At 38.5% G+C, this 72,089-nt stretch overlaps 3 protein-coding genes across 3 annotated transcripts; all 3 read right to left on the reverse strand.

Moving 5' to 3' along the window:
• Positions 1-11,752: 11,752 nt before the first annotated feature.
• LOC127210795 (olfactory receptor 6C76-like) lies at positions 11,753-12,700 on the reverse strand. Its single transcript, XM_051170547.1, has one exon. It carries the CDS (start codon positions 12,692-12,694, stop codon positions 11,753-11,755), a length of 942 nt encoding a protein of 313 aa, XP_051026504.1. The 5' UTR covers positions 12,695-12,700.
• Positions 12,701-24,224: 11,524 nt separating this feature from the next.
• On the reverse strand, positions 24,225-33,615 carry LOC127210447 (olfactory receptor 6C76-like). Its single transcript, XM_051170125.1, has 2 exons — positions 32,700-33,615; positions 24,225-24,244 (listed from the first exon to the last, which is right to left on the reverse strand). The coding sequence occupies exons 1-2, from the start codon at positions 33,613-33,615 to the stop codon at positions 24,225-24,227; spliced, it is 936 nt and encodes a 311-aa protein (XP_051026082.1).
• Positions 33,616-43,729: 10,114 nt separating this feature from the next.
• On the reverse strand, positions 43,730-45,805 carry LOC127210439 (olfactory receptor 6C2). The gene is made up of 2 exons (XM_051170118.1): positions 45,790-45,805; positions 43,730-44,670 (listed from the first exon to the last, which is right to left on the reverse strand). Exons 1-2 carry the CDS (start codon positions 45,803-45,805, stop codon positions 43,730-43,732), a joined length of 957 nt encoding a protein of 318 aa, XP_051026075.1.
• Between the last annotated feature and the right edge of the window lie 26,284 nt (positions 45,806-72,089).

A 72,089-nucleotide genomic window follows, 5' to 3' on the forward strand; every position in this document is an offset into this window, starting at 1 on the left:
GGACTCTGGGGCCGAACTGTCCTCCGAGTCCAGTCTGGGTCCGAAGGCTCCACGCGACCCAAATCCTGCCCTGAGTCCCCTCTCCCGCAGCAACTCCCACCAGCCACCACACCAATCGCCTCCACCGGAAGGCTATGAGCTGCAAACCTCAGCCACCGCTGCTGGTGCCGCTGGTGCTGCTGCCTCTGCCGCTGCCGCTGTGATCAGAGAAAATCCACGCTCCTCCTGTGTGCAGGGGCATGCAGGTCCTCCGCACCCTGGTCCCTCCGAACCGTGGAGCACTCCCGCTGCCGTGATGTTCAGACCTCGGTGTTCCTGGCTCAGAAATCTGTGCAATTCCCTGAATTGTTCACTGGAGCCTCCAAACGCGGTCCACACTGCTCGCCACCATCTTGGATCCCCCAGGACTGCTTTTATTGATACTCTATGGCAAACCAATATTTATCATTTTTGACAGTTGCATTTTGCCATTATTAGTTACAAGTTCATTATGTTAAATTGTGCTTGCCTATGTACATTTGATTATCATTTCCTCACCAGGGGCTTGTAGGCACTGAAACATTTACATTCTATATAGTTTTGCTTTTTCCAGAGTGTTATTGAACTTGAATAATATGTTGTCTTTAAGGTATGCTGTATTTTTTAATCATTCACCTATCAATGGGCATTCTGACTGTTTCCAGTTAAGTTAGGTGTAAATAAAGCTGTTATGAACCTGGCATCATGAAATGGCATGGACATGGGGTTGACACCCTTTATCCCCTAATCCCTTACCACCTTCAGCAGTTGAGAGAGCTGGCCTGGGCGTCATGAGAGTGGGTAAGCTGGTCCTGCCCCTCAATGGCTGCAGCACTCAGGAGAGCAAACCCAATATCTTGCCCAGGAAGCACAGCAGAGCTGGCCTTGGTGGATGGGGCAGAGATGATCTGCCTCGAGGGTGTGAGCATGGGAGAGCTGGCTCTACCACTCATCTGCTATGAGTTGGAGTGAGCACAGGCCCGAGATCATAAAAGGAGGAGAATTATACCAATCTCTCATCGGCAGTAGCCTTAAGCAGGACAGGGTCTGTATCTTCCCGAGGCAACACAATGGAACTGGCGATGGTTTCTGCCTTCCTTAAAAGGAAGCTTCTTGTATGTAACACATGATCCGCACTTATCTGTGGGTATAAAGTTAAGCATATAGAATGCAGTTAGGAATTATAATCATGTATGAAAATGGCAGTTGTTAGTTCACTGCTAAGACCAACAAACTCATGATCCAGAGGAAGTTGGCTGGGTTTATAGTATTGTGTGATTTCCACCCTTTTGAGTGAGCCTGAAGTCCATTTAGTGAGCTGTGTAAGTGCCACCATTACACCTTTAGTGATCTTGCCACGCAGGTCATGTTGTTCATAGGTATTGCAGCTGGATGTGACTACTGACTGATTTCATTCCTTGCATAGAACCTTCCCACACTATGAAAAATATTGCTCAGGGATCATTTGGGTAAGTACCATTTCAATTCCTTCGGGTCCTACAAAGTGTATAACATCTTTACCAGTAGGGACTTACCTTCAAAAGTTTTAAACTTAGTTTGGATAGAACATGAATTGTTAACTGCTAGACTGTACAGTAAACAGTCACTTGGATTTTAAATAAAGTGCTAATTAATCTTGAAAAATGACCACCATTTGCATATCATTAACAAGATTGAAAAGGGTTGTGAGAATCCTCATTCTCACCAGGTACAGTCATTGTTTTGCACTTTAGCCTTTTTAGAATGTGCATGCTGGTGCCTTTTAGCTTCCATATGTAAGTATATAGTAACAATAATAACAAAATAATATCAAACATGTTTCATTAATTAGTGTTTCTTTAGACCTTTGATGATTAATCTGTGCAGATTTTCCTCAGTTTCAGATTGGATTTGCTCGGCCAGCAAGAAAGACGCGACCACCAGTTCTTCTCCAAGCAGTTTATTCAAGCTCTTCGTGCAAGCAACTCCCCCAAACCACCCCCGTCACGCACTAATAAGGCATACTATCATCCAATCCATTCACGCCATGTCTCGCAACCTCATAGGTCCACGAAGGTGGAACTACTGCAGGCCGTGGGCTATATCCAAATAAGGACTTGTTTGTATTCTACAGAGGCGGCTCTGGCAGCGTGCCAGGCGCCATCTTAGGGTGCGGTCCGTGGGGGCTCTCCACAGTTTCCCCTTTTTTGTTTTATGACAATGACACATCAGGACTTCAATGCAACAGGTGAGAGTAGAGGTCTGATCTCTGGTATGTATAGGCATTTGTTCACACTGCCCTCAAGCAAACCCTTCATTTGCTGAGTGCCAGACCTGGCCCGGTACCTTTTTCCCGGAGGTGGGGTCTGGGATACCAACCCACATGCAATCAGACTTGCTCCCCAGGAGGCCATTAACTGCATACAATGTACCTCCTGTGCGGTGCTCTGCCTCCCACCCTGAGCGTGACGAAAAGCATTGTGTCAATTCTTCAGGACAGCCAGCCAGATCTGAGGTGACTGTCCTGCCTCAACTGCTGCAAATGCTTGAGCCATCAGGACCTGAGTGCGATGTTGAGACGTTCTTAACCGACAAATACACCACAGGCACACACCACTCACACCCAAGAATATAATGCTCATAGCTCTGATACCCGCCCATTCCTTCAGGTGATTAACAGCGGTCGCCAGCCAAGTGGAGAGTCCATCTACAAAAGCCAGGTCAACACGGGTAGAATTGATTGTAGTAATCGACAATTGAAGATCCCTCATCAGGCCATTGAAGTCGGCTGCACAGTTACCTAGAAGATGGCTAGAGAGCTGTTTGGATAGATTTGCAGCCTTAGAGAGATTAACATATTGAACGGAAGCAATACAAATCCCAGGTAATTTCCATTCACAGCCCAGCTGTGCCAGTTGCCATAAGACATCCACCTGCTCCTGGACCAGGTCAACGCCTTGGTTTAGGATCATAATACCTCACTTCAACTGGGCATTAATATTGGCCTGCGTATCCAGAGCTTCGGCAACTGTGGCTGATAAGTTGTTAAGGGTGGCAGCTGTTTGAACTGTAGAACTTAGAGCCACTGCAGCAGTGGCGGCACCCGTAGCGGCAAGGGCGACTGCAGCAACAATGGCTGCGGTAATCCCAAAATCCCTCTTATGTCTAAACAACATCATGGCATTAGGTGCTTGCACTGGGATGGGATATCCTGTTTGTTGGTTAGCAAATCGGCCTTGTTCCAAAAGCATGTCCCTGTCCCAGGCTGGATTGCCTCCAGCAGCATCAGCTGCGGCCTGGTCAGTGGCAAATTCTATCAAAAAGGCCTTCCAATCAAGATACTGACCAGGAGTGAGGCATGCCTTAATAAGGCTACTCCAATCGGTAGGTGTCATGCAGTGGCTAGTTAAGCTCTCTATCATCGGCACCGTAAAAGATGCCGAGACACCGTAGGCATGTACAGCTTCTGCAAGGGATTTTACTGTTTTGAAATCTAGGGGCTCATAGTAGCGATTTCCCTGAGCGTATTGAAACAGTGGAAACCCCAAGGCACTTACCCTGACTTCCCTCCAAACCTGTGGGCATAAAGACCGACCAACGTTAGTTGGCTCTGGTTCCAGATTGGGCATGCTGTAGGGAGGGGGCATGGTAACTTCCGTCTCAGCCTGCACCACTTCCTTTCTTCTAACTTCCTCTTTTTCTGGCATCTCCTTTCTATATGGAGACAAACCCGGATATAGTCCGGTTCCCTCCATCTTGCATGCTAGTTCCTCAATATCATCCTCTGAGCTAGATTCTTCACTAAGCTCGCTTTCCTTATCTGATTTTTGAGATCTTTCTTCCTTCAATTGTTCAAGAGCTTGATTTCCAGCTTCTACTGCCTGACAGCACCTAGTATCTGACAAGCAACTATGGATCAACTTCCACAGTGGTCTCACCCCAGCTTTCAAGTCTCCTTGGTCCCAGGCAAAATCCACATCCTTACCTAGCTTATCCCAGCCCGAGAGGGAAAGATGGCCAGACATCGCGAACTATGGGGCCACTGTGTCACATTCAGTCAGGAAGGTTTCTAAGGTTTTACTTTTAATCTTAAGTCCTTTTGATTTTAACAATTCTTGGAGGGCAGTGAAAACTGGTGAGAAGGCGATGCACCCATACTTTCACTTTTCCTCCCCGAGAGAAACCTCGCGTATTAGCTCCCTTCTGGAGACCTTAGAATTAGCTCCCTACTGGAGAACTTAGAATTAGCTCCCTTCCGGAGACCTTAGAATTAGCTCCCTACCAGAGACCTTAGAATTAGCTCCCTTCTGGAGACCTTAGAATTAGCTCCCTTCTGGAGACCTTAGAATTAGCTCCCTTCTAGAGGCCTTAGAATTAGCTCCCTTCTGGAGACTTTAGAATTAGCTCCCTTCTGGAGACCTTAGAATTAGCTCCCTTCCGGAGACCTTAGGATTAGCTCCCTTCCGGAGACTTTAGAATTAGCTCCCTTCTGGAGACCTTAGAATTAGCTCCCTTCTGGAGACCTTAGAATTAGCTCCCTTCTGGAGACTTTAGAATTAGCTCCCTTCTGGAGACCTTAGAATTAGCTCCCTTCTGGAGACCTTAGGATTAGCTCTCTTCTGGAGACTTTAGAATTAGCTCCCTTCTGGAGACCTTAGGATTAGCTCCCTTCCGGAGACCTTAGGATTAGCTCCCTTCCAGAGACCTTAGGATTAGCTCCCTTCTGGAGACCTTCCCCTTTTTCCAGGGGTCGTAAGCTCCACTTACCGGGAACTTACCCGCCTGTGATCCTTGACCACTTGGAGTTCTGAACTTCACGGTGGGGGAGTGGACAGCGAGGTCCCCGTACGGGCCACCACTTGTAGCGCCTCTCTCGGCCAGCAAGAAAGATGTGACCACCAGTTCTTCTCCAAGCAGTTTATACAAGCTCTTCGTGCAAGCAACTCCCCTGAACCACACCCGTCATGCACTAATAAGGCATACTATTATCCAATCAGTTCACACCACGTCTCGCAACCTCATAGGGCCACGAAGGCGGAACTACCGCAGGCTGTGGGCTATATCCAAATAAGGACGTGTTTGTATTCTACAGAGGTGGCTCTGGCGGCGTGCCAGGTGCCATCTTAGGGTGCGGCCCTGGGGGCTCTCCACATTCTTGCTTAGTTTCAATGAGAATTTTTTTTTAATAAAAAACTTTGTTTATTTTGAACAATCTTGTATTTTAAAGCATAAAAAAATGTCCACATAGTACTATTTCCCAATAGTTAGGTCTTATGAAATAAGTGAATGAGTGTAATATTATAGGGCCAATGTAGAGAATAGCAGGAGACATAGTACTTGGAGGTGACATCACTAGGGGAAACAGTGAGAGTCATTCTAAAAACAGATAGGTCTTTCACCGTAAGCCAATATTTGGTGGTTATGCACCAATTTTGATGAGAATTCTTAATGTCTTAAGAACTTATGAATGTGCTATGTCTTGCCAATATGTCTCAGAATTTTGCTTGTGTCATCTTGACAGGAGAATTTAAAAAATTTATTTATTCAGATTACATCTCAATTGTTATCCCCTCCCATGTATCCTCCTACTCCCTCCATCCCTCTTTCACCCTATCCCCCTCCCCTAGTTCTGTGACAGAAGGGAAACTTCTCACCACCATATGGGGGAGGGGAGTCTCATCTTGGTAGCCTGCTTAACCTTTCTCTGAGTGCCACCAGGCCTCCCCACCATGGGGAAGTGGTCAAATATGGGGCACCATAGTTCATGCCAGAGTCAGTCCCCACTCTCCACACAACTGTGGAGAATCTCCTGTCCATTGGGGAAGATCTCAGTATGGGTTCAATGTTTACTGCATGTGTTATCCTTGGTTGGTGCAGTAGTTTGAACAGACCCCCCTGGGTCCAGATCTGTCCATCATAATGTTCTTCTTGTGGGTTTCTAGGACCCTCTGGATCTTTCTATTTCCCCATTCTTCCATACTTCTCTCATCTAGAATCCCAATAGGAAGCCCCTGCATGTATTCCAATCTCCTGGTAAGTGAAGACTTTCAGGGGACATCTCTGTTGGGCTAGTGTTCAATTATAAGTGAGTATATGCCATGTGTATCTTTCAGGGTCTGGGTTATCTCAATCTGTATGATCCTTTCTAGTTCCATCCATTTGTTTTCAAATTTTGGGATATCTTTGTTTTTAATAGCTGAGTAGTATTCCACAGTGTAATTGTACCACCGTTTCTTTATCTGTTCTTCGACTGAGGGGCATCTAGGTTGTTTGCAGGTTCCGTCTATTACAAATAAGGCTGCTATGAACATGGTTGAGCATCTGACCTTGTTCTGTCGAGCATCTTCTGAGTATATTCCAAGGAGTGGAATAGTTGGGTCTTGAGGTGGCCCTATTCTCAGTTTTCTCAGAAAGTGCCATATTGATTTCCAAAATGGTTGTACAAGTTTGCACTTCCACCAGCAATGAAGAAGTGTTCCCCTTTCTCCACATCCTGCCAGCATGTGCTGTCACTCGAGTTTTCGATGTTAGCCATTCTGATGGGTGTAAGATGGAATCTCAGAATCATTTTGATTTGCATTTCTCTGATGACTAAGGATGTTGAACCTTTCTTTAAGTGTTTCTCAGGCATTCGATATTCCTCTGTTGAGAATTCTCTGCCTCATTTATTAATTGGGTTATTTGGTTTGGTGGTGTTTAAATCTTGAGCTCTTTATATATTTTGGATATTAGACCTTTGTCAGATGTAGGGTTGGAAAAGATCTTTTACCAGTCTGTAGGCTGTTGTTTTGCTCTGTTGACAGTGTCTTCCACCTTAGAGAAGCTTCTCAGTCTCATGAGCTCCTATTTTTAATTGTTGACCTTAAGGTCTGGCCTGTTGGAGTTCTATTCAGGAAGTTGTCTCCAGTGCCAATGAGTTCCAGACCTCATTATGTTGAGGTCTTTAATCCACTTGGACTTGAGTTTTGTGCCTGGTGATAAACATGGGTTTACTTGCATTTTTATACAGGTAGAAATCCAGTTAGACCAGCACCATTTGTTGAAGATGCTATCTTTTTTCCATTGAATATATTTGGCTTCTTTTTAAAAAAATGAAGTGTCTATATGTGTGTGGATTATTTCTGAGTCTTCAATTTGATTCCATTGATCAACCAGACTATTGATATGCCTGTACCATGCTGTTTTAATTACTGTTGCTCTATTGTTCAACTTGAGATCAAGTATGGAGTTTCCTCTGGAGGATCTTTTATTGTAGAGGATTGTTTTGGCTATTCTGTTTTTTCCATATGAAGTTGAGAATTGATCTATCAATGTCTTTAAAAAATTGTGTAGGTATTTTGATAGGTATTACATTGAACCTGTAAATTGCTTTTGGTAAGATGGCCAATTTTGATATGTTCATTCTCCTGATCCACAAACAATGGAGATCTTTCCATCTTCTGATGCCATCTTCAATCTCCTTCTTCAGAGATTTGAAGTTTTTTTCAAACAAGTCTTTCATTTGCTTGGTTAGAGTTACTCCTAGATACTTTATATTGCTTGAGGCTATTGTGAAGGGTGTAGTTCCCCCAATTTCTTCCTCTGCATGATTATCATTTGTACATAGAAAGGCTACTGACTTTTTTGAGTTAATTTTGTATCCAGCCAATTTGCTAAGGTGTTTATTAGCTGTAGGAGTTCCCTCATGGAATTTTGGGAGTCACTTATGTACACTATCATATCATCTGCAAATAGGGATAATTTGACTTTCTTCTTTTCCCATTTGGATCTCCTTCATCTCCTTTTGTTGTTTTATTGTTCTACTTAGAATTTCAAGACATATATTGAAGAGATATCTAGAAAGTAGGCAGCCTTGCCTGGTTCCCGATTTTAGAGGGATTTACTTGAGTATCTCTCCATTTAATTTGATGTTGGCTATTGGCTTACTGTATATAGCCTTTATTATTTTTAGGTATGTGCCTTGTATTCCAGATTTCTCCATAACTTTAAATATGAATGGGTGTTAGATTTTGTCAAATGTTTTTTCTGTATCTAAGGAGATGATCATGTGATTTTTCCTTTCAGTTTGTTTATATGGTGGGTTAGATTGATGGATTTCGGTGTATTAAACCATCTCTGCATGCCTGGAATTAAGCCTACCTGGTCATGGTGAATGATATCTTTGATATTGTCTTGTATTTGTTTTGTGAATATTTTATTGAGTATTTTTGCATCAATGTTCATAAGAAAAATTGGTCTGATGTTCTCTTTTTCTGTTAGGTCTTTGTGAGGTTTAGGTACCAAGGTGACTGTGGCCTCATAGAATGAATTTGGTAATGTTCCATCCGTTTCCACCTTTTGGAGCAGCATGAAGAGTGTCGGCATTAGCTCGCCCTTGAAGGTCTGGTAGAATTCTGCACTGAAGCCATCTGACCCTGGGCTTTTTTTGGTTGGGAGACTATCAATGATTGCTTCTATTTCTATAGGAGAAATAGGACTATTTAATTTGTTTATCTGATCTTGATTCAATTTTGGCAAGTGGGTCAATCAAGAAAATTGTCCATTTCCCTTAGATTATCAAAATTTGTGATAGGGATTGCATTGACTCTGTAGATTGTTTTTGATAGGATGGCCATTTTTACTATGTTGATTCTCCTAATCCATAAGCATGGGATACATTTCCATTTTCTGAGATATTCTTAAATTTCCTTCTGTAGAGTCTTGAAGTTTTTTTTCATATGAGTCTCTTACTTGCCTGGTTAGATTTACACCAACATACTTTATACTACTTGAGGTTATTGTTTTTTTTTAATTAATTTATTCATATTACATCTCAGTTGTTAGCCTATCCTTTGTATCCTTCTATTCCTCCCTCTCTCCTACTTTTCCCCCTTCTCCCCTCCCCTATGTCTGTGACTGAGGGGGACCTCCTTTCCCTGTATATGCTCATAGGGTATCGAGTCTCTTCTTAGTGACCTATTATCCTTCCTCTGAGTGCCACCAGGCCTCCCCTCCAAGGGACATGGTCAAATATGGGGCACCAGAGTTTGTGTGAAAGTCAGATCTGCTTCTCCACTTAATGGTGGAGAATGTCCTGTCCATCGGCTAGTCGGGATAAGGGTTCGAAGTTTACTGTCTATATTTTCCTTGGCTGGTGCCATAGTTTGAGGAGTACCCCAGGGCCCAGACCTGCCTGTAGTTTTCCAGAACCCTCTGGATCCTTCTATTTCCTCATTCTTCCAGGCTTCTCACACCTAAAGTCTCAATAGGATGTCCTCCCCTCTAACCCACTTTCCTGGTAGGTAAAGTTTTTCATGGGACGTACCCCTTGCACTAGTGTCTCGATATAAGTGAGTATATACCATTTAACTCTTTTTGCTTCTGGGTGAACTCACTCATTATGACAATTTCTAGTTCAATCCATTTAGTTATTGTGAAGGGGGTCATTTCCCTAATTTCTCTCTAAGCCCATTTGTCATCTGTATATAGGTGGGCTACTGTCTTTTTTGTGATAATTTTGCATCCTGCCACTTTGCTGAAGTTGTTTATCAGCTGTAGTGCTTTGGTAGAATTTTGAGTGTCACTGATGTATACTATCACACCACCTGCAAATAGTGAAACTTTAATTTCTTCATTTCCTGTTTGTATCCTCACGAACTCCTTTAGCTGTCTTATTGCTCTACCTAAGACTTCAAGTACTATATCAAAGAGAAATGGAGTGGACAGCCTTGTGTTGTCCTTGATTTCAGTGGAATTGATCTAAGTTTCTCTCCATTTAGTTTGATGTTGGCTATAGTCTTGCTGTATATAGCCTTTACTATGTTTAGGTATGTGCCTTGTATCCCCAATCTCTCTAAGTCTTTTAACATGAAAGCGTGTTGGATTTTACATTAGTTCTTCTTTGAAGGTCTAGTAGAGTTCTGCACCAAATCCTTCTGGCCATGGATTTTTTTTGTTATTGTTGGGAGATGTTTGATGACTGCTTCTATTTCTCTAGGGGATATAGGACTTCTTAATTTGTTTGCCTCATCTTGATTCAACTTTGGAAAGTGGATAAATTTGGAAAATTTATCAAGGAAATTGTCTATATCATTTTGTGGCATATAATCTTTTGAATTATGACCTAATGATTCTTTGGATTTCTTTGGCTTCTACTGTTATGTTTCCCTCTTCATTTCTGATTTTGTTAATGTGGGTACTCTCCCTTTTCTTTCAGTGAGTTTGGGTTTGTCTATCTTGTTGATTTTCTCAAACAACCAGCTCTTGGTTTCTTTAATTTTTTGAATAGTTTCCTGTCTTTCTAATTTATCGATTTCAGTTCTGAGTTTGATTATTTCTAGCCACTTATGCCTCTTGGCAAGCCTGCTTCTTTTTTTTTTTCTAGTGTTTTGAGGTGTTCCATTAAGTTGTTTGTATGTGATGTCTCCTATTTCTCTATGAAGGCACCTAGTGCTATGAACTTTACTCTTAACACTGCTTTCATTGTGTCTCAAAGGTTTGGATATGTTGTTTGTGGTTAAATAATACTCCATCATGTACATATTTTTATTTACCTACTTATTTGTTGAAGGACATCTAGACTGAATTTGTGGCTTTGCAAATGTAACTATCACACAGGTATGTCAGGATTTCTGTTGTGTATTAATTTGCATTCCTTCAAGTGAGTACCCAGGGATTATTTATCTGAATCATACTAGTTCAAATTTCAGTGTTTTTTGAGTGCCCATATTAATTTATATAATAACAGAACTTACTTTCATTCTCATAAAGTATATAAGGACTGTTCCTCCCATATTTTTGCCACTATTTGCTGCTTATCATTTTTCTTGACGATAGCTTTTCTCTTCTGTCAGAGGTCTAGGGTAGGGGAATAGGGTGAAAGAGGGAGGGGGAATGGGAAGATACAAGTGAGGGGATAACAGTGGAATGCAATCTGAATAAACTATAAAAAAATAAAGAAAGAAATATTGGCAAACAACATAAGATATAGATATGCCAGGAATTCAAAGAACTGTCTGGGTAGTAGAACAAATATTACTTTCCACTGCCAAAGAAATCCATGGTTTTGGAACCAGATGGCTAGAGAATCTTTCCAGGGTATTTAAGGGAGCTCCAGATTCAGCATTAGCAAATAAACATTAAAAGAGTCTTCAATATGTTTAATGGTCACAGTTTGGGAGCTTTAATGAAATAACATAGTAGAATTCAGAGCAACTATTAGAATTTGAGCCGCAAAAAGCACCAGGTACCATAATGACGGAGGGGACACTCAGTGAAGTCATAGCAGCTGTGCACTGAGCCACACAGGCCAATATTTAATATAAACAGATCTTCAGAAATACAACAAGAAGTAACCACAGAGCAGAGGTGGGGACTCGGCCTCATGGAAGAGCTCACTTTAATAAGTATTTATGCATTGGAAAAATAATTTTCCAAAGTGGCTTATTGCTCTTATTAGCTTTTGTATGTTGATCAATAGATATATTCTTTGAAAATAAATTCTTTCAAAATGTTATTCTCAATGCAGGCATCATGGCCAAGTGGTAAAGCCTTGGTCTCGTGAAAGTGTCATTTTTCAGTTTGGAGACATAAAATCAGCCATGTTCAGAAAATTTTAAAGGTGTCTAAATTTTAAAATGATAATGGTTTCAAGTAAAGCTGAAATGGAAAAGATAAAAGCATTCAGCTAAGTTTAATACAGCAGAGGAAAGAAAATACAATAACAAAAATACACATTGTATATAATGTTCTTTAAAAAAAATGAAAGTGATTCTCTTTACCATCCTATTTTATCTGACATACATTTCTTGATCATGTTCTTAAAGGATTCTTTTACCTGTTTGTTTCTCAGGGAGTAAATAAAAGGATTCAGCATTGGGGCAACAGATGTGTTGAGTACTGCTATGCCCTTAGTCAAAGCCACTCCTTCCTTTGCTGAGGTTTTGACATACATGAATATACAGCTTCCATAGGAAATGGAGACAACAATCATGTGTGAGGAACAGGTGGAAAAGGCCTTTTTTCTTTGCTCAGCAGAAGGGATTCTGAGAATTGTCCTAAGGATGAAGAGGTAGGAGAGAACCACTAATGTCAAGGTTACCATGAGTGTGAACACTGCCAGGAAGAATGCCAAGAGCTCCAGGATGGTTGTGTCTGTGCAGGAGATGAGCAGCATGGGAGAAGAGTCACAGGTAAAGTGGTCGATGATGTTGGAGTCACAGAATTCCAGTTGGAGGCCCATGATCACAGGTGGAAAGATGATGAGAAATCCAGCCAGCCAGGAGCCAATTATGAGCTGGATGCAGACCCTGCTGTTCATTATTGTGGTGTAGTGCAAGGGCTTGCAGATAGCCACATAGCGGTCATAGGACATAGCAGTCAGAAGGAAAAACTCAGTTGAACCCAGAAGTATGAAGAAGAACACCTGGGCCATGCAAGAATTATAGGAGATGGTCTTATCCCCTGTTACAATGCTCACAAGAAACCGAGGAATACAAACTGTTGTAAATGAGATTTCTAGGAAAGAGAAATTTCGAAGGAAGAAATACATGGGAGTCTTGAGGTGTGAATCTACTAGAGTGAGGGCTATAATAGTCAGATTTCCAGTAATGCTCAAAATATAAGTGAGAAATAAAAATATAAAAATCACAGTATTTAGCTTTGGGTCATTCGTTAATCCCAGAAGAATAAACTCACTCACAGTTGTTCGATTTTTCATTTCTTCTTGTGTTCTGTCAGGTCTAAAACTGTGAAATGAGTCGGAGAGTCAGGATTACTTTAAATTATATTTGTTGTCACATGGGTTTTATTCATCACATTATAGAAGACTTGTTACAATATACAAACTGAAACACTAAATCACTCAACAAATTACAGTTTTAAAAATTAATATTAATATCCATGAACCAATTACATATCTGGTGATTGTCTTAGATCTACAGCTACTTGATATTAAATTAGACACTTAATAGTTGTAATAAGTACATCAGTAGATGAGAACAATGCCACTGCGGATCTTTTGCTGTAGTAAAGAGCAGATATACCTGGAAACAGATGAAAATACCTAAAAAGGACAATGCAGATATATCTGGGAACAGATGAAAATACCTAAAAAGGACAATATTATTTTAGTCTCAAAACTATATGAACAAAGGGATTTGTTACTTTTTTGTGAAACAAACATTTACAATTATTTGTTAATTTTAGAAATATTTAAAACCATTCTTCACTGTCTGAGGAATTAGCAATTTAGCAAGTGAGTCAAGGCAATCAAAACCAACATTTATGTAACCTTGAAGCAGCAAACTCAGAAATCTCCAAAGTTAGAAAACATTTATAGGGTTTCTCAACTGAAATAAATAAGATATTTTCGCTGCATAGATGAGATGATAACTGAAAGGCAAAGTACCTATGGTACAGAATAATTAGAAAAAAGAAAAGATCTACAGAATAGAAAATACTTACAATTTTATAATGCCAAGTGGTCACAGCTGAAAAGCTCAAACCCAAACGTTCGATGTTTTTTTTTTAACCAACTTCCACACTTCTCACTGATGTCTACATTTTGCGATTTTCGTATATAACAAACTTATATAGTGTGTAGCTGAAATTTGAGAAGATAATTGAACTAGATACAGTAACAAGATCTACTGTGTGGATGAATTAAAAAAAGAATCTCTAAAGTAGGAGAGGTTTGATAGGTGATATGGGCTTGGGTGTTGATAGAAACCGCTAAAAGCCAAATTAAATTCTCCAAAGTAGTGCATTCTGAATTCATGCTCTAAGAAAGTTGAGACATCCTTCAGTTCCAATGAGCAGCAAAAAGCTCAGTGGGCACCCCAGGGCAATGCACATTATTAATGAAAGTCTTAAAGTGAAAAAAACCTTTATTTTATTATTTATTATTTGTTTTTATTTAGTAGATGTGTCTCTGGATACAACTTACTATTTAGCAGTAAATCCAAAGGCTGTGGGAATAGACAGAAAAGCTGACTAACAGAACAGGAATTCAGAACCAGAAATATGGTGTCATGGAAGTCTCATAGCTAAGACTCTCAAGAAGGATGAGGAGAGGGAGGAGAGAGAGGAAGAGGGGAGCAAAGTAAAAAATGGGAAGAAAGCAGGAACATTGTCAAGACATTTGTGGCAATACTTACAGCTATGAAGCAATAAAGATCAATATTTTGTTTGCTTTCTAGGTGAAGCAGGAAAAGACACACAGTATGAGTGAGAAACAAGAACCAACATCTGTGGAAGATGGAGAGCACATAGCATATGAGTGGAAATTATTGAAATAGAATATCACTTCAAATTCTCAGTTGTGGGCCTAACAAGTACCTGGTACCTTCTATTTTCTAAAATCCCTTAAAGGAACAAGTTATTACCATGGAAATTATGAAATCTGACAAATATCATTTGGCTTCCTGTAACTCTTGGGAAAAAAAGATGGCTTGTGATTTCAAATTTTTACTTTTTACCCTATTGTTAGAAAATACTTTGCTAAGTAGTCTTTTCAGAAAAAGCATTTCCATTTTATGTTTTTATCTCCTCCTTAAAATGGACACAGGGGATTCTTACAGCTAGGCAGAGCTAACTGTCCCTGGAGAATGTTGATTGGTGTGCCCTAAAGCTAAGCTGAATAATTAGGTGAATTACAGAAATTATCTTTTGAAACATCCAAGATTGGAGAAATGTAGAAAGCAAACAGTTGTGAAGAAACAACATCATTTTTTTTGTATTTCATATAGTGAAATATATTAATACAAAAACTTGCAATGGTAATATAATCATATTTCATGTAATCATAACAAAGCAGAAAATAGCATGAGATATATCCACTGGGACATGAAGTGTGCCATGAAATTATTTCATTGGATAATAAAAAGCATACTGTATAATTTAGGCAAGATATAGCTAATAGACATACTGTGAAGAACCAAGAGACCATATTTTTACAACTCATAAAATTAGTATTCAAAATATTGTACTCGTTATTTAATTTATATTAGAGTAATCATGTTTATTTTTTTCCAAAATAGTCCTCTGATATTTTTCTCTGTAAGACAATGTGGGGTCTGCTTAATTGCCGTGAGGCATTATTTTGCCTTCAATAATCTATTTAATCAATTTACAGCCTGGTCACATACCCTCCCTCCGCTTCTTGTCCCATCCTAACATGAGCTTCCCCATCCTCCCTTCCACTTCCCAGAGACGGATATTAACCCACCCTGGCAAGCAAAGCACTGAATCATCCTTTCACACTGAGGCCACACAAGAGAGCCCAGCTGTGGGAAAGAGATCCAAAAGCAGGCAACAGAGTCAGGGGCAGTCCCTACTACACTTGTTAGGGGACCCACATGATGAACAAGCTGCACATCTGCTACAAATGTATTGGGGGCCTAGGTTCATCCCACACATGTTCTTTGGGTGATGATTTCATTTTTTTGAGTCCCTATGGGCCCAGGTTAGTCAAATCTGTAGGACTTCTGGTGTCCATGACCTCTCTGCCCCACCTCTATCCTTCCTCCACTCTTCCACAGGACTTCCTGAGTTCTGCCTATTGTTTGGTTGTAGGTCTCTGCATCTATTTCCATCAGCTTCTGGTAAATGCCTCTTAGAAGATGATTATGTTAGATTCCTGTCTACAAACAGAGCAGAGTGTCATTAACAGAGTCAGGGGTTGTCTTTCTCCATTGAGGCGAGTCTCAATTTTTAATCTTAACATTTCTGATGGCTGTAAGATGGAATCTCAGACTTGTTTTCATTTGCATTTCCCTCATGACTAAGGATGTTGAGCATTTCTTTAAGCTTTTTTGGGCCATTCAATATAACTTGTTAAGAATTCTCTGTTTAGCTGTGTATGTCATTTTTAATTGGGCTATTTAGTTTGTCAGTATTTACTTTCTTGGGTTCTTTATATATTTTGGATATTGGCCTTCTGTCATATGTAGAGTTGGTGAAGATCTTTTCCCAATATTTAGACAGCCATTTCATTCTATTTAGTGTTCTTTGCCTTGCAGAAGCTCTTCAGTTTCCTGAGTTACCATTTATTAATTGTTATCTTAGTGTCTCAGATGTTGGTATTATGTTCAGAAAATTGTTTCCTGTACCACTGCATTTTAGGTGATTCCCTACTTTCTCTTCTATAGATATAGTATATCTGGCTTTATGCTGAGGTCTTTGATCCACTAGGACTTGAGTTTTGTACAGGGTAATACATATGGATCTATTTACATTCTTCTACATCCAGGTAGACCAGCACCATTTGTTGAAGATGCTTTCTTTTTTTTCCCCACTGTATGGTTTGGCTCCTTTGTAAAAACATCAAGTGTATGTAGGTGTGTGGATTTATTTCTGGTTCATTGATTTGATTCCATTGATCAATCTGTCTGCTTCTGTGCCAATACCACGCAGTTTTTATTACTATTGGTCTGTAGTACAGCTTGAAATCAGGGATCACCATACCTGAAATACAAAAAGTTCTTTTACTTTACAAGATAATCTTAGCTATCCTGGTTTTTTAAATGTTCCATCTGAAGTAGAAGAGCTAATACCAACACTTCTCAACTATTACACAAAACTGAGAAGGTTGGCCATTGCCAAGCCATTCTATGGTGCCAAAGCCACCCTGATACCTAAATCACATGAAGATTCAATGAAGAAGGAGAATTTCAAAACCATCTCCCTTACCAACATTGGTGAAAAATACGCAATAGTATACTTGCAAACTAAATCCAAGAACACATAACAAATGACTGTGGTCAAGGAAATATCATCCCAGGGATGCAGAAATGGTTCAATGTACAAAAATCTTTTCATGTAATCCACCATATAAAGAAACTGAAAGAAAAAACATTTAATTAGATGATGAAAAAGGCTTTGACAAAATCCAACACCCTTTCATCTTAAAGGTCTTGAAAAGACAAGGATACAAGTCCCATACCTAAACACAATGAAGGAAAGATATAGCAAGCAAATAGCCAGCTTCAAATTAAGTGGATAGAAACTTAAAGGAATTCAACTAAAATCAGGGACAAGACAAGACTGCCCACTCTCTTCATATGTCTTCAACATAGTGTTTTCTAGAGCAGTAAGAAAACTAAAGGAGATCAAGGGGATACAAATTGTCAAGGAAGAAGTCAAAGTGTTGATATGCACAGTGCCATGATAGTATACATAAGGGACTCCAAAAATTTGACTAGAGAGTTCCTACAGCTGATAAACACCTTCAGCAATTTGGCTGGATACAAAGTTAACTTAAAACATTGGTAGCCTCCCTTTATACAAGTGATAAATAATATAAAATATCTTTATGTAATTCTAACAAAGCAAGTCAAAGACCTGTTTGACAAGAACTTCAAGTCTCTGAAGAAAGAAACTGAATAAGGTAGGAAGAGATGGAAATATATCTTGTGCTCATGGATTGGCAGTATTAACATTGTAAAAATGTCTTTTTGAGTTGTAAAGATTTGTTTTGTTTCCCAGAATGTGATATATTTTAGACATTTTATGTGCTGTTGAGTAGAATGTATATGCTTTGGCATTTGGAATATTATGTAGCCATTTAAGTCCATTGATGTGTGATTTTATATAATTTTGATGTTTTTCTATTTATGTTTGTTTTGATGATCTGTGTGTTCAAGTTAATATATCAAAACCACCTACTATTAGTAGGTTTAAATAAATCTCCATCCCTAAATACAGCAGTGGATTAAAAAAATAAAATAAGGCACACCAGAGTTTGGTACACATATGGTTAGGATAGTAATGTCTTCTTGGTTAACTCTTTCTTTGAGTAGAATCAAGTGTCTCTCTTATTCTAGCTATATAAAGAACTAAAACATACTAAACATCAAGGAAACTAAAATTCAACTTAAAATATGATGTATAATTAGGAAAGATTTTCCCATTATGTAGATTTCTGCTTTGTTCAAATGATGATATATGTTGCTGTACAGAGGTTTTTATTACCTCCGTGAGGTCCCATTTCTTAATGGTTGGTTTTAATACCTATGTTATCAGTAACCTATTCAATGTGACTTTCTTTTCTACAAGATTTCATCTGTTTGGCTTCATATTGGTGTCCTTCTCTCATTTGGAACTGAGTTTTGTGAAGGGAGGTAGATATTGATCTATTCGATTCTCCTATACCAGTTTGACAAGCACCATATGTTGAAGATGTTGTCTTTTTCCAGTGTGTATTTTTGGCTTCTTTGTCAAAATTTACCTGTCCCGAGGTGTGTGAAATTATGTCTGGAATTTTAATTTGCTTCTATTGATGTGGATTTCATTGAGTTTTTGATTGTTTTTTGGCAAGATGTCTATTTTTACAATCTTAATTCTACATATCTATGATCATGGAACATACGTCCATCATCTGGTATAATTTCCTTCTTTGTCTTATAGTTTTTATTATAGAAGTCTTTCATTTGCTTAATTAGAGTTACCCTAAGGCATTTGTTTTTTGGTAGGCTATTGTGAAAGGTGCTGTTTCACTGATTTCTTTTTTAGTGGATTTTTCATTTTCACTGATTTCTTTTTAATCTATTTTTCATTTGTATATAGGATAGGCACTGATTTTTGTCTTAACTTACAACACTCCCAAGTACTTACTAGCTGGGAACATGGCCTTGTGGCTGGCAGAGCTGAATCCGTCCACATTCTGTATTAGCCACCATGCTACAAACAGCTTCAGGCCTTGGTCTGTGTATGCACACCCACTTGAAGCATACCACTGAGATACAGGTAAGACACAATGCAAGCCCACTGAGCAGAGACCTGCTTGGACCACATTATTCATTAACTGCAATAATGCTAGCAGCTTCTGGCCCTGATCTCACCCCACCCACCTAAAGCCTATTGGCCAGATCTACCTAGGTCACAGAGCAGAGACTTCGGCAGGCCACACCTCACATTTGTTGCTATTTCATGAGAAGCTTGGTGCTCTAACCTCTCTCGGTTGGCCTTACCCAAATGAGGCACAGAGAACAACATTGAATACAGCAGATAGACAGAGCACTACCATCCCAAAAAGGGCTGTAGGGTACCTGAGCAGCTTTAGGCTTAGAAATATATCAGCTCACTCCTCCCCTGCCTGACCAAACTGTGACATAGTTAGGGAATGCAGCTGAGCTGAGCTGGGTGCGGGCTCCAATACGCACTGTCCAACATCCTAAGGAGGCCTCTTGGGAGCCCGAGCAAACAACCTTTGGCTTGGAGTTCTTCTTAGTTGCTTCTCATCTGCCTGCTCAACCTGGGACACAGATAGTAACCTCATTGGAGGAACCCCTAGGCCTGCTAACACCAGAGACAACCAGATGACTAGAGAACAGCACAAGAAGACTAGCAACAAAACTCAGAGCCATATAACAACACAGGAAAACACAGGAAATAAATAACTCCACATCCACAAATCCAAAACACAGAAACACACACACTCTACCACCACCAACATAAAAACAAAAGGAACTAACAATCACTGGTCATTAATATCTCTTAACATCAATGTCCTCAACTCCCCAGTAAAAAGACACAAATAGACAGAGTGGATACAAAAACAGGATCCATCATTCTGCTGCGTACAAGAAACACACCTCAGCAATAAAGATAAACATCACCTCAGAGTAAAGGGTTGGAAAACAGTATTCTAAACAAATGGACCTAAGAAACAAACTGGGGTAGCCATTCTAGTATCTGACAAAATAGACTTTCAACAAAAACTAATCAAGAGATATGGGTAAGGTCACTACATCCTCATCAAAGGAAAAATTCGCCAAGATGATTTCTCAGTTCTGAGCATCTATGCTCCAAACACAGGAGCACCCATATTTGTAAAGGTAATGTTATTAAAACTTAAGCCACACATAGAAACACACACATTAATAGTGGGAGACTTCAACGCCTCACTCTCACCAATAGATATATCAAGACAGAAACTAAATGGAGAAACAAGGAAACTTATAGATATCATGAAACAAATGGACCGACCTGATATCTATAGAACATTTCATACAAACACAAAGGAATATACCTTCTTTTCAGCACCTCATGAAACCCTCTCCAAAATTGACCACATACTCTGCCACAAAGCAAATTTCAACAGATACAAGAAAATCAAAATAATCCTTTGCATCTTATCAGACTACTATGGATCAAAGATGGAACTCAACAACTAAAGAAACAACCAAAAGCCTACAAACTCATGGAAACTGAACAACTCCCTACTCAATGACATCTGGGTAAGGAATGAAATAAAAAGAGAAATTAAAAACTTCCTAGAATTCAATGAAACAGAAGGCAGAACATATTCAAACCTATGGGACACAATGAAAGCAGTGCTAAGAGGAAAGTTCATAATACTAAATGCCTTTATAAAGAAACTGGAGAGATCCCATACTAGAAACTTAACAGGACACCTGAAAGTTCTAGAACAAAATGAATCAGACACACCCAAGAGGAGTAGATGGCTAGAAATCATCAAACTTAGGAATGAAATCAATAAATTGGAAACAAAGAAAACAATTCAAAAAAATCAATGAAACCAAGAGCTGGCCTTTGAGAAAATCAACAAGATTGACAAACCTTTAGCCAAACTAACTAAAAAGCAGAGGGAGAGTATTAAAATCAACAATCATTCATCATAAATGAATAGTGAGACATAATGGCAGACCCTGAGGAAATCCAAAGAATCATCAGGTCTTACTTCAAAAGCCTATATGCCACAAAATTAAAAAACGTAGATGAAATGGATAATTTTCTTGATAGCTACAAACTACCAAAATTGAATCAAGATCAGGTAAACAAATTGAACAGTCCTATCACACCTAAGAAAATAGAGGCAGTCATCAAAACTCTAACAACAACAACAACAGCAACAACAGCAACAACAAGCCCAGGACCAGATGTATTCAGTGCAGAATTCTACCAAACCTTCCGGGAAGAGCTAATACCAATTCTCTTCAAACTATTCTGTAAACTAGAAACAGAAGGAACATTACAAAACTCATTCTATGAGGCCGCAGTCACATTGATACCTAAACCACAGAAAGACTCAACAAAGAAGAAGAATTTCAGACTAATTTCTCTTACGAACATTGATGCAAAAATACTCAATAAAATCCTTGCAAACAGAATCAAAACTATCATTTACCATGACCAAGCAGGCTTTATCCCAAGCATACAGGGGTGGTTCAATATATGGAAATCCATCAATATAATTTATCATATCAACAACCTGAAAGAAAAAAAAACACATGATCATCTTCTTAGATGCCAAAAAAGCAGCCATTCATGCTAAAAGTTCTGTAGAGGGCAGGGATACAAGGCACATACCTAAATATAATAAAGGCAACATACAGGAAGCCTATAGCCAATATAAAACTAAATGGAGAGAAGCTTAAATCAATTACACTGGAATCAGGGGCAAGACAAGGCTGTCCACTCTCTCTGTATTTCTTTAAAATAGTACTTGAAGTCCTAGATAGAGCAGTAAGACAACAAAAGGAGAACAAGGGGATACAAATCGGCAAAGAAGAAGTCAAACTATCACTATTTGCAGATGATATGATTGTTTACATAAGTGATCCCAAAAATTCTATCAAGGAACTTCTACAGCTCATAAACACCTTCAGCAAAGTGGCTGGATACAAAATGAACTAAAAAATCAGTAGCCCTCCCATATACAAGTGACAAAGAGGCTGAGAAAGAAGTTAGTGAAACAATACCCTTCACAATATCCACAAATAATATAAAGTATCTTGGTGTAACTCTAACCAAGAAAGTGAAAGATATGTATGAAAAATCTTCACATTTCTGAAGAAAGAATATGGAGAAGATTTCAGAAGATGGAAAGATCTCACACACTCATGGATCAGGAGACTCAACATAGTAAAAATGGCCGTCTTACTAAAATCAATCTACAGATTCAATGCAATTCCCATCAAAATACCCACACAATTCTTTACCAATCAATTCTCAATTTCATATGGAAAAACAGAAACCCAGAACAGCTAAAATGATCCTGTATAATAAAAGATCTTCTGGAGGAATCTCCACGCTGGATCTCAAGTTGTACCATAGAGCCACAGTAATAAAAACAGCATGGTACTGGCATAGTAATAGGCTGGTTGATCAATGGAATCAAATCAAAGACCCGGAGATTAAACCCACATACCTTTGGACACTTGATTTTTGACAAAGAAGCCAAATTCATACAGTGGAAAAAGATAGCATCTTAAACAAATTGTGGTGGTCTAACTGCATGGCTACATGTAGAATAAGGAAAATAGATCCATATCTATCACCCTGCACAAAACTGAAGTCCAAATGGATTAAAGAACACAGCATATAACCAGACACACTAAATCTGTTAGAAGAAAAAGTGGGGGAAGAGCCTAGAGCTCATTGGCACAGGAGACAACTTTCTGAACTGAACACCAACAACTCAGGCCCTAAGATCAACCATAAATAAACGGGACCTTATGAAACTGAAAAGCTTCTGTAAGGCAAAGGACACTGTCAACAGACCAAAATGACAGTTTACAGACTGGGAGAAGATATTTACCAACCCGACATTGGACAAAGGGCTAATATCCAAAATATATAAAGAACTCAAGAAATTAAACACCACCAAACCAAATAATCCAATTAAAAATGGGGTTCAGGAATAAACAGACAATTCTCTACAGAAGAATATTGAATGTCCAAGAAACACTTAAAGAAATGCTCAACATTCCTAGTTATCAGGGAAGTGTAACTCAAAACAACTCTGACAGTCCATCTTACATCTATATGAATGTCCAGGATAAAAACTCAGGTGACAACACATGCTGGTGAGGATGCAGAGAAAGAGAAAGGGAAACACTTCTCCATTGCTGGTGGGAGTGAAAACTTGTGCAACCACTTCAGAAACCAATCTCATGCTTTCTCAGGAAATTTGGAATAACTCTACCTCAGGACCCAGTCACACCACTCTTGGGAATATACACAAATGATGTTCCACCATACAACAAGGACCTTTACTCAAAAATGTTCACAGCAGCTTTATTTGTAATAGCCAGAATCTAGAAGCAACCTAAATGTCCCTCAACCGAAGAATGCATAAAGAAACTGTGGTACATCTACACAATGGAATACTATTCAGCTATTAGAAACAAGGGAATCTTGAAATTTATAGGCAAATGGATGGAACTGGAAAAGATCATCCTGAGTGAGGTAACCCAACCCAGAAAGACATGCCTGGTATATACTCACAACATTAGCCACATAATACAGGATAACTACACTACAAAAGAGAGTCAGAAATGTCAACCAAGGACCATGTATGATGTGGACCTAGACCCACTACTTGGATGTAGTAGCACAGTCTCCTTGTGGATGCCACATATGGAGAGTAGGGACTGCTTCAGAGATGCACTCTGGCCATTGAATTAGATCACTTCTCCCTGGCAGGACAGCCTTGCCAGGGTACAAAGGAAGAGATTACAGCTAATACAGGTGAGACTTGATAGGCTGAAGTCAGATATTAGGGGAAGAGGGTTCCCCTGTCTGAGTACTAAGGGAGGGAGGGAGAGGGGATGAGGGAAAGAGAGGGAATGAGGGAGGGAGGGGGGATCAGGAGGGAATGAGGGGGATACAATCAGGATGTGAAGAATTTAAACTGCTGCTGAGTGTATTCTAATCGTAACTGCATGTACCAGCTGGTCCTGAACACTGAGGTGGTTGTTGCTTACTTCACATTTGAGACTCGTTAATGTTACCCATTCAAGGATGTCAATGACAGGATGAATCATGCATTTGGGATGATGTAATCTGTCAGGAGCCATAGGACCTAGCCTGACCTGCCCCAGTGGCTGAGAGGCCCTGCTGGCTGAAAGCCACAGCTGTCTGCATACTTGAGATAATTATTCTGCCTGGCTACCACAAAGATCCAGCCTGACCTTGAGAAAGAGAACATTCGGTGTATCGAGACTTCTGTATAATCGCCCCACTCCACACCTGCTGTCCTTGGGCCTGGCCCAGAAGATTTTGTAACTTTCCACTGCATTCCTTCCCACCCCCGCCCTTTCAGAAGCTTACTGTAAATTTGGATACCCCCTTACAATAAACGGCCCTCAATAAGCAAAGTTTTCCTGCGCTTGTGTCTCTCTTTCGTCCATTCTTTATTCACAGGTCGCGACCCTCCTCGCCACTCCACGAATAACTGAACCCACGGGTCGGGAACAGTAATCTTTGGTAGAGGTCCACTGAAGCTATTCAAGAATAAAGGACACTAAACTCTGATTTCTAAGATGTTATATAAAGCCTTTGCCCTGTGCCTATACATTATGCAAGCAAATTTTTGTGTGAATTTATTTATTTATTTTATATGCTTGCACAAACTTATGTGCCATGGTTTACAAGTGGAGGTTCCAGGGATCAAAGTCGGATCATCAGGCTTAATGGCAAATGCTTTTACTACTGTGCTATCCTGCCTGCCAAAGTTATATAATTAAAATTGTTATCAATGCTGTAAAGCTTTGGTGTATCAATTAAATTCTTTATTCTAGTCTCAAAGTAAACAGGCATTCATGTGCTCATGATAATAATAAAAACCCTCCTTATGTAAAAAAAAAAAAAGAATTTAAACGGCAGAACAAGCAGGTGACTTATATTGCTAATCCCACCATATGGGACTAGCTCTGAGACTGGCTGATGGGTAACAGCAACTGAGGTACCTGGGGCTGGAACAAGGAGGACGCGGGATGTCAGCATGCAGCATGATGAGAGGAATGCATCCTCTCAGGTCTGATCCAGCGTCAGTGTCTGGTTCTTCTGTCCTGAAAACACAGTTTCTCAAAGGCATCATGCAGTTCTAATAGTAATAGTATTATGAGGTGTGCGGGATGCACAGCGCAGTTAAAGCTGATTCTCTGCTAATTGATTTAGTAGGATTAAGATATCTGAAAATCTTCCTTCATGACATACTAAGGATGGCCTCCAGTAATAAGTCACAGAGAATCTGTGACCAACATGAAGACTTGTCTATGCATAGACATTCGTATCTCAGCCAGTCTCAGAGCTGTTCCTATGTAGTGGGGTTGGCAATATAAGTTACCTGCTTGTTCTGCAGTTTGAACTCTTTACATCCCATTTGCAGCCCCTCCCTCACCACCTCCCGATTCCACCCTCTCCCTTATGCCTTTTCCATCTGTAGTCATTAGAAAGGGGAGCCCTCCTTCCGTAATGTCTGACCTTAGCTTATCCAGTGTCCCCTGTACTACATATAACCTCTTCCTTATGGCCTGTCAAGCCCACCCAGTCAGGGGGAAGTGAACATTATTAGGAGGCCATTGTAGATCTCAGCGGTAGTTCCTATTCCCCATATTATGGGACCCACAAGGAGACTCTGCTGCCTAATACTACAATTGAGCTGACTGTCTAGATCCTCACCTTGCATGGTCCTTGGTTGGCGTATCTGTCTCTGCAGCAACCCTCTCCTCTGTTCAGATTTTAACTGTATATTTTATTTATTATAATTTATTCAATTTACCTCCCATTTGCTATAGCCTCCCTCTCATCTTCCCATTGATCTTCTGCTTATTCCTCTAGACCTCTGGAAACAGTCTATCATCAGGGTCGTCTGCATCCTCTCCCACTGTGTTCCCACTAGGCCATCTTGCCAAGGGGCAGAGGCCAAGTAGTGGGATCCCAAGTGCATGAAGAGGTTCAGCAGCAGTTCTCCCTTTCCCCCCATGTGGGGAATCAGCCATTTATTGGTTATCTCTGAAAAAGGGGTCTTGGTTCTTTGCATGTGTTGTCAATGCTGGATCAACAGTTTGTGGAGATCCCTTTGTGCCTCAATCCACAGGCCTTGGTGGTCTCCCTTTGGAGCCTCTGCTCCCTCCCAGACCTTACATTCCCCCACTCTTACCTACACTCTCAGTACTCTGCCCAGTGCCCAGCTTTGAGTCTAGATAACTGTCCCTATCTCCCACTTGTTGGAGTCTCCCAGAGCACATCAATGTTGGGCTAAAATCCACTTATAAGTGAGTATATACCATGAGTGTCTTTTTGAGTATGGTTTATCTCACTTAGGATGATCATTTCTAGTTCCATCCATATGCCTGCAAAACAAGATTTTCTTGTTTTTAATAGATGAGTAGTATTCTATTGTTAGATGTACCCCAGTTTCTTTATCCATTCATTGCTTGAGGGACATCTAGGTTGTTTCCCAATTCTTGTTATTACAAATAAAGCTGCTTTGAACATAGTTGAGCAAATGTCCTTGTTGTATGGTGGAGCATCTTTCAGATTTATACTCAGGAGTTGTATAGCTGGATTTTGGGGAAGAACTTTCCCCAATTTTCTGAGAAAGCACCATATTGATTTCCAGAGTGCTTGTACAAGTTTGCACTCCCACTAGCAGTGGAGGAGTGTTCCCTTTTCTCTACATCCTCTCCAGTATGGTGTTGTCACTTGAGTTATTTGCCATTTGGATAGGTGTAAGATGCAATCTCAAGGTTGTTTTGATTTGCATTTCCCTGATGCCTAGGGATTTTTGGCATATCTTTAACTGTTTCTTAGCCACTTGGTTTTCTTCTGTTGAGAATTCTTTGTTTAGTTCTGTAACACATTTTTTCTTTTTTATTAATTTATTCATATTACATCTCAATTGTTAGCCCATCCCTGGTATCCTCCCATTCCTCCCTCCTTCCTGCTTCCCCCTACTCCCCTCCCCTATGTCTGTGACTGAGGGGGAACTCCTCCCCCTATATATGCTCAAAGGGTAACAAGTCTCTTCTTGGTGACCTGTTATCCTTCTTCTAAGTGACACCATGCCCCTTATCAAGGGGATGTGGTCAGAAATGGGGCCCCAGAGTTTGTATGAAAGTCAGAACTCACTTACCACTCAATGGTGGAGAATGTGTCCACTGGCTAGGTCTGGGTAGGGGTTCAAAGTTTACTCCTGTATTTTCCTTCGATGGTGCCATAGTTTGAGCAGGAAGGACCCCAGGACCCAGATCCACCCATCATAACGTTCTTTTTGCAGGTTTCCTGGACCCTCTGGATCCTTCTATTTCCCCATTCTCCCATGCTCAGAAATATGGAAATAGGGCTCCCTCAAGACCTCGCTATTCCACTCCTTGGAATATACCCAGAAAATGCTCTACCACACAACAGGGACATAGGCTCAACCATGTTCATAGTGGCCTTATTCATAATAGCCAGAACATGGAAACAGCCTAAGTGTCCCTCAGTAGAAGAATGGACTAAGAAACTGTGGTACATTTACACTATGGAATACTACTCAGCTATTAAAAACAAGGAATTCTCAAAATTTGTGAACAAATGGATTGAACTAAAAATGATCATAATGAGTGAGTTCACCCAGAAGCAAAAAGAGACAAATGGTATATACTCACTTATATTGAGACACTAGCCCAAGGGCTATGTCCTATGAAAGACTTTACTTACCAGGAAAGTGGGTCAGAGGGGGGGGGACATCCTATTGGGACTTTAGCTGTACCACATTTTTAATTGGATTATTTGGTTTGGTGGTGTTTAATTTCTTGAGTTCTTTGTATATTTTAGATATTAGCTTTTTGTCAGATGTAGGGTCAGTAAAGATATTTTCCCAATCTGTGGAGTGTCACTTTGTTCTGTTTACAGTGTCTTTATCCTTACAGAAGCTTTTCAGTTCCATGATGTCCTATTTATTAATTGTTGGAAGTTGTCTCCTGTGCCAATGAATTCTAAGCTCTTTCTCACTTCTTCTTCTAACAGATTTAGTATGTCTGGTTTTATGCTGAGGTCTTTAATCCACTTAGACTTTAGTTTTGTATAGGGTGAGAAATATGGATATATACACATTTTCAAGTAGACATACAGTTAAACCAGCACCATTTGTTGAAGATGCTTTCTTTTTTTTACATTGTATTGTTTTTGCTTCTTTTTCAAAATCAAATGACCATAGGAGTGTGGATTTATTTCTGGGTCTTTAATTAGATCCCATTGGTCAACTGGCTTATTTCTATGCTAGTACCATGCTGTTTTTATTACTGTTGCTCTAAAGTACAACTTGAGATCAGGGATGAAGATTCCTCCAGCAGAGCTTTTATTGTAAAGGATTGTTTTAGCTATCCTCGGTTGTTTGTTTTTCCATATGAAGTTGCGATTTGATATTTCCAGCTCTGTAAAATATTGTGTTAGTATTTTGGTAGGGTTTGCATTGTATCTGTAGATTGCTTTTGGTAGGATGGCCATTTTTACTATGTTGATTCTCCTAATCCATAAGCATGGGAGATCTTTCCATTTTCTGAGATCTTCTTCAATTTCCTTCTGCATAATCTTGAAGTTTTTTTTCATATAAGCCTTTTACTTGCTTAGTTAGATTTACACAAATATACTTTATATTATTTGAGGCTACTGTGTAGGGTTTCATTTCCTTAATTTCTTTATAAGTCCATTTGTCATCTGTATACAGGAGGGCTACTGAGTTTTCTGTTAACTTTGTATCCTGCCACTTTGCTGAAGTTGTTTATCAGATGCAGGGTTTCTTTGGTAGAATTTTGAGTGTCGCTGATGTATACTATCATATCATCTGCAGTAGTGAAACTTTAACTTCTTCCTTTCCTATTTGTATCCTCCTGATCTCCTTTAGCTGTCTTATTGCTCTACCTAGGACTTCAAGTACTATATTGAAGAGAAATGGAGTGTGCAACCTTGTCTTGTCCTTGATTTCAGTGGGATTGATTTAAGTTTCTCTCCATTTAGTTTGATGTTGGCTATAGGCTTGATTTATATTGCCTTTACTATGTTTAGGTATGTGCCTTATATCCCAAATCTCTCTAAGACTTTTAACATGAAAGGGTGTTGAGTTTTGTTGAATGCTTTTTCAGCATCCAAAGAGATGATCATGTGGTTTTTTTCCCAGTGCAGTTTATATAGTTGATTACATTGATGGATTTCCATATATTGAACCACCCCTGCATGCCTGGTATGAAGCTTACTTGGTCATGAGGGATGAGATTTTTTTCATGTGATCTTGCATTTGGTTTGTCAGAATTTTATTGAGCATTTTTGCATCATTGTTCATAAGAGAGATTGGTATGATTTCTCTTTCTTTGTTTTGTCTTTGTGTGGCTTAGGTATGAAGGTGACTGTGGCTTCATAGAATGTGTTTGGTAGTGATCCTTCTGTTTCTCTTTTGTGGAATAGTTTGAGGAGTATTGGTATTAGTTATTCTTCAAAGGTCTGGTAGAATTTTGTGCTGAATCCATCTGGCCTTGGGCTTTTTGTTGTTGTTGTTGTTGGGAAATTTTTGATGACTGATTCTATTTCCCTAGAGGAGATATAGGACTTCTTAATCTGTTTGCTTGATCTTGATTCAGCTTTGTTAAGTGGAATTTATCAAGGAAATTGTCCATATCATTTTGATTTTCACATTTTGTGGCATATAGTTTTTTTTTTGAAGTAAAACCAAATGGTTCTTTAGATTTCCTTGCTATCCATTCTTAAGTCTCCCTTTTCATTTCTGATTTTGTTACTTAGGGTGTGCTCCCTTTTCCTTTTAGTTAGTTTGGCTAAGAGTTTGTCTATCTTGTTGGGTTTCTCAAAGAACCAGCTCTTGGTTTCTTTGATTCCTTGAATTGTTTTTGTTCTCTCTATTTTATTGATTTCAGCCCTGAGTTTGATTATTTCAAGCCATCTACTCCGCTTGGGTGAGTCTGCTTCTTTTTTCTAGAGTTTTCAGGTGTTCTATTAAGTTGCTTGTATGTGATGTCATCTATTTCTGTACAAAGGGACCTAGTGCTATGAACTTTACTCTTAGCACTACTTTCATTGTGTCTCAAAGGTTTGGATATGTTGTTTGTGGTTAAATAATAGTTCATCCATGATATACATATGTCATATTTGTATTTACCTACTTATTTGTTGAAGGACATCAAGACTGAATTTGTGGCTCTGCATATGAGACTATCCCACAGGTATGCCAGGATCTCTGTTGTATATTAGTTTGGTTTCCTTCAGGTGAGTACCCAGGGATTATTTATCTGAATCATATACTAGCTCAAATTCCAGTGTTTTTTTTGAGTGTCCCTTTTAACTTCTATAATAGCAGAAATAATGTACTCTCTCATAAAGTATATAAGGACTGTTCCTCCCATACTTTTGCCAAAGTTTGCTGCTTTTCATTTTTCTTGGTGATAGCCTTTTTTCTTTTAAAGTAAGATGGCCCTTAAAGAAAGTGTATTGAAACAAAGTTCTAAGAAAAGGTCACTTGAAGAACACTATGCCAACTTTGTTAAAACCATTGCTTCAGAAAAATTTCATAAAATGTTATCATGTTCATTATCAAACGAAATATTTTTACTTAGGATAAGTAGGATAATACTACACCAAGGAACTCTAAGGATCAGTTGTCACATTGAACAAACCATTAAGCCAGAAAACATGAAAGAAGAGGTTTTTTTTTTTAGAGGAAGTAGCTATATTATGTAGCTCTCGCTGTCCTTGCTATCACTATGTACATAGATCTGTCTGGCCTCCAACTGACAAAGATGCACTTTCCTCTGCTTCCCGAGTGCTGCTTTCTGAGGCTGCCACTATGCCTGTATCTGAATCAATTTTCTAAACTCTAAAATCTAGTTTAAAAAGTCCAGAAACAAGCTGATGAGGAAAAAGTGGCTAATGTTTTTATTATGAAAATAGTTACTTAGCTTCCATTCTATTGACATTAAATACACTTTTCAGTAAAGTTACCTGGAGAGATCTATACATATTTTCACTTACTGATTATTAATAGGAACCTTTAAGGAAGTCTGTGTATTTTATCTTGAAAATGCACACATAGAAGCAATATTATGCAGACTGAGATGTTGGTTTTACACACACACACACACACACACACACACAGAGACACACACACACAGACAGACACACACACTCACAACCCCTAACAATCTTTCTTGGAAAGGTGTATATCAGTGTATATAGCAAGCATTCTTAGCTCCATGTCCTCCAAAGTCTGTGAGAAGCCAATACACTTAAAAGACTAAACAATAATAAATAGTGGAAAATAATGAAATGATGACCCACCACCCAAGAACATTTGCTCAATTAAATTCATAGCAGCTTTATACATAATAGCCAGAATCTGGAAACAACCTAGATGTCCCTCAGTTAAAGAATGGATAAATGGTACATTTATACTGTGGAATACTACTCAGCTATTAAAAACAAGGAAATCTTGAAATTTGCAGACAAATGCATGGAACTAGAAATGATCATCCTGAGTGAGATAACCCAGACCCAGAAAGATACAAGTGGTATATACTCACTTATAATTAGATATTAACCCAACATGGATGTCCTCTGACAGTCTTCACTCAGCAGGGTATTGGGACAGCTGCTGGGACTTGCTACTGGGGCTCCATGTGAGAGAGTTATGGGAGAATGGGGACATAGATGGACCCAGAGGTTCCTGGAACTCTGCAACAAGTTCATCAAGGATGGAAGATCTGGACTCAGGGGGGCCTGCACTATCTACTGTACCAACCAAGGACAATACATGCAGTAACCCTAGACCCCATTTTCAGAGCTAGCCAATGGACAGCTCATTCTCCACGGTTGTGGGGACAGTGGTGACTACCTCTGACATGAACTCTGGAGCTCCCTATTTGACCACTTTCCCTGGGTGGGGAGGCCTGGTGGCACTGAGAGGAAGGGGAAGCAGGTCATCACGATGAGAACTGATAGGCTGTGATCATATTGGGAGGACATCACATTCTGTCACAGGTCTAGGCAAGGGGAATGGGGTGAAAGAGGGAGGGGGAAGAGGAAGATACAAGTGAGGGGATTGCAATTGGGATGTAATCTGAATAAATTATAAAAAAGAAAAGAAATATTGGAAAATGACTTAAGATATGTATATGCCAAGAATATTAACAACTACTGGGATATAGAACAAATATTACTTTTCATTGTCACAGAAATCCATAGTTTTGGAAACAAATGGATAGAGGCTCTTTTCAGGATACTTTAGGGAGCTCAAAGTTCAGCACTAACAAGTAAACATAAAAGGAATCTTCAATATGCTTAATGGTCAAGGTTTGGGAGCTTGAATGAAGTAACATAGTAGATTTCAGAGAAACTTTTAGAATTTGAGCCAAACAAAGCACCAGATACAATAATGCAGGATGGAACACACAATGAAGTTATAGCTCCTATGCACTGAGCCACACACGCCAATATTTAATATAAAAAAATCTTCAAAAATACAGCAAAAAAGTAGCCACACAACAGAGGTAAGGACTTTGCCTCAAAGAAGAGCTCATGTTAAAAAGTACTTATATGGTGGAAAAATGATTTTTTCAGGGTGGTCTGTTGTTCTTTTATTAGTTTCTGTGTGTTGATCAATAGATAAATTCTCTGAAAATAAATTCTTTTAAAATGTCATTCTCAATGCAGGCATCATGGCCAAGTGGTAAAGTGTTGGTCTCATGAAAGTGTCATTTTCAGTTCAGAGACATAAAATCAGCCATGTTCAGAAAAATTTAAAGGGTGTCTAAATTTTAAAATGATAATGGTGTCAAGTAAAGCTGAAATGGAAAAGATAGAAATATTCAGCTAAGTTTAATACAGCAGTGGATAGGAAATACAAGAATGAAAATACACATTGTATATAATATTCTTTAAAAAATGAAACAGTGAATTTCTCTATCATCCTGTTTTATTTGACATACATTTCTTGACCACGTTCTTAAAGGATTCTTTTACCTGTTTGTTTCTCAGGGAGTAAATAAAAGGATTCAGCATTGGGGCAACAGATGTGTTGAGTACTGCTATACCCTTAGTCAAAGCCACTCCTTCCTTTGCTGAGGTTTTGACATACATGAATATGCAGCTTCCATAGGAAATGGAGACAACAATCATGTGTGAGGAACAGGTAAAAAAGGCCTTCTTCCTTTGCTCGGCAGAAGGGATTCTGAGAATTGCCCTAAGGATGAAGAGATAGGAGAGAACCACTAATGTTAAAGTTACTAAGAGTGTGAGTACTGCCAGGAAGAATGCCAAGAGCTCCAGGAAGGTTGTGTCTGTGCAGGAGATGAACAGAATGGGAGAAGAGTCACAGGTGAAGTGGTCAATGATGTTGGAGTCACAGAATTCCAGTTGGAGGCCCATGATCACAGGTGGAAAGATGATGAGAAATCCAGCCAGCCAGGAGCCAATTATGAGCTGGATGCAGACCCTGTTTTTCATTATTGTAGTGTAGTGCAAGGGCTTGCAGATAGCCACATAGCGGTCATAGGACATAGCAGTCAGAAGGAAAAACTCAGTTGCACCCAGGAGTATGAAGAAAAACTCCTGAGTCATGCAAGAATTATAGGAGATGGTCTTATCCCCTGTTACAATGCTCACAAGGAACCGAGGAATAGAAACTGTTGTAAATGAGATTTCTAGGAAAGAGAAATTTCGAAGGAAGAAATACATGGGGGTCTTGAGGTGTGAATCTACTAGAGTGAGGGTAATAATCATCAGATTTCCAGTAATGCTCAAAATATAAGTGAGAAATAAAAATATAAAAATCAAAATGTTTAGCTTTGGGTCATTTGTTAATCCCAGAAGAATAAACTCACTCACAGTTGTTCGATTTTTCATTTCTTTTTGTGTTCTGCCAGGTCTAAAACTGTGAAATGAATCAGAGAGTCAGAATTCCTTTAACTTATATTTGTTGTTACATGTTTCATCACATTTTAGAAGACTTGTTACAATATACAAAATGAAACGTTAAATCACTGAACAAATCTCTGTTTTAAAAATTAATATTAGTTTCCATAAACCAATTACATGTCTGATGTTCACCTTAGATCTACAGCTACTTGATATTAAATTAGACACTCGACAGTTTTGTTAAGTACATCAGTAGATGAGAACAATGCCACTGCGGATCTTTTGATGTAGGAAAAGAGCAGATATATCAGGAAACCAGATAAAAATACCTAAAAATGGAAGATGTTATTTTAGTCCAAAAAATATCTAAGCAAAGGGATGTATTACTTTTTGTGAATCAAACATTTAAGATTATTTGTTAATCTTAGAAAATATTTAAAACTATTGTTGACTGTCTGAGGTATTAATAATTTAGCAAGAGAGTCAGGACCATCGAAACCAACATTTATTTAACCCTAAAGGAACAAACTCAGAAATCTCCAAAGTTAAAAAAACATTTATAGAGTTTCTTTATTGAAATAAATAAAATCTTTTCACTTTATAGAGGAGATGATAACAGACAAAGAACATAGGGTACGAAATAATTAGAAAAATGAAAAAAAAATCTACAGAATGGACAATACTTACAGTTGTATAATGCTAATTGGCCGCAGCTGAAAAGTTCAAACCCAAATGCTCAATGCTGTTTTAATCAACTTCCACACTTCTCACCGATGTTTACATTTTGTCATATTCATACATAACAAACTTACCGTGTGTATCTGGAGTTTGGGAAGATAACTGAACTATATACAGTAAAAAGATCATACTATGTGGATAAATAAAAAGAATCTCTGAAGTAGGAGAGGTTTAGTGGGTGATATGGTCTTTCTAAAAGCCAAATTCTCCACTGTATGCATTCTGAAATTCATGTTAAGAAAGTTGAGATATGCTTCAGTCCCTGTGAGCAGCAAAAAGCTCAGTGGTCACCCCAGGCCAATGCACATCACGTATGAGAGTCTTTAGTTCAGTATTTATTCATTCATTTGTTCTTATTTAGTAGATGTGTCTCTGGACACAACTTACTATTTAGCAGTAAATCCAAATGTTGTGGAAACAGAACAGGGAAACTGACAAACAGAACAGGAATTCAGAACCAGAAATATGGTGTCTTGGAAGCCTTGTAGCTAAGACTCTCAAGAAGGATGAGGAGAGGGAGGAGAGGGAGCAAAGTAAAAAATGGGAAGAAAGCAGGCACATTGTCAAGATATTTGAGACAATGTTTACAGCTATGAAGCAATAAAAATCAATATTTTGTTTGCTATCTAGGTTTGAGGAAATACTTACAGCTATGAAGCAATAAAGCTCAACATTTTGTTTGCTTTCTAGGTGAAGCTCTTGTTTGGTGAAGAAGGAAAAAACACAGTAGGAGTAAGAATCAAGAACCGCCATCTGTGGAAGACAGAGAGCACGGGACATATGAGTAGAGATTGTTGACAAAGAAAATCACTTGAATTCTGAGTTGTGGGCCTAACAACAAGTACCTGGTCTCTTCTTTTTTCTAAAATGCCCCCAAAGAACAAAGTTCTTACCATGGAAATTATGAAATCTGACAAATGCCATTTGGCTTCCAGTAACTCTGGGGAAAAGATGGCTTGTGATCTTACATTTTTACACCATTGTTAGAAAATACTTTTCTAAGTATTCTTTTCAGAAGAAGGATTTCCATTTTATGTTTTTATCTTTTCGTTAAAGCAGACACAAGGGATTCTTCCCACAAAGCAGAACTAACTGTCTCTGGAGAGTGTTGATTGGTGCGCCCTAGAGCTAAGCTGAATAATTAGGTGAATTACAGAAATTATCTTTTGAAACATCCAAGGTTGGAGAAATGTAGAATGCAAATAGTAGTGAAGAAGCAACATCAAATTTGTTGTTTTTTATTTCATTTAATCAAAAATTTTAATACAAAAATTTGCAAAGGTAATATAACTGTAACATGTAATTGTAACAAAGCACAAAATAGCAAGAGAAAATATCCACTGGGACATGAAGTGTGCTATGTAATTATTTAGTTTGATAATAAAAAACATGCTGGATAATTAGGCAAGATATAGCTAGTAGACAATGTTGTCAAGAACCAAGACAATATTTTTACAACTAACAACGTTAATATTCAAAATATTTTGTACTGATTATCTAATTTCTGTTAGAGAAATCAAGTTTACTTTTTTTGGTAATATAGTCCTCTGATATTTTTCTCTGTAAGACAATATGGGGTCAGTTTTATTGCTGTGAGGCATTCATTTTGTCTTAAATAATTGATTTATTCACTTTATAGTCTGGTCATATTCCCTTGATCCTCTCCTTGTCCCATCCTCCCATTCTCTCCCCTTTCTCCCTTGCCCTTCTACGAGATGGGTACCAACCCATCCTGGCACAGCAATGGGACTGAGTCATCCTCTCCCAAGTAGGCCAGACAAGGCATCCCAGCTATGGGAAAGGGATCCAAAAGCAGACAACAGAGTCAGGGACAGCTCCTACTATAATTGTTAGGGGACCCACATGAAGAACAAGCTGCACGTTGGCTATAAATGTATTGGGGGCCTAGGTCCAGCCCACACATGTTATTTGTTTTATGATTTCCTCCCTCCAAGCCCCTATGGGCCCAGTTTAGTCAAATCTGTAGGACCTGTTCTGGCGTTCATGACCTCTCTGGCTCCCTCTATCCTTCCTCCACTCTTCCACAAGACTCCCTGAGTCCCGCCTATTGTTTGTCTGTAGGTCTCTGTATCTGTTTCCATCAGCTGCTGGGTGAAGCCTCCCAGAAGATGTTATGTTGGACTCCTGTCTACAAGCACAGCAGAGTGTCATTAATAGTATCAGTGGTTGTCTTTCTCCATTGAGGCGAGTCTCAAGTTGGGCCAGTCATTGGTTGGACATTTCCTCAATCTCTGTTCCATCTTTATACCTACACTTCTTATAAGCAGGATGATTTGGGGGAGGAAGTTTTTATGGGTGGGTTGGTGTTCCCTCCCTCCACTTGAAGTCCTACCTGGCTACAGGAGGTGGCTACTTCAGGCTCTTATACCCTGTTGGTAGAAGTCTCAGCTACGGTCACCTTCATAGACAACCTTGAGCCTCCCTTGTCCCAGAGATGCTCTCCACTGATTTCCACTCTCTCTTCTAGTCCTGCCAGCACCCACTCTCCCCACACTTGATCCCAATACAGGCTCCCCTCCACATCTCCTCTCTCCATCTACTTCAGATGCCTAATTGAAGCATCTGATTGAGATTCAAGCATCATTTCTAGGGCCCTCCTTGGTACTTAGCTTCCTTGGGCCTGTGGATTGTAGCATCGTTATCTGGTGTGTGATGGGTATAGCATGTGTGTCTTTCAGGGCTGGAGCAACCTCACTCAGGACAAACTATTTAGTTCCATACATTTGCCTGCAAATTTCATGATTTTCCTGTTTTTAATAGCTAAGTAGTATTCCATTGTGCAATATTCTTTATTTTTCTTTATTTATTGTTTGTTTGAGGGATAGCTAGGTTAGATCTAGTTTATGAAAACTATCAGTAAAGCTGCTACGAGGCTACCATGATGAGACTTGATAACCTATGACCATATAGTGGGGGAAGAGGTCCCCCTCAGTCATAGACCTAGGGAAGGGGAATAGGATGAAAGTGGGGGCGGGGAGGAACGGGAGGATACAAGTGATGAGATAGATAACAACTGAGTTGTAATCTGAATAAATTAATGAAATTAAAAAATTCAAAATAAAAAAAAAATAAAGCTGCTATGAACTTAGCTGAGAAAGTGTCCTGGCAATATGGTGGGACATCATTTGGGTGTATACTCAGGAATAGTATTAGCACTGGAGTGATTTCCAAGGTGGTTGTACAAGTTCACACTCCCACAAGCAATGAAGGATTCTTTCACTTTCTCCACATACCAGTCAGCATGTGCTGTCACTTAAAATTTTCATCTTCACATTTCTGATGGCTGTATGATGGAATCTCAGAGTTGTTTTCATTTGCATTTCCCTCATGACCAAGGATGTTGAGCATTTCTCTAAATGTTTCTGGGCCATTCAATATTCCTTTGTTGATAATTTTCTGTTTAGCTGTGTATGAAATTTTTTTCTTTAAATTTTTTTTATTATTTTATTCATATTACATCTCGATTGTTAGCCATTCCCCCTTTTCCTCCCATTCTTCCCTCCCTCCCACTTCCCCCCTTCTCCCGTCCCCTATGTCTGTGATTGAGGGAGAATTCCTCCCCCTATATATGCTCTTAGAATATCGAGTCTCTTCTTAGTAACTTGATATCCTTCCTCTGAGTGCCCCCAGGCCTCCCCATCCAGGGGACGTGGTCAGAAAAGGGGCACCAGAGTTTGTGTGAGAGTCAGATCTCACTCTCCACTCAATGGTGGAGAATATCCTGTTCGTTGGCTAGGTCTAGGTAGGGGTTCGAAGTTTACTGCCTATATTCTCCTTGGCTGATTCCTTAGTTTGAGGAGGACCCCAGGACCCAGATCGCCTATCATAAAGTTCTTCTTGTAGGTTTCCAGGACCCTGTGGATCCTTCTATTTCCCCATTCTTCCATGCTACTCTCACCTAAAGTCTCAATAGGATGTCCTCTCCTCTGACCCACTTTCCTGGTAAGTAAAGTTTTTCATGGGACGTATCCCTTGGACTAGTGTCTCAATATAAGTGAGTATATACCATTTGTCTCTTTTTGCTTCTGGGTGAACTCACTCATTATGATAATTTCTAGATCAATCCATTTGTCCATAAATTTTGGGAATTCCTTGTTTTTAATAGCTGAGTAGTATTCCATAGTGTAAATGTACCACAGTTTCTTAGTCCATTCTTCTACTGAGGGACACTTAGGCTGTTTCCATGATCTGGCTATTATAAATAAAGCAGCTATGAACGTAGGTGAGCATATGTCCCTGTTGTGTGGTAGGGCATTTTCTGGGTATATTCCAAGGAGTGGGGTAGGTGGGTCTTGAGGAAGCCCTATTCCCATTTTTCTGAGAAAGCACCAGATAGTTTTCCAAAGTGGCTGTACTGGTTTGCATTCCCACCAGCAATGAAGGAGCCTTCCTCTCTCTCCACATCCTTGCCAACATGTGGTGTCACTTGAGTTTTTGATCTTAGCCATTCTGATGGGTGTAAGATGGAATCTCAGTGTTGTTTTGATTTGCATTTCTCTGATGACTAACGAGGACGAGCCTTGTTCATGGATCAGGAGAATTAACATAGTAAAAATGGCCATCTTACCAAAAGCAATCCCTATGAAAATACCTACAAAATATTTTGAAGATATTGAAAGATCAATTTTCAAATTCATATGGAGAAACAAAAAGCCCAGAATAACAAAAAGAATCCTACACAATAAAAGATCCTCTGGAGGAATCTCCATTCCTGATCTCAAGCTGTCCTACAGAACAACAGTAATTAAAACAGCATGGTACTGGCACAGTAATAGGCTGGTGGATCAATGGAATCGAATTGAAGACCCAGAGATTAATCCACACACATTTGCTCACTTGATTTTTGACAAAGAAACCAAATCTACTCAATGGAAAAACAATAGCATCTTCAACAAATGGTGCTGGTCTAACTGGGTGTCTACATATAGAAAAATGCAATTAGACCCCTATTTGTTACCATGCACAAAACTCAAGTCCAAGTGGATTAAAGACAACTTAAAACCAGAGACATTAATTCAGTTAGAGGGAAAAGTGGGGAAGAGCCTGGAACACATAGGCACAGGAGACAACTTCCTGAGCAGTACACCAACAGCCCAGGCCTTAACATCAACAATTAATAACTGGGACCTCATGAGGCCGAGAAGCTTCTGTAAGGCAGGAGACACTGTCAGCAGAACAAAGTGACAGCCTACAGACTGGGAAAAGATCTTCACTAACCCTTCATCTGACAAAGGTCTAATATCCAAAATATATAAAGAACTCAAGAAATTAAACGCTACAAAACCAAACAACCCAATTGAGAAATGGGGCTCAGAACTAAATAGAGAATTCTCGACAGAGGAATATCAAATGGCTGAGAAACACTTAAAGAAATGTTCGTCCTCCTTAGTGGATGCCATTTTTTAATTGGGCTATTTGGTTTGTCAGTATTTACTTTCTTGAGTTCTTTATATATTTTTTATATTAACCCTCTGTCAGATGTAGAGTTGGTGAAGATCTTTTCCCAATATGTAGACAGCTGTTTCATTCTATTTACAGTGTTCTTTGCCTTGCAGAAGCTTTTCAGTTTCCTGAGTTCCCATTTATTAATTGTTATCTTAGTGTCTGAGATGTTGGTATTATGTTCAGAAAATTGTTTCCTGTACCACTGCATCTTAGGTGATTCCCCACTTTCTCTTCTACAGATGTAGTGTATCTGGCTTTATGCTGAGGTCTTTGATCCACTAGGACTTGAGTTTTGTACAGGGTAATACATATGGATCTATTTGCATTCTTCTACATGTAGACATCCAGGTAGACCAGCACCATTTGTTGAAGATGCTTTCTTTTTTTCCATTGTATGGTTTGGCTCCTTTATAAAAACATCAAGTGTATGTAGGTGTGTGAGTTTATTACTGGCTCATTGATTTGATTCCACTGATCAATCTTTCTGCTTCTATTCCAATACCATGTAGTTTTTATTACTATTGGTCTGTAGTACAGCTTGAAATTAGGAATTGCCATACCTGAAATACAAAAAAGAAGTTCTTTTACTTTACAAGATAATCTTAGCTATCCTGGCTTTTTAAAATGTTCCATTTGAAGTAGACGAGCTAATACCAACACTTCTCAACTGTTACACAAAACTGAAAAGGAATGAACATTGCCAAACCATTCTATGGTGCCAAAGCCACCCTGATACCTAAACCACACGAAGATTCAATGAAGAAAGTGAATTTAAAAACCATCTCCCTTACAAACATTGGTAAAAAAAATACTCAATAGTATACTCACAATCTAAGAACACATCACAAATGACTACGGTCAAGGAGATTTCATTCCAGGGGTGCAGGAATGGTTCAATGAATGAAAATCTATTTGTGTAATCTACCACATAAAGAAACTGAAAGAAAAAAACCCATTTCATTAGATGATGAAAAAGCCTTTAGCAACACCCAACACCCTTTCATCTTAAAAGTCTTGAAGAGATCAGGCATACAAGTCCCATACCTAAACACAATGAAGGAAAGATATAGCAAACAAATAGCCAGCTTCAAATTAAGTGGATAGAAACTTAAAGAAATTGACTAAAATCAGGGACAAGACAAGACTGCACACTCTCTCCATATCTCTTCCATGTAGTGTTTGCTAGAGCAGGTATGGTGAGGATAGTAATGTCTTCTTGATTAATTCTTTCTTTGACTAGAATCAAGTGTCTCTCTTATTCTAGATATACAGAGAACTAAAACATACTAAACATCAAGGAAACTAATAATTCAACTTAAAATCTGATGTATAATCAGGAAAAATTTCCCATTACGTAGGTTTCTGCTTTGTTCAAATGATAATGTATGTTGCTGTACAAAAGTTTTTAAAATATATTTTATTAATTTATTCATATTACATCTCAATGTTTATCCCATCCCTTGTATCCTCCCATTCCTCCCTCCCTCCCATTTTCCCCTTACTCCCCTCCCCTATGACTGTGACTGAGGGGGACCTCCTCCCCCTGTATATGCTCATAGGGTATCAAGTCTCCTCTTGATAGCCTGCTATCCTTCCTCTGAGTTCCACCAGGCCTCCCCATCCAGGGGACATGGTCAAGTATGGGGCACCAGAGTTTATGTGAAAGTCAGACCCCAATCTCCATTCAACTGTGGAGAATTTCCTCTCCATTGGCTAGATCTGGGTAGGGGTTTGAAGTTTACTGGACATATTGTTCTTGGCTAGTGCCATAGTTTGAGCAGGACCCCTGGGCCAAGATCTGCACATCATAATGTTCTCCTTGCAGGTTCTAGGACCCTCTAGATCTTTCTATTTCCCCATTCTCCCATACTTTGTACAGAAGTTTTTATTTGTTCTGTGAGGTCCCATTTCTTAATGGTTGGTTTTAATACCTATGTTATCAGTATCCTATTCAATGTGACTTTCTTTTCTACAGGATTTCATCTGTTTGGCTTTATATTAGTGTTCTTTTCTCATTTGGAACTGAGTTTTGTGAAGGGAGGTAGATATTGATCTATTCGATTCTCCTATACCAGTTTGACAAGCACCATATGTTGAAGATGTTGTCTTTTTCCAGTGTGTATTTTTGGCTTCTTTGTCAAAATTTACTTGTCCTAAGGTGTGTGAAATTATGTCTGGAATTTTAATTTGCTTCTATTGATGTGGATTTCATTGAGTTTTTAGATTGTTTTTGGCAAGATGTCCATTTTCACAATAATAATTCTGCATGTCTATGACCATGGAACATACTTCCATCATCTGGTATAATTTCCTTCTTAGTCTTATAGTTTTTATTATAGAAGTTTTTCATTTGCTTAATTAGAGTTACTCTAAGGCATTTCTTTTTTGGGAGGCTATTGTTAAAGGCGTTGTTTCACTGATTGCTTTTTAATCTATTTTTCATTTGTATATAAGTTAGGTATTTCTTTTTATGTCTTAATTTGAATTCTGCTACATGATGGAAATGTTTATCAGCTGCTTAGCTTCCCTGACTTAGTCTTTCCTTGGGATAATTTATTTTAAAAATAATAATCTTCTAATAAGACTAAGTACTTAGTATAGCTAAGACTAAGTACTACATTGAATAGTTATGGAGAGAGTAGACAACCTTGTCTTGTTCCTGACTTTAGTGGAAAACCTTGTCTTATTCCTGATTTTGGTGAAAAAAATTTGAGTTTCTATTTTTGTAGATGTTGTTGGCTGTGATGTGACCTAAATTACCCATATGACTGTTGTATTCTTCATCAATCCAGGACTGTTATCATGAAGAAATGTTGAAGTTGTCAAAGGCTTTTTATGCATCTAATGAAATAATCATTTAAATTAGGTTTAAATTCTGCTTATGTTCTAGATTACCTTATTGATTTATGCATGTTGAACTAGCTCTGGAATTCTGGCATGGAGCCAACTTGATTATGGTGGATAATCTTTTGGATTAAAAAAAAAATTAATTAGCAAATATTTTGTTGAGAATGTTTATAGTACATGTGTTTTAAAGGAATATAGGTCTAGCATTTCTTTTGTATGTGTCTTTGTGTGGTCTTAGCATCAGGGTAAAGAAACTTAATAAAAAGATTTAGAAAGTATGCTCTCATCTTCTGTTCTGCCCAATAATTTTAATAGTATAGTTATTCATTATTCTTCTAAAGTCTTGAAGAATTCTATCCCCAAACAATCCATACCTGGGCTTCTTTTGGTGGGAATATTTTTAATTCCTACATCTATTTTTCTTGGGCTTGTGTGTCTGTCAAATTCACTAGAGTTGGAGTTACAGGTGGTTGTGAAGGACCCAACAGATGTGCTAGGAAGTGGAATCCGTTCCTCTGGAAAAGCAGTGAATTCTCTTGACCATGGAGCCATCTCTCCAGCTTCAGAAACACTTTTATTTAATATAAAGATGAAATAAGCACATCTTATTGGTGATATGTCTTTTTTATATTGTCAAATCATAGGGGTTATCTTTTCCCACCTATTTTAATTGACCTGAGATGACTTGTTTTCTGTTAGCAAATCTCTGCTGATGCTATTTTCTGTTTCTGTTGCTCCCATTTTTGGTTTTGTGATGTTAATTTTCATAACCTAACTAGAGGGAGAAAAGTGAGACTATTATGAATGTACTTTAAAATATCACTACAATTATTTTTTCCTAGAGCTATGGAAAAAAGACCAGACTAGAGTGGAAAATTCCTAGTTTCTTGCATGTACATTTTATAATTTCAGCATGAATGATGATAATATTACATATGAGTTTAATTTAACATATGAGTTTGAGTAGGGTAAGAACTTAGTGAAACGTTAGATGTCATTACAAAGAATAAGTCTGAAAGGAGATAATTGGTAACATGTTATATCACAACTTCTATCTCTTTGATATGAGTGCAATCCTCTTTACAGAGTCACCGAGAGCTTGTTTAACTTGCTTGTTCCTTAAGGTATAAATGAAGGGGTTCAACAGAGGCGCAACAGAGGTAGTAAGAACTGAAACTCCTTTATTTATGGCCACTTCATCTTTAGCTGATGGCTTGATGTAGATGAAGATGCAACTTCCGTAGGTGATGGAAACCACAATCATGTGGGATGAGCAGGTGGAAAAGGCCTTTTTCCTTTGCTGTGCGGAAGGGAATCTCAGAATGGTCCTGATGATGTAAGTGTAGGACAGAATCACACAGATCAGGGTAATAATCAGTGCAAAGACAGCCACGAGTATGACCATCTGTTCTATGACCCATGTGTCTGAGCATGAGATCTTTAGAAGGGGACCTGCATCACAGCTGAAATGATCGATGGCATTGGAGTCACAGAAGTCAAGTTGGAGGCCCATGCTAAGGGGTGGGACAATAATCATTAAGCCAGACACCCAACATGAGACGACTAGTAAGGTACACACCTTGGCGTTCATGATGGTCATATAATGAAGGGGTTTACAGATGGCCACATAGCGATCATAGGACATAGCTGCCAAAAGAAAAAATTCAGTTGCTCCAAAGAGAATAACAAAGAATATTTGACTTGCACAAGCATTATAGGTAATGGTATTGTCTCCACTTGATAAGCTGTATAGGAATTTCGGAATACAGACTGTGGTAAAGGAAACTTCTAGGAAAGAAAAATTTCTGAGGAAAAAGTACATGGGTGTTTTAAGATGGGGATCCACCAAGGTGAGGATGATGATAATCAGGTTTCCTGTTACACTGAGCATGTATGTGATGAACAGGAAGATAAAAAGCAGAACTTGAAGTTGTGGGTCATCTGTTAGTCCCAGAAGGATGAAGGTTGTTATCGCTGAGTGGTTCCTCATGACTGACCTTTGCCAATCAAGATTTCATAAAGTCATAGTTAGTGAAAGTCTAGCAAAGGACTGTGGGTGTGAATGCCAACAAACCAATTAGATATTTCTAGGCTATCCCTATGTTCAAGCTCTTTTCAAATTTTCTTTTAAAATACAAGTGATCTGTTGAGGGAAAAGGAAAGCAGGGAGCTCCTTAGAAAGGTGGTATCAACAAATACAGGAGAAGAAGGGTAGACAAACATAATATGGATGGTTGAAAATTCAACACCAGCATCAAAGTACTAAATATTTACCTAAAAAACCTAGAGTGGATGTAATTCAATTTATACCTATACGTATATAGTTTTACTAAATTTTCTCATGTGAGCTGATAGTGCTGTCCAAGAGTCAAAGACCACATATCAAAAAATTTCAATCCAGACATGTGAGGTCTTCTTTTGCGTTGTTGGCTAGGGCTGTGTAAGGGACTCCCAAAACATAGCTTGTCACTGTTGTGTTGGCCACTCCTGGCCCCAGAGATGGAAGATAAGCCCCTGTTGCTGAATACATCATGAATTTCAGAAACAGGGCCAGACATCCTAAGCTGGAACTGACATACATTCACCATCTCTGAGGTCTAGCAAGCTTCTAATGTAAGAGAACGGCTAATAATCCACCTCAGGTATGATACCTATGAACTGTATCAATGACCCACATGCCACAATAACTCTGGGTGCAGGAGTGGCACACATATCTTGGCAGAGACTAACTACTTTCCAATTGAACTTAAGACCCACTGAACAAGAGGGAGAGTAAAAATGATGCTGAGAACATAGTTGGCTACTCAGTGTTAGTGAAATCATGGTATTGGAGGGGAATTACAACAAGTATTTTATTAAACCAGCATCATTTCCAACAACAATATATAAACATGTGTCACTATACTTACAGAGGATGCAGTCTTCACCTCTCATCAAGGAATCGTCTCTCTGGGATAGATGGAAACCACTATAGAATACTATAACCAATCAATATGTAGCATTGTGGAGCCCAGTTCCAATGAATATATCTACAAACACCCCACACCAAAGGCTCAGGGAGCCTTTAGGAAGAGGGAGTGGAAAGAGTGTAAGAACCAGAGGATCAGGCACTTTTCTGTGAGATCATGTTTCCTATTAACACCAGGAGCAACACACAATATCTCACCAACATGACTTCCTAGACATGAGCTGAGTAAGGATGAGGCCAATGAATAGCCTAAGCTACATGGGAGAAAGCTCCTGAGCCTTCATCCCTACACGAAGAACTAAAGACAACTCGTAAAGCTGTGAGCAGCAGAGGTGATGTCCCTCAAGGAAGAGCACACCAATTGGTTGTCCTGTGTCAAATTCTCGGCTCTAAAAACATACATACAAGGAACATATGGACTCAACAGGTTATATTTAGGAATAGGCATGTACACAAATTCATATGCATGTTCAATAACACTTGATGAAAGAAGTAGGCGGTGATTTGAAGGAGAGTAGAGAGGGGTGAATGGGAGGAAATTGAGGGAGAAAAGGAAAGGGTGAAGATATGGTGTGATTAAAAATATATCTTAAAAAATAAAAATATATCTTAAAAATAAACAACCAATCACCAAAGGTATTAGTGTCCTGCTATCTCACTCCTATTTAGTTTAGGATTTAAATATCTGTGTTGTGATTTTAATTCTACATCTGTTGTGTTTTTAAGACCCAATCTTCACTTTTGCCTAAGTCCAATGCCTGACAATGCTATTGCATTAAAGGATAAGTTCCTATAGTTCTTTAAGTTGGTCTCACTTTATTCTCCATTTTCTTGATGCTTTAGATCTCTATTTTTTACTATTTTGTTTTGCTACCTTTTTAATATGAAAAATACTGGAGTACTCCAATATTTTATCATCACATCTCTTGATTTAATTTTACATCTCATTAAAGTACTATAATCTCCATGAGTTACTCACTTAATGAAGTTTAGCATTTACATGATGAATTCCAAAATTCAGATCTCTTCATTTAATGAAGTCTTGCTCACCACGTAATCCACACTTGTGTCTTTGTAAGCTGTTTCCAGGCCTCTCTTGCAGATACTATTCTGTTCTGTAGAAACTGGATGTTCCACAGACAGTCAGTTTATCCTGTGGTTAAAATGAAGGCATCCCCATCTCAATTGTGAACTTGCCCTGACATTAACTATTTTTTTAAACATGGAGCAATCTCTTTGGCTTACTGTGGATGGTTGTCTATGGAAAGCTCTTTTCTGTCACTTAACTATTTTTTTCACAAGGCTTTAATTTTGCTAGCATTGACCACAAATTTTTATGTTTCTACATGTTGTTGTTTCTATCCTGGATTATATGATATTATACATATGCATGTGTATTTTTTATTATCTTTGACAGACTAATGACTATTAGTTCTTAATGGCTCCCCTGGCATATTAGTTCCTCAACAGACACTTTATGTATCCACCTAGAGAATGTGAGCACTTTTGCTGGGAATGGTCAAGGCTCACTACTTTGTATTAAACAACCAATAAAGATGCTTATCGTTGGGAGAGATAATACTTCTCCCAGAGTTCACTAGAGGCCCCACTTTACAGTAAGTGGAAACCATCACCTGTACACAATGTAGATAGTTGCTCATTGCGAAGTCTCACTCCAATAGATACATTTACACTACAGCTCCTACATATTGGCTAAGGGAACCTCATGGAAGAGGGAATATTTTGGGAGGAAAATGCCAGGAACTCTTCCAAGAAACTTCCTTCTGGGAGCATCTGCATAAATGATACTGGACAGTGGTGATATCTTTGGTCATGTTAACATGGAAGAGGGAAAACTTTCCAGAGCTCACGCTTGCACAGAGGACATCATGCTGCATATTTTGATGATCTTGAAACTGTCAGATACAGAGAACACACTTAATTGCGTGCGGTGGCTACAACTTAAATTTTATTTTAAACCTTTAACAGTATGTTTGAAAATGCCTCATATGTTCCTACTGCAATGTTAGGAAGATTTGAACTAAGGTTAAATTGCAGGTATTTTTTTTTAACCTTTTGATAATTTACGTTCCTGTCTAAAACCTAGTGCTCACTGTCATACTGATGCACTGACTACCTTTATTGCTACCATCACAAAGTAACATTGTTAAATGGACTTACAATAGATCATTGTTCCTATTACTTATACCAGCATTGGAATTTTCACTTATCTGTCCATTTGTTTTCACTATTCACTATCCTTTTCAGTGAGTAATGTTTCTAGAAATAAAAATACGTTAAACAGAGATGAGTAAAGAAACCTAGTATAGTGACAGAGTAACAGGACCCCATACATGTAGTTCAAAAACAATAGCTTTTGAAAGGTTATTATTTTGCCTATCATCTTTTGCCTATTATCTTATATTCTCTCATCACTATAAACTACTCATGCACCAAAATATTATTACAATCTAAATATTTTATTATCTACCAATTTGTATGGTTAAATTCAAAATCCTAACATAGTGAATCTCTGTCTTCTGCAGGGACTGGGAATCAGTTACAGCATTCACTATGGGATAACTGTGTGAGAATATCTTAGTTTTTTAGGAAGGTTATTTATTTATTTTTTCTTTCTTGATGAACCTGCAACCACTTAAGAAATTCTGCCTAAAAAAGGCCAAGCCTGGATGCAGGCAGAGTCGACAGCCAGTCTCTGCCAAGACAAGGTAAGCAAGTCCCTAATTATTCCTGCCTCACAAATATTTTGTCAGATATATTGGGCCAGAAGGTGAAGATGATGCTTCAATGTTATAGAGATTTGGGTGACTGCTCAGGCAGCAAACTACCTCTGTCATCATTTCATTTGGCAAGCAGCTACCCTGCACCTCCTGTGTACTCAGGTAATTAATTTTATTCCTTCTCAAGTCTCTGATGGTGTTGAAGACCAGATAATTTAGTTGTACAGTGAAGCTTAGTTGTTTAGGGGTTAAGAAATTTTTAGGTCTAGATAGATGTTTCAAGTTGATAATGATGAGATGTGATAGATACTGATTTACAGTCAGAATTTTGGACCCTTCAAGATAGGAGAGATGTTTTCTTCAAGGCTCTCAAATACAGATAGCCAAAACATTAAGAATGTAACATTTAAATAAGTCCTGATTATTTCATGGCTCTTCTGGCTGTATTTAGTATTACCAACATATATCACACAGGTATCAACTCCAGAGAATCAGTCAGTACTCCCACATTTTCACCAGGAAACAGAAGGATAATTTTGGGTAGTAATGTAGAAATTAGAACCTAGAATATTTGAAATATGATGCTCAAGTATCATAAAATATTAATGTTTGGGAATCATTTAGGTAAGAGAATGTTTGCCGTTCAGCCTTGACGTTATCATTATGTCTTTCATCGCTGCATTCTTATATCACAGGTAATTATCTAATTCTTACATATGCCTTACATATGACACAAATGAAGGACTCGTGTGCTCCTTTTACCTGCATTAAACTCTTCATTTTGTTGATGTCATTTTGCTCGTATGGACCTTTTTCAGCAAAAGAGCAGGATGGACTTCTGATCATGGAATGATATCTACCCCTGTTCCTCACCCAGCATTAATTACTTATAGCGATGGCTATAAATAACATGAATATGTACATACCTGCAAGCACAGTCTCCAGGGCTCTTACTATTTCTTCATTATTGAATCAAGCAATCATGTCCCTGAGGTGATAACAATTAGTTCATTGTACAAATAACGTTTTACTTACTGTAGTCTTAAAAATATTTCTGCAAATAATGTGAGCCTTCTGGGTGTGGAAAAACAAAATTTTCTTTCTTAGGGACACAAGTCTTATAAATCCCATAGGGAATATATGGCACAGCTCAGTTCCTTTTCAAAATATCATCACAAGATTTGAACACTTATGCAGACAGCTTGTTGCTGACCTGGTAGAAAACTTGTACTGAAATGCTGGCAAAGCAGTTTGACCAGTGTCACGCATCTATAGCCTGCTGCATGTGTTGACTTAATGGTACATTTCCCAAGGGTTTTCAGGAAATTCAGAAAAAGGAAGTTATTATTTTAGATGATGTTTAGTTCCTGTAGGTTTGGTTATATTGATACTCTCTGGAAAACCAAAATTTACCATTTTTGACAATTGCATTTTTGCAATTATTAGTTACACTTTATAATTTCATTGTGTTTTTTCTTTTTTTGAAGACAATTTTTATTTTTATTTATTTTTTAAAAATATATTTTATTGATTTATTCATATTACATCTCAATTGTTATCCCATCCCTTGTATCCTCCCATTCCTCCCTCCCTCCCATTTCTCCTTACTCCCTTTCCCTATAACTGTGACTGAGGAGGACTTCCTCCCCCTGTATATGCTCATAGGGTATCAAGTCTCTTCTTGGTAGCCTGCTATCCTTTCTCTGAGTGCCACCAGGCCTCCTCAACTAGTGGATGTGGTCAAATATGGGGCACCAGAGTTTGTGTGAAAGTCAGACCCCACTCTCTACTCAACTGTGGAGAATGTCCTGTTCATTGGATAGATCTGGGTAGGGGTTTGAAGTTTACTGCATGTATTGTCCTTGGCTAGTGCCATAGTTTGAGCAGGACGCCTGGACCCAGATCTGCCCACCATAATGTTCTTCTTGTAGGTTTCTAGGACCCTCTGGATCCTTCTATTTCCATATTCTCCTATGCTTCTCTCACCTAGAGTTCCAATAGGATGTCCTCCCCTCTGTCTCACTTTCCTGGTAAGTGAAGACTTTCATGAGACATATCCCTTAGGCTAGTGTCCAGATATAAGTGAGTATATACCAACTGTGCTTGCTGAAAGTACATTTGATTATCTTTTCCTCACCAAGAGCTGGTAGCCACTGAAAAGTTTATATTCTGTGTAGTTTTGCTTTTTCCAAAGTATTATTCAACTTGAATAATATGTTGTCTTTCAAGTATGCCATTTTTAAAAAATCCATTCACCTATTAATGAGTATTCTGACTGTTTACAGTTAAGTTAGGTATAAATAAAGCTGTTATAAACCTGGCATGGACATGGGGTTAACGCCCTTATCCCTCTTGTACCTTGCCATCTTCGGCAGTTAAGAGAGCTGGCCTGGGCATCACGAGAGTGGGGAAGCTGGCCCTGCCCCTCAACAGCTGCAGCACTTGGGAGAGTAAACCAAATACTTTGCCCAGGCAACACAGCAGAGCTGGCCCTGGTGGATGGGGCACAGATGATCTGCCCCGAGGGTGTGAGCATGGGAGAGCTGGCTCTACCACTCATCTGCTATGAGGTGGAGTGAGCACAGGCCCGAGATAATAAAAGTTATACCAACCTCTCACTGGCAGTAGCACTATGTGGAACAGGCTTTGCATCTACCTGAGGCAACACAATGGAGCTGATGATGCCTTCTGCCTTCCTTGAAAGGAAGCTTCTTGTATGTAACATGTGATCTGCACTTATCTGTATATATAAAGTTAAGCATTTAGAGTGCAGTTAGGAATTCTAATCATGTATGAAAGTGGCAGATGTTGGTTCATTGCTAAGACCAACAAACTCATGATCCAGAGGAAGTGGTGGGGTTTGTAGTATTGTGTGATTTCCACCCTTTTGAGTGAGCCTGAAGTCCAGTTAGTGAGCTGTGTAAGTGCCACCATTGCACCTTTAGTGATCTTGCCATGCAGGTCATGTTGTTCATATGTATTGCAGCTGGATGTGACTATTGATTGATTTCATTCCTTGCATAGAACCTTCCCACACTATGAAAAATATTGCTCAGGGAGCATTTGGGTAAGTACCATTTCAACTCCTTCAGGTCCTACAAAGTGTGTAGCATCTTTAGCAGTAGGGACTTACCTTCAAAAGTTTTGAACTTAGTTGGGACAGAACATGAATTGCAACTGCCAGACTATACAATAAACAGTCATTTGGACTTTAAATGAAGTGTTAATTAATCTTGAAAAAAAATGACCACCATTTGCATTTCACTAGCAGGATTGGAACATGGTGTGAGAATCTGCCTCATTCTCAGTAGGTACAGTCATCATTTTGCACTTTAGCCTTTTTAGAATGTGTGTTGTGGTGCCTTTTAGCCTCCATATGCAATCATGCTGTAACAATATTTTCAAACATTTTTGATTAATTAGATAGTGTTTGTTTACACCTTTGATGATTTATTTGTGCAGACTTTCCTCATTTTCAAATTGGATTGCTCCATTTTTCGTTAAAATTTCAAATCTTCTTGCTTACTTTATGTCAAAGTTATTAATCAAGTATGCCTTGCCTGTATGTCTCAGAGTTCTGCTTTTTGTGTCATCTTGACAGGAGATTTTATCTAACAGTAGATTTAATAGCAGTGGTGTTTCATTTTCCTTCCTAACTTCCTTCCTAACTTCCTTCCTTCTTTCCTAACTCCCTTCCTTCCTACTTCCTTCCTTCCTTCCTAACTTCCTTCCTTCCTAACTTCCTTCCTTCTTTCCTAACTCCCTTCCTTCCTACTTCCTTCCTTCCTTCCTTCCTTTTTATCTTCAGTAGTTCAAAATAGATTCTCAGCTACTAGTGGTACTTTGTGTTTGCTTCTTTCTTCATGCTCTGATTTTATTTGGTTTAAATTTTTGCTGGTCATGTGCACACTGTCACAGTCTCTGTGATTTTATATGTACATCAGCCCTTTTGTGCCAGGAAGACATTGCTTTCTTGAAGCCCTCCGCCAACCCTCACTCTTACAATCTTTCTGCCCCTTCTTCTGAACAAGTTATACTTGCTTTGTGTCCTACTATGTGGCCAGTTCTGAAAAAAGTCTCCCAAGCTGCTTAGAAGAAAGGTTATCCTTGTGTTTTGGTGGAATGTGTTGTAGATGTCTGTATGTACATTCAATACGGGATTGCAGCATTTGTGTTTAGTTTTTGTCAATATGGCCTGTTTACTGGTATGGTAGGGTATTGATGTAACTCCCAGTGATTACAGACTTCACCTTCAGGCTTGTTCCTGATTCTTCTTGGAAGACCCTTGGCATAGGAACCAGTCATGAGTGGCTCAAGTCCAGAGACCAGGAAAGGGAGAGCTGGGCCCACACTCAGGTTTGCAGCCAGGAGTCTCCACTCTGAAATAAGAAAGACTTGTGCCCTAACGCCTAGTGGTCACTGCGACTGGTTTGCTAGTGCCTTGTAGATGTGTTTAATTACAGGTACAGTCTGGAGATCAGTTTGAATGGGAAGATATAATAGGTGACCCAGGGCCCGACCCGGGGAATCCAGGGTGGTACGTGTGTTTGTAGCCTTGTCTCAGAATGTCTTATTTTGTAACAACCTACTATATTAAGTAATAGGCACACATATGGTTAATATATAGAATTTCAATATATTTCATAGTTAAAGTATTTTAAAGTCACTGACGTTTTTAGCAACTATAGTGACTATAAAATATTCTTTTTGTATCATAGCCTTTTGTTTATGAGAGGTGTGACTCTTGCAACATGAAAATTTAGTCTATGACCATACTGTGTTAACATAGTGTGGAATTTTGTTCTATTGAAAGTGTACTTTGCTTTCATGGGACATGCCCCCTGGTGGCACTCAGAGGAGGGGTGGCAGGTTGCTGGGAAGAGACTTGATACCCTATGAACATATACAGGGGGAGGTAATCCTCCTCAGGGACAGTCATAGGGGAGGGGAATAAGGGGAAAAGGGGAGAGAGGGAAGAATGGGAGGATACAAGGGATGGGATAACAATTGAGATGTAATATGAATAAATTAATAAAAAATTAAAAAAAAGAAGTGTACTTTGCCTTACTGAAGCTTTTCATTTCATGAGGTCCCATTTATTGCTTATCTTAGAGGCTGAGTTATTTGTGTTCTGTTAAGCAAGTTGTCTCCTGTGCCACTAAGCTCAAAGCTCTTTGCACTTTCTCTTCTAATAGATTTAGTGTATTTGGTTTTATGTTGAGGTCTTTGATCCACTTGGACTTGAGTTCTGTGCAAGATGATAAATATGGATTGATTTGCATCTTCACATGTCCACATCTAGTTAGACCAGCACTATTTATTGAAGATGTTTTCTTTTTTTCATTGTATGGATTTGCCTCCTTTGTCAAAAATCAAGTTTCCTTAGGTGTATGGGTTTATTTCTGGGTCTTCCATAGGATTCCATTGGTCAAGTAGTCTATTTCTATGTCAGTACAATCCAGCTTTTTATTATTTTTGCTCTGTGGTACAGCTTGAAGTAAGAGACGGACATATCTCCAGAAGTTCTTTTATTGTATAGGATTGTTTTAGATATTCTTGTTTTTTTTCCCATATGAAGTTTAGAGTTGTTCTATGGGCAAGCTCTTGATCAACCTTCATCTGATGAAGAGCTAATATCCCAAATATATAAATAACTCAAAAAATTAAACAACACCAAACCGAATAATCCAGTTAAAATATGGTGTAACAGAGCTAAACAGAGATTTCTCAACTGAGGAATATTGAATATCCTAGAATCACTTAAAGAAACACTCAACATCCTTAGTCATCAGGGAAATGCAAATTAAAAGTACTCCAAGATTCCATCATATACTCATCAGAATGGCTAAGATAAAAAACTCAAGTGACAGCACATGGTGTCTAGAATATGGAGAAAGGGGAACACTCCTCCATTACTGGTGGGAGTGCAAACATGTACAACCACTTTCAAAATCCGGTGCTTTCTCAGGAAATTATGAGTAGCTCTACCTCAAGATTCAGATGTGCCACTCCCAAGTAAATATACCAAAAGATGCTCCGCCATACAACAAGGACACTTGCTCAACTATGTTCATAGCATTTTTATTCATAATAGCCAGAATGTGGAAACAAACTAGATGTCCCTCACCTGAAGAATGGATAAAGAAACCATGGTACATTTACACAGTGGAATACTGATTAGCTATTTAAAACAAGGAAATCATGAAAATTTCAGGCAAATGGATGGAACAAGAAATGAATCCAGAAACAGAAAGATGCACATGGTATGTACTCACTTATAAGTGGATTTTGGCCATACAGTACAGGATAAGTAGACCCAATTAAGATTAGTAACAATGAGGTGCCAAAGGAGGATGCTTAAATCTCACTGAGAAGGGGATATTGAATATTCAGTAGAAGTGGTTAAAGAGAAGGAACAAGATTGGAGAGGGAACACAGAAAGAAATGTGGATGAAGGTCCGACCTGGGGATAACAGGACAGGGCATGGGGGAAGACAGAAGACCTGCAGAGAGAAGAGAAACTGTGGGTGGAAGCGTCTCTGTGACAACCTAGAGGCCTAAGATAAGGCAGGCTTCTGGGAGGATATGGGGTGACTAGCTGAGAGTCCCAGTAGCAGGGAACGTGGAGATGGAAGAAAACACCCTCTTGCTACACAGGGCTCCTAGTGGAGAGAGGAGAGCTCCAACCCACCCAGAAAACTTCAATAAAAAAATTTACCCTGCCTCCAGGATGCTCAGGGATAAAAGTAGAGCAGAGTTTGAGAAAATGGCAAACCAATGATTGGCCCAATGTGAGACCCACCCCATGGTTGAAAGCCAACCTCTGACACTATTAATGATGCTCTGCTATGCCTCCTGTCCTCTGAGAGGCTACACTCCAGAGCAGATCTAAACAGAGATGCCTTCACTGCCAGAACCTAGACAAGGGAGTGAGGATTGTGAAATAAAAGAACAGAAATAAGAAACTGAGGCAAGAAATAGTCAGAAACACAGGATAGGCTCAAGAGGGCCTGCAGTCAATACCACACGACCCCTCAACTTTATTCACCAGTTAAATGTATACACATCTCAGGCGCGGGAAAAGAAAGCACAAGGCGGCTCTCAGATAATGCAGACGTTCTCATGGGAATAGTGCTGTAATCTCAATCGACTCTCAGCCTTGAGGCCACAGCGTAGTTTTCTGAAAGTCTGAAGACCTTGAGTGTGCACTTGGCAGAACATCTTGCTTAATCACGGTCTCAGCAATCTGTGTGATTCTTATGCTGGAGCAGAGAGCATGGGAGCAATGCTTATGGACATAGAACCTTTACAAATGGCTCCCAACACTCCACCCACAGTTTTCTTCTTTCTGCAGATCCTCTGTTTCCCCTCACGTTCTCCTCAGGTCTGACCTCCATTAACTGTTCAGAATTTTCTGTGTAGAACATCTTATCACATGCAAATGAACTACTTTTGGAGTGATGAACATTATCAAAATATGTAGTATGAAAATTTCCCCCTTTTATTACTTAATCATCAAAATTAAATCATTGCCGTATTCAAAATGGGCTTAAACATGACACATCCATACACAAATATTGTATTCTGATTATACCTCTATCTCCACCACCCTTCTTTTCCCTTGTTCCCAATTTTTGTGGTCTCGTCCTCCTTCTAAATACTCCTGCTTTCATGTCATATGTGCATGCATATGTATCATATAGTTATGTGGGCGTGTATATATAGTATGTATGCACATTATACATTATATAGTTAAATCTACACACACTAATAATATGTAGTTAAATCCAGATCTGGGGAAAGGAAAGATCCAGTGTCTTTATTAGTTCTTAATAACTCTTCTTTCTCCATTTGCTTTATGCTTTTTTCTTTCTCAGCATAATATTATTTTTACATTCCTAAGACATGCACATGTACACACACACACACACACACACACACACAAAGTCTAGATACTGCATTTAAGACAAAAGATATAGTATTTGTTTTTCTGAATCTGACATATTTTATTTAACAAGATGAGTACCATAATCTTTCACTAATTTTTCTTTCTTTTTTTTTTTTTTACATTATCACTAGAAATTTATTTTCTTTTTTTTTATTATTTTTTTTATTAATTTATTCTTGTTACATCTCAATGTTTATCCCATCCCTTGTATCCTCCCATTCCTCCCCCCCCTTTTCCCATTATTCCCCTCCCCTATGACTGTTCCTGAGGGGGATTATGTCCCCCTATATATTCTCATAGGGTATCAAGTCTCTTCTTGGCTACTTGCTGTCCTTCCTCTGAGTGCCACCAGGTCTCCCCCTCCAGGGGACATGGTCAAATGTGAGGCACCAGAGTATGTGAGAAAGTCGTATCACACTCTCCACTCAACTGTGGAGAATATTCTGACCATTGGCTAGATCTGGGAAGGGGTTTAAAGTTTACCTCCTGTATTGTCCTTGGCTGGTGCCTTAGTTTGAGCGGGACCCCTGGGCCCAAATCTGCCTATCATATTGTTCTACTTGTAGATTTCTTAAAATTACAGAATTTTGTTTTAATTGTGGATGAATAAAATTCCATGGAGTTTATAAAAGTTTCTTCTTCTTATATAATATTTATTTTTCTCATTGAAAATTTTAGTTTTATTTTTAAGTACATTTTCTTTAAAAAAGATGTATTTATTTATTATGTATAGAGCATTTTGCCTGCATGTATGCCTGAATGCCAGAAGAAGCCACCAGATCTCATTGTAGACGGTTGTGAGCCACCCTGTGGTTGTTGGGAATTGAAGTCAGACATTCGGTAGATCAGCCAGAGCTCTTAACCTCTGAGCCATCTTTCCAACCCAATTTTAGTGTTTTAAATGAGCATGTATTAATTATGCTTAACAATGTGCTTTATTATGACATTTTCACACTTGACAGTGTATTTTAACCATGCTTATCTACCTGTTAGCACTTCTTGCCTTTCATGCCCACCCATCTCTTTCCTCTTCCCACCTAACTCTCCTACTCTCATATCTTTTTAGTTCTGAGATTATAATTATACCACTTCTCCCCTTTCTTCCACCCTTTAAACCTTCCCATATATCCCCTCTTGCTCTCTTTCAAATTTATGGGCTCATTTGTATTGATTTTTGCTACATAAATGTATAGATTCTTATATAATCCTATTACCTGATCAGTCTGTATAATGTTACTCAAATGCACTTGTTTTCCCAGGGCTGAAAAAATTAAACAAGAAAAGAAAAAATAAAAATAAATCCACTAGATCCAAAATGGGGGTGCCAAACATGCATGGTATCTGATCTGCAAGACAGAGACGAGGGACCGGGCTGGGAGCTACAGACAGCAAGACATGGAAAGCCCTAGGTGACAGGGGTCCATACAGCGCAGAGCACAGGTGAGTCTGGCCTCAGACCATCCAACTGGCCCATGGAGAACAGGTGCCCAATCCCAGAGTCTGGACCCGTACCCGCCTGCAAGTTGCATCTGTGCTCTATATCACAGACGTGGTATCTGAGACTGAACTGTGGGTGGTGAAGCACCAGAGTCTGGATCTGCTGGCCTGGGGAGAACCCAGGAAATGGGTGGACCTGAACCTCAGACTGCCATGCTCTTCCACCGAATGCCCCAGGGGCCAGCAACTAGGCAAGTAGGCGGGCACAGTATCCAAAGCTCAGCACAGCCTATCTTGCCTGACCTGCACTCTTTCTTCCTCTCTGACTGATTGGTGGGCTACAGAGAAACAGCATTAGTGTCTGCTGGGCCAGGACGGGCTGAGAGGATGGAACTCGGATAGATCTGACATCAGATCAGTACACAGAGAGACCCAGGACCCATGTGGGCGCCTGGGTGGCTGTGGACCATTTTTACAGCTACAACTCCATAGCCATGCTCTTGGATTGACTGATCTAAGGTGGCATAGTCTGAATGGGATCAAGCAGAAACCTAGCCAGCCACCATTACCCAGCAGGGACTCCCTTGCTTGCAAGAGGGACTGAACCAGCTTGAAGGGATCAGACAGAAATCTAGCCAGCTGCCTCAACTCAGGGAGCCAGGCCCCCACTCTCTGGAGGAACTGAACTGAACTGAACTGCCCTGAATGGATTGGGCAGAAGCTTAGCCACCAGTTGCCACAATGCGGTGGGGGTTCCCACGCCCTAGGGCTTGTCTGAACAGGCCTTCATGGATTGGGCAGAATCCTAGCCAACCACCACAAGTGAGAGGGTGGTATCTGCTCTTTCAAGCAGGACTGAACCTAGGCCCAGAAAGCCCCAGTGCCCAAGGGTAAGGTTTATAAAGCTCAGCCAAAGGCAGGATAACCGGTTATACCTACACTATCTTGAACTAACCCTTCGGCTGCAGAGTGCCTGCACCAGCCTCTGCTGACCTAGTGGAGAGTCCAGGGTGCAGAGCAGAGTTACCTGGAGCTGAAACCAGGTCACCTGCCTGATCAAGGGAAGAGTTCCTTGATCCCCATAGGTGAGGGTTCTCAACCTATAGACACTCACCAATGAAGTAATCTCAATGACCAGTGAATAACACCAGAAACTACCTCCTGATGTCAGAAACAGAAAGATGACTAAAGGCCAGCATAAAAACCACAAACAACAAAACCCAAAGCAATATGGCGTCTCCAGAACCCAGCTATCCCAAAGAATTCAACCCTGGGAACTCAAACACAATTGAAGCACAAGAAAATGACCTCAAATCCTTAGTCATGAAGATAATAATGGAAGAAACAAAATCCATAAACAAATGCACAAAGATGTAGCCAACCACACTGAGGACATTAAAGAGGCTTAGAGAGAGGAAATGTAGAAATCACTGGAAGAAATTCAAGAAAATACAAACAATCAAATGAAGGAAATCAATAAAAACAGTTTAAGGTCTGAAGATGAAATAGAAACAATGATAAAAGCACAGACAGAATAAAGCTAGGAATGAGAGAACTTGGAGAAGAAAGTAGGAAATGCAGAGGTAAGCTTCTGTAACAGAATTCAAGAGATGGAGGAAAGAATCTTTGGAGTAGAAGATACAACTGAAGAACTTGAAGCAACTATCAAAGAAAATGTTAAATCTGAAAAATTCCTGACACAAAACATCCAAGAAATCAAGGACATCATGAAAAGATGAAACATGAGGATAATAAACATTAGGGAAAGAGAAGACACCCAGCTCCAAGGCCCAGAAAATATTTACAACAAAATCATAGAAGAAAATGTCCCAAATTTAAAGAAGGATATGCACATAAATATTCAAGAGGCCTACAGAACACTAAATAGAATAGAACAGAAAAGAAAATTCTTCTGCCACATAATAATCAAAACACAAAATGTACAGAACAACAAAAAAATATTAAAACAGCAAGGGAAAAAGGCCAAGTAACATATTTTGGCAAATGTATAATAATTATACCTGACTTCTTAGCAGAAACCATAAAAGCCAGAAGGGCCTGGGCAGAGGGCCTGAAAAACCTAAGAGACCACAGGTGCTAGGCCAGACTACTATACCCAGCAAAACATTCAATAGCCACTGATGGAAAAAACAAGATATTTCATGACAAAAACAAAACCAAACAGTACCTATGCACAAATCTGGCCCTACAGAAGTTACTAGAAGGGAAACTCCAACCCAAAGTGATAAAACACTACTAAAATAACACAGGAAATAGATAACTTCACTGTAGTAAAATATAACTACACAAACACTCTACTAAAACCAACATCAAAATCAAGGAACTTACCAGTCACTGCTCGTTAATATCTCTCAACATCAATGGTCTCAATTCTCCAATAAAAAGAAGCAGACTAACCTAATGGGTGCATAAATAAAACCCAACATTCTTCTGCATTCAAGAAACACATCTCAGCCTCAATGATAGGCATTACCTCAGGGTAAAAGACTGGTAAATGTTATTCCAAGTACATGGACACAAGAAGCAAGCTGGTGTAGCCATTTTAATACATAATATAATAGACTTTCAGCCAAAATTAATCAAAAGAGATGAGGAAGGACAGGTCATACTCATCAAACGTAAAGTCAACCAAGATGACATCATAATTCTGAACATCTATGCCCCCAATACTAGGGCACCCACATTTGTAAAAGAAATATTAACAAAACTTAAACCATACATCGATTCCCACTCATTAATAATGGGAGACTTGAACACCCCACTTTCACCCAAAGATAGGTCAACAAAAGAGAAACTAAACCGAGAAATAATGACACTAACTGATATCATGAGTCCAACGGATCTAACAGATATCTATAGAACTGTTCACCAAAACATAAAAAGTTATACCTTATCAGCACCTCATGCAAACTTCTCCAAAATTGATCATATAGTAGGTCATAAAACATGCCTCAACCGATAACAAGAATATTGAAATAATACCTTGTATCCTATAAGATCACCATGGACTAAAGCTGGACTTCAACAACAACAGAAATAACAAAAAGCCCACATACACATGGAAACTAAACAACTAAAGAAAGAAATTAAGGACTTCCTAAAATTCAACCAAAATGAAGGTACAACATACCCAAATTTATGGGACACATTGAAAGCAGTGCTAAGAGGAAAATTCCAGAGTCCCTGATATAACACATGGCAGCAGCTCACTGGCAGTTAATGGTCCAGACTCTGAGGACTGTGCACCCCTCCTCTGTGGGCCAGTTAGGTGGCCTGAGGTATGATCCACCTGTGCTCTGCACTTTGCAGACCCTTCTCACCTAGGGCCCTTCAGGACTTGTGGTCTGTGGCTCCTAACCTGGTCCCTAGTCTCTCTCCTGCAGATCAGATATTCTGCATATTTGATGTCATCTTGGATCCTCTTCCAACCTTCCTTTTTCAACTTTATATTTTTCCCATGTATTTCCTTTTAAAAGTGTGCTTTGAGCTTACCTGTCATTCTTGTGCCTAACTTTTCATTTTCCAATATTTCATCTGTTTTTGTTTTTCTGATTTTTGAATATGACATAGTTGTAATTAAAATATATCTAGTTAGATGTGTGCTCTACTCTAATTTTCTTGAATCTATGTTTCAATTTTTCTTATAAACTAAATTTTTTAATTGCAATTATTTCTGCAAAAGTTTTTTTTTTCTTTTCATCTCTGGCATGCAAGAATTTGAAATCCTTTAATATTTGGGATATTAATTTTGGAAGCTATGGTTTGTTAATTCAACATTACTTTTTGTTTAAAAATACTGTTTGGTTCATTTCCACTGTGCTGTCTTTAGGAATTATTGACTGATTTTTCCCATATCCAATCAAGCCCATCAAAGACATTCTTCATTTCTAGTTGCTTTTGATTTCTAGGATCTCCACTTGATTCTTTCTTTTAGCTTTTATTTCTCTAGTTATACCAGTTAGCAGGTAATTGCTTGCTCTCCACTTTTCCCAGTAGAGCCGCTGCCATACTAATCACTTAATAGATTAAATTGGTAATCATAGTTTTAAATTGCTGGTCAAAGAGTTCCAATTCCTGCTACATCTGGTTCTGGTGCTGATATTTTTAGTAATGGTTGTAATGCTTGTAGTCCTGTTAGTATGGTGGCTGATGACAGTGCTTTGCATTCTTTGTGATTAAACCTGTCTTCTAGGTTTGTGTCTCCAGGCTGTGACTTTCATGAGCATATTATTGTGCAACCATCAAGTCAAGAACTTATGCATAACAGGTGCATATCCAATGATTAACTATTAATAATTTGCTGCTGTGCAAAAATGTTACTGATAAAACAAATACCTGTAATGTGTGTTTGTGTGGTGCATTATTGCCTGTGTGTAGGGGGTACACACACACGTGTGTGTGTGTGTGTGTGTTCAGGCCAAAGGCCAATGTCTGGTGCTGTCCTCTATTGCTTTCTACCCTACAGTTTCTCACTAAATCTGGAAATCACCCGTTTCAGGGCTGGCCCTCTCATCCCCACCTCTCTGTGTGAGGCTTCCTGGTGCATGCCATCATACATTGCTTTTAACATAGATATTGTGGGTCCAAACCCAGGTCTTCATGCTTGAATGACAAACACTGTACAAAATGAATCACTTTCCCAGCTTCTAAACACCCTGTTGGTATATAATTTTGTTTGTTGTACATATTATATATGGTGAAAAATGAGAAGAAATAAAAAGTAAAATATCACATTTACTGATGTAATTAATTATTTCAGTCACAAAATTATTACTTGGGTAGAGAAAATTAGACATTTTAGGGATACTTGTTAATGCTTGTGCATACTGAAGTGGCAACAGGAGTGAAATTATTATACAACCACAAAATTGACTATAGTCAACTTCACGTATATTTGTGTTTTAAATATTTCTCTTCTCTGTGAGTGGAGTCACAATGTGCCCTCTAAGTGCATGTGTGCATACGTTCTGATAATCTGTAACTTTAAATAATACTTTTTTGCATTTAATGTGGAAAATGATAAAAATAGGCTAGTGTCTAAATGTATTTTATAATTTGTGTATGCACAGCACTGTATTCCTTGATTTCATAACAGAGTATTTGGCTGGAAAAATTACAATCATTAAGCTCTTACTGATAATGAAATATAAATAAAAATCACACACACAATATTATTCAAAATTTTATCAGTATCCCCAAGCTATGCAGATTATCTGTAAGGTTTCTTTTATTCAAAATCATAACAAATATTTAAACAGAAAAATAATAGAGAAAAGGAAATACTTCTGTATAAATGGACCCAGGCAGTTTGAACTCACAAAGAACAGCAGTTTGTTGGCAAGTGTTCCTCCCCCCACCCCAGTTTTCATAAATTGGAGTTGGCGTATTCAGATTAGCTTTGTTAATCAATAGAATAAAATTTCCCTTACCCTCTCATTTTCCATTTACCTTCTCTAATCTCACTTTCTCTCTACCTATAGTTTATATTCCTTTTCCATATTAAAATAAATGTATTTAAAGTTAAATGTGATTTATTTCATAAGGACTTTTAACACTGCAGTGTAAAATTCAAATATATTGGGCGAGGCATGGGGAGTCTTGTGAAAAAGTTGTGGGAAAGATAGAAGGACCTGGGGATGACAAGAGCTCCATGAGAAGACCAACAAAGCCAACAAATCTGGGCACATGGGGGCCTGTGGAGACCGATGCATCAACCAAGGACCATGCATGGAAAGGATCCAGGCTCCACTTTCAGGTGCAGCAGACAAGCAGCCCAGTCTCCTCATGGGTCCCTAGAAAGGGAAGAAGGAGCTGTCCTGGACACGAACTCTATGGCCAACTGTTCAATCCCCTTCCCCTAGCGATGTGATCTTGCCAGGCCACAGAGGAACAGGACCCAGGCAGTACCGACGTACATTCATTTTCTAAATCCTTGCAGTCTTTTCACACTCCAGAATTTTGTTTTATGTGTTTACTTACTTGCTTTATCTTACAACGTCAACTTACATGGTTTCATCTCTTTAAAAGTTGCCTCAATAATGAATTTATAATCAAATAAAATACCATGTAGTTCCTTTTTTTTTATTATACTAGTTTAAAATATACCCGAGTGAAGTGCACATCATCCCATGGGAGCACAGTGGAAACAATCATCACGTCAGGTTGTTCTCGTTCATGAGAATAATTGTTCATTTAATTCACTCAGGAAACACATAGAGCTCATCACATTGACCTGTATTCAGATCAAGCTGAAAACCAAGAAGCTAAAAATTTAGTCACTTACCCAGTGTCTAGTCAGACTCATAGCTTCTTCCCAAGAAAATTAATCTTCCTAATGAAACACAGGAGTTGAGGGACTCATTAACTACAGGACCAACCTTGGGACACTATTTTCATTTTCTTGGCTACTTTCAAAAGTCATTGTCTTGACTATAAGTGTGAGGAAGGAAATCTCTGTAAAGGATTCCGTGGAAAGATGAAAGACAGGATTGCACATTGAGTAGTAGCAAAAGCCTGAGACTCAGGTAACCGGCATTCAGGATTTCCAGATGATCAGAAGAACGTTAGCGTCCCACCAGTCTGCACACAACACCTTATGCTCAGTTGGTAGCCTGTCAGTAGAAATGACAATTGTAGCAGTGGAAAGAATCTTAACCTAAATTCAGGATAGCAATGGACCCTTAGAGATCATGATTTTACCTTAAAAATATGATTAGTAGAAATAGAGACATTTTCAGTTGGATAATATGTTTTTAAGAAATATAGTGCCAAAAAATAAAACACGTTTCTTACTTTCTATATACACTTTTACTTATATTTTCCTTAGAAAAATAAAAATTTAGGGACATCAATATATTTCTTTTTTTTTTTTTTTTTTTTTTTTTTTTTTTTTTTTTATTTTTTATTTTTTTTTTTTATTAATTTATTCTTGTTACATCTCAATGTTTATCCCATCCCTTGTATCCTCCCATTCCTCCCCCCCCCATTTTCCCATTATTCCCCTCCCCTATGACTGTTCCTGAGGGGGATTACGTCCCCCTATATATTCTCATAGGGTATTAAGTCTCTTCTTGGCTACTTGCTGTCCTTCCTCTGAGTGCCACCAGGTCTCCCCCTCCAGGGGACATGGTCAAATGTGAGGCACCAGAGTATGTGAGAAAGTCGTATCACACTCTCCACTCAACTGTGGAGAATATTCTGACCATTGGCTAGATCTGGGAAGGGGTTTAAAGTTTACCTCCTGTATTGTCCTTGGCTGGTGCCTTAGTTTGAGCGGGACCCCTGGGCCCAAATCTGCCTATCATATTGTTCTACTTGTAGATTTTTAGGACCCTCTGGATCCTTTTATTTTGCTGTTCTCCCATGCGTCTCTCATTTAGAGTCCCAATAGGATGCCTTCCCCTCTGTCCCAGTTTCCTGGTAAGTGAAGGCTTTCGTGGGACATGCCCCTTGGGCTAGTATGCAGATATAAGTGAGTATATACCATTTGATTCTTTCTGCTTCTGGGTTAACTCACTCATTATGATCATTTCTAGCTCAATCCATTTATCCACAAATTTCGGGAATTCCTTGTTTTTAATAGCTGAGTAGTATTCCATAGTGTATATGTACCACAGTTTCTTTATCCACTCTTCTACTGAGGGACACTTAGGCTGTTTCCATGTTCTGGCTATTATGAATAAGGCTGCTATGAACATGGTTGAGCAAATTTTCTTGTTGTGTGCTGGAGCATCTTCTGGGTATATTCCAAGGAGTGGAATAGCTGGGTCTTGAGGAAGCCCTATTCCCATTTTTCTGAGATAGCACCAGATAGATTTCCAAAGTGGCTGTACTAGTTTGCATTCCCACCAGCAATGAAGGAGTGTTCCTCTCTCCCCACATCCTCGCCAGCATGTGGTGTCGCTTGAATTTTTGATCTTAGCCATTCTGATGGGTGTAAGATGGAATCTCAGAGTTGTTTTGATTTGCATTTCCCTGATGACTAAGGAGGTTGAGCATTTCTTTAAGTGTTTCTCAGCCATTTGATACTCCTCTGTTGAGAATTCTCTGTTTAGTTCCAAGCCCCATTTCTCAATTGGGTTATTCGGTTTGGTGGTGTTTAATTTCTTGAGTTCTTTATATATTTTGGATATTAGACCTTTGTCAGATGTAGGGTTGGTGAAGATTTTTTCCCAGTCTGTAGGCTGTCGCTTTGTTCTCTTGACAGTGTCTCCTGCCTTACAGAAGCTTCTCAGCCTCATGAGGTCCCATTTATTAATGGTTGACATTAAGGCCTGGGCCGTTGGTGTTCTGTTCAGGAAGTTGTCTCCTGTGCCAATATGTTCCAGGCTTTTTCCCACTTTTTCTTCTAAGTGGCTTAGTGTCTCTGGTTTTATGTTGAGGTCTTTAATCCACTTGGATTTGAGTTTTGTGCAAGGTGACAAATATGGGTCCAGTTTCATTTTTGTTACCATTGTTGTTTAAAGCTGATTTTGTGGTAAATCAAACAAAATACTTTAAGATATACCATTCTTACCTCACCTCATAACCGAGGCCTTATTTTCTTCATTGTATTCTCATATATTTTGTCATAAGTCTTTGCCTACTGAATATTACCTGAAACAAAAAAAATGCCCAAGTACTTATTTTCAATATCGATTTTCGTTTATAGTGCTTTCCTCTACATCTTTAAAACATTTCTCTATTTTATTTTATTTTTTTTTAATCTTCAAATCTTTATACTTTTGGAGATAACTCAGTGGCTCAGAGTTGTGTGTTCCTGGCATTCACACAGGGACACATCTGGTAGATGAAAGACGCTTGAGTCTAATTACAGTGTTTTTGTTGCAGGACATTTCTTGTCTGCTATAATGATTTTCTGGAGAATTCTAATTATTATTGGATGTATTTAATCTAGCATATTCCTATCTTGAGTCTACACTGTGACATATAAACCAATACTTAGACAAAACCTTACCTGTTCTATTTTTAATCTGTAAAATCACTTTTGTGCTAATTTGTTTATTCTCTTTTGTGAATAATAAGTGACACAGTTCAACATTCAAAGTTAGTTTTCAGGAGAGCAAGATTATTTTCTTTCTTCCGTATTTTGCGTCCATCATCATTTTTTGATGTAATATAACTTTTATTTTTTACTTGTTCATTCATAGGTGAAGTTATTACAAAGCTTTAGTTTTGCCCCTGTGTCCAGGCAACTTGCCCCAGTCTCATCTGTTCTCTGCAGTGTTACTGTTGTTACTGTTGTAAAGTACGTGGTGTTTTCTTAGCATTAGTCAATTTATTTGCTAGATGAATGAATTTACCTCAAATTTTTACCTATACATCTTCTTGGAAGTGAGATGGTATCACTATCCATTTTTTGCTGTTTGTGGTCACATGTGGCGTACAGCTCCTTGTCTTCTGGGTTTACATGTTGGAACCTAGTCTTTGCAATGTATAAAATTTATGTACAAAGCCAAAACAAAGGATACCTGCTTATTATAGCAAGTGACTTTCCCCGAAATTTGTACAAATTGATCCCATGGTTTCCATATACTAAGATGTATTGCCAGCTGGTAAGATGATAATAACATGAAAAATAATTCAGTCCTATGACTTATAATATAGTTTTACTACAATGTAAAAATTTGATTGCAGCACTAAATTTTTCTTTTATTTATATATCTAATTGAAATTGTGTTGTTTAATTATATATAAAGTACATATTGAATTTGCTTATACAGGATGGAGATACATATTTTAAAAGCAAAATTATATTCCTGAATAAATATACTTACTTTTTGCTAAATATTACTGGTATAGTCACTGTCATTTCTGATGGCTTGTTAGTTTGTTTCAGTAAATTTCAGCACATTCAAAACATGTTGTTATTAATTTTTCCTCTGATATCTGATGCTTGTAATTAAATATCCAAAATATCAATAATAAAATAAAATCCTGACCTCTCTAATCTTTTAAAAGGCACATATTAACTCATTTATCCTCGTGAATCCAATACAACTAAGAACATATGGTTCTTGGTTATTCTGTCTTTGTACCTAAAGAAATAATACCTTGATATTTTAAAAATAAATTATCATAAAAAGGCCAATATAACGTCTTTAGTAGCTTGATGAGTGGGGTGATAGATCCATGGCAAGGCAATGCTGTTCAGGTTAGTCCTAATTTTATCTGTTCTATTTAGCATGAACTCCAGGGGATTGGTTAAATGGGTAAACAAAAGACACCACAGTGATTTGATTCTCAGGATACTAAGGAGTAAAATGGTCCAGATTACTTTATGCAGTTTAGAAAAGATTAGGTAAAAATGACCTGAAATCAAAGCAGAAAAATATAATGCTCTTGTGGGGAAACTCGGTTTGGTTCTCACTCAGTGTCACGTAGTGGTTCACACCTCGTGTAATTCTAGTTCCAGAATTCTGACACCTTCTGACTTCCCTTGGCAACAGGAACATATATGGTGCACACACATGCATGCATGCATGCAAAACACTTACACACATAAAATAAGCAAACATAAAAAAACAGAGATCCAAAGTCTCTAATTAGTAACACACTAAACTATGAATGAGCAAGACTTTTCTACTTTGGGGGAAATGGGGGAAATGACAATTAGTTATCAAGTTTTAGAATGATCTGAGGTGCTCATTATTCTGCATGATGAAAGACATCAGACATATCTCTATGGTTTTATATCTTTCAACAAGTTGTGATTATAATCAATGCCATTTGTTCGCTCAAACATTATTTTTTAAAGCCCATCTCAGCTTGAGTTCAGCCTTTCGTTCTAGGCATACAGAAATTATAAAGTCAGCTCTCATTTGGAATTTTCTTTCACAAAGCAGAGTGAGAATTAGTTACAGTTTTGGAATCTGTCTTTTTGTCAAGTCAAATGCACATAACATTCTTCCTGCACACATACCATCTTTCATTAATTCTTCTGAAATTGTAACATAGTATGAAATTTCTCCCTTCTCTTTTACCCTCCCATGTACTCCTCTTTGCTTTCAAATCCTTGGCCTCTTTTTCTTACATCGTTGTTCACACACACACACACACAAACACACACACACCTAAATATATAGTGTTATTTGTATGTATATGTTTTAAAGCTGACCATTTGGTTTTGCATAACCAATTGGTATGCTTAATGGACATACTGGATATATTTGTCTTGCTAATGTATTAATGTAGACAATCAGTGTCTCATTGCCTATTAGAATGGATGTTTTCACATCAAACAAGTTCATTAGTTGATCATAGATTCTTAGTATTTTAAGGGTATGTTTCTCAGGGATACTTTTTATATCAAGTGATATCACAGAGAACAGAACTCAGTGTGGTTAAACATAAAATTACATCATATACATTAATGAATGACTTGTGTTGGGGATGATCCTAAAGCCACTCTCCAAACTGGTTTCCCATGACAGCTACCACTTATAAATTCGGTGCTATTGCTGTAAGTTTAGGACATCTTTTGCCCACTGCAATTTAAACCATCACTACAGATGCCTCACTACCTGAGCTAGAAGTTCAAATATCTTATGAGTACACCTGACTTGAAGAATTAAGTAGCATTTACAATTGAAATAGTCTCTGAATATAGATAGACATTATCTGAAGGATTTTGAAAAGTGAACAGTGAGCAAATACATAAAATATTTTAAATTTAAGGCTCCAAAGAAAAAGTTCAAGTTGAATAAATACGATTTATTATCCCCGATGCTCACAGGAGAAACCTGGGCTGCTTCCCTTGTGACAGTTCAGAGAGGCAATTGCTCTGTTATCACCATTAGGGTGCATAAAGCTTTATTGTTTCTGAGAAAATTGAACACAAATGGTTATATGTGATTAAATTAGAACTAGAATTAATAGTTACACCTTATTAAGCAATCAAGTACATAGATATTTTTGTGAGTGTTTTATACTAGTGGAGAAAGTTTACTGTCCCTAATTATCAGAAAATGGAACTAACCCATTGTAAGTTTAGGCAAGTTCCCTAAGGTTACACAAAGATTTTTCTCTCTAAGAGTCTACAAAGCTCCTGAGGAAGTAGCTGAGATGATATCTAGGGTTGAAGAACTGTACATCATAGTAGCGATGACTGAGGAGTGAGACAGAAATATCTTGTTAATTAAATTGTTTACTATAATATATTTCACCATTGTCTATATCAAAATATTCCAAATTAAGCAAACACTCAAAGTGTTCTATTTAGGGGAACTTGATCATAAGAATTAAAATGGTGGCTTAGTGTGTAAAAAGAGAATTATTTGCTGGGTGTGATGGTGCATGCCTGTATTCCCAGCGCCCAGGGAGGCAGAGGCAGGCAGATCTCTGTGAGTTCAAGGCCAGCTTGGTCTGCAAAGTGAGTCAAGGGCAGCCAAGGCTACATGAGAAACCCTTGTCTTATAAAAAAAAAGAGAATTAAAAAAATAAAAAAGAATTATTCAAGTGGAAATTCTGGAATGTATTATCTCCAAAGAAGAGGGCAGGGGAAGAGAGAGAGAGAGAGAGAGAGAGAGAGAGAGAGAGAGAGAGAGAGAGAGAGAGAGAGAGAGAGAGAGAGAGACAGACAGAAAGACAGACAGACAGAAAGACATAGAAAACAGACATAGGAATAACATTTGATAGAAAATTTAGCTGTACTATACATAGTACAGAGAACTTTTTTTAATGTGTGATAGTTAAATACTTCTTTTTGTAGTGTGTGATAATCTCATAACATGTGAAACATCAGAAAATATCTGCTTACAGAGTGCTCAGCCATAGACACATCCCATCTGTGTTGCAAACCCTCTTTGAAAGGCTCAGAGTTAACGTGGAGGACTAAATTAAAATGGTTAGAAGTGGTAAGAACCAGAGTTTGAGGAAGACTAGATCAAAACTGTGTCCTGGACAAGAAAATACATTTACACTCATGCACTCACAGCTGCTGTAGTTGCCTACACAAGATCTGTACAAGATTAGGCCAAGCAACATTCCAGCATGGAGGGAATTAAGGGAAAATGTACTGGAGGGCCTGGAGGAGGAGAGTGATGGGTGAGTGACTTCAAGGTACATTGAATACACATACTAAATTTGAAAGAATAAACAATATTGTATTTAAAAGAAACTTTCATCACTGAACTATATGCAAGAAAGATGTATGTTTGTGTAGAAGCATAGCAGAAATCCACCAATAATTCTTTTAGAATAGCCAAAAACATTAAGAATGTATCATTTATACAATTCCTGATTATGTCATCGTTCTTCTTGCTATAGGTAGTTTATTGTATATATGTGTAGTAATATAAATGTATATGTAAAAGTAAAAAAAATTTAATTAAAAAATAAAACTTAAGACCTAAAAAAAGTAAAAAAAAAAAAAAAGAATAAGTGAATAAAAATATTCTAAAATAGGCTTTCTTATTTTAATTTAGGAACAATGATAAATAGACTCCCAATAAAAGAATACCTATTACTTTATGAATTTTAAATGAGACATCAGATTGAAAAGAAATAGAAAATTGTACAAAATAAACTGTAATTCTGTCTTTTGTAACTACATAATGGTAAAGAAATTTAAAACATAATAAAACTACATCTAAGGAAAAATGTGTGAAGAAAACAGTAACAGTTTTAAGAAAAATATGATAGAAACAAATATTAATTAAAAATTTTATTGATAATGAGAACAGGGGGAAGGTATTTTGAGATTTCTATGTGTTTGTTAATTTAACAAATACATTTATTGAATTAGTTTAAGAAGTCCTTTGGGATACAATAATGAGCACACAGCTTTCTTTGCTTTAAAAATATCACAGCCATTAAATGAGGTGGCTTGAAAACTGGAATTCCAGTACCTTATGAAAATTCCTTCATGTGGATGATCATAACTTCACCATCCTAGCCTATTAACTTTGTTACATGTGCTTATGAGACAAACTCACTTCCCATTGCTTAAGCTCCAATGGATCATATGTATTGATAAAAGACAGAAATATGTTTCATTATATAAACAGGTCAAAATGAAAAAAAAAAAAACCCTAAGTTTCGGGCTACCTGATCTTGGGAATTTCAGCATAAGTGATGCAATGTCACAGAGCTTTAAGGCTTAATGAAATGACAACGAATAGATAATCAGTATCTATAAGTGAGATAATGGATCATCAAACACATAATTTATAGAGATGGCTTATATTGCTGGTTCAGATAAATCAAAACATGATAGAGTTCTGATCACAAGAGAAAGGGAAACATAATACAATGAAAAGTTGCTACAGTCATGCCGTTACATTTGAGATTATTAGGG

Source organism: Acomys russatus, chromosome 28 (genome assembly GCF_903995435.1).
Source record: "Acomys russatus chromosome 28, mAcoRus1.1, whole genome shotgun sequence".
NCBI lineage: Eukaryota > Metazoa > Chordata > Mammalia > Rodentia > Muridae > Acomys > Acomys russatus.

Excerpts from the sequence above, each read along its gene's own strand:
- LOC127210447 (XM_051170125.1), bottom strand. The coding sequence starts at position 33,615 with ATGAAAAATCGAACAACTGTGAGTGAGTTTATTCTTCTGGGATTAACA. Across the intron at positions 24,245-32,699 it reads TAAGAACGTGGTCAAGAAAT|TGTCCTTTATTCTTGAATAG; the intron begins GTATGTCAAATA and ends ATCAGAGTTTAG.
- LOC127210795 (XM_051170547.1), bottom strand. The coding sequence starts at position 12,694 with ATGAAAAATCGAACAACTGTGAGTGAGTTTATTCTTCTGGGATTAACG.